Source organism: Phodopus roborovskii, unplaced genomic scaffold, assembly GCF_943737965.1.
Source record: "Phodopus roborovskii unplaced genomic scaffold, PHOROB, whole genome shotgun sequence".
Classification (NCBI taxonomy): Eukaryota; Metazoa; Chordata; class Mammalia; order Rodentia; family Cricetidae; genus Phodopus; species Phodopus roborovskii.
The window spans coordinates 5,804,644-5,876,216 of record NW_026126448.1 but is presented as its reverse complement, the minus strand read 5'-3'; the positions used below and the strand labels follow the sequence as shown (position 1 = coordinate 5,876,216).

At 44.9% G+C, this 71,573-nt stretch overlaps 3 protein-coding genes across 4 annotated transcripts in view; 1 reads left to right on the top strand and 2 right to left on the bottom strand.

Annotated features, from left to right (window-relative positions):
* The first annotated feature begins 12,036 nt into the window (after positions 1-12,036).
* Positions 12,037-36,245, top strand: LOC127225181 (cytochrome P450 4X1). Its single transcript, XM_051188486.1, has 12 exons — positions 12,037-12,223; positions 16,636-16,777; positions 17,791-17,835; positions 20,204-20,331; positions 24,151-24,278; positions 24,356-24,510; positions 25,621-25,721; positions 26,250-26,440; positions 32,111-32,244; positions 33,412-33,476; positions 34,752-34,834; positions 36,077-36,245. The coding sequence occupies exons 1-12, from the start codon at positions 12,047-12,049 to the stop codon at positions 36,243-36,245; spliced, it is 1,518 nt and encodes a 505-aa protein (XP_051044443.1). The 5' UTR covers positions 12,037-12,046.
* An 11,774-nt stretch (positions 36,246-48,019) lies between these two features.
* On the bottom strand, positions 48,020-53,393 carry Pdzk1ip1 (PDZK1 interacting protein 1). Its single transcript, XM_051188485.1, has 4 exons — positions 53,109-53,393; positions 50,895-51,003; positions 48,889-48,984; positions 48,020-48,400 (listed from the first exon to the last, which is right to left on the bottom strand). The coding sequence occupies exons 1-4, from the start codon at positions 53,173-53,175 to the stop codon at positions 48,328-48,330; spliced, it is 345 nt and encodes a 114-aa protein (XP_051044442.1). The 5' UTR covers positions 53,176-53,393; the 3' UTR covers positions 48,020-48,327.
* Positions 53,394-71,437: 18,044 nt separating this feature from the next.
* The window catches only part of Tal1 (TAL bHLH transcription factor 1, erythroid differentiation factor), a 12,513-nt gene continuing 12,377 nt past the window's right edge, over positions 71,438-71,573 (bottom strand). For both annotated transcript variants that reach the window (XM_051188481.1, XM_051188482.1), the window contains exon 5: positions 71,438-71,573. This exon is cut by the window's right edge and continues 3,346 nt beyond it. The gene's annotated coding sequence lies outside the window, so the exon portion shown is untranslated.

The window sequence follows — 71,573 nt, the reverse complement described above, 5'->3', positions numbered from 1 at the left end:
GACAGAATGGCTGAGGAACTGGGCAGTACAGAAACTTCCATCTACACTCCACAGCTTCCCAGGTTATGATCTTTTCTTTTTTCTTTCTTTCTTCCTCCCTTTCTTCCTCTTCCTTTCTTTCATCTGTCTTTCATTTTGTTTTGGGGGGGTTGTTTCATCTTGTTTTGTGGGGGAGGTTGCAAGAGCAGAGAGCAGATACAGAGGGACAGAGTGATGAGTGGGATTGGGGTATATGATGTGAAATTCACAAAGGAACAATAAAGTTAAACTCTTGTGAGGCAGTGGTGGTACTTGCCCTTAATCCCAGCACTCTGGGGGCAGAGGCAGGTGGATTCTGTGAGTTCAAGACCAGCCCGGTCTATAGAGTGAGTTCTGGGAAAGCCTCCAAAACTACACAGAGAAACCCTGTGTCAAAAAACAAACAAACAAAAAAAGCAAAACAAAAAAAAAATTCTTTCATTGGCTCCATGACTCAGACTCCTGGTACCTGTGCTCCCTCTTGGGGTCTGGGCCACACTGGGACCTTATCCTGCATTTCCACCTTCCAGCGCACCAATTGCCTGGCATCCCATCTACTCTTCAGTCAATGTAAACATTTCCCTGAGTCTGAGCCTTTTTGGTACTCTTGTAGATGAAGGTACCTCAGCTGTGGTTTTTATGGCTATAGATGACCCTCTTCATTGACCCCATCACCTCTCACACACACCCTTGAAGCTGCAGAATGTAGCATCCTTAGGCCTGACAGGGCTATTGTGATGCTTTCCTCTCCCCTTCCTTTCCTGACTCCTCTCCCCCAAAGTTTCCTGTAATCCCAGTTTCTCTATACCCTCCTGGCTTTTGTGATACTATATGACCCCATTCCCTGTCTCTTCCTTGTTCCTGAGACCTGTTTTTGTTGTTGTTGTTGCCTAACTGAAATCCCTGATACCAGAGGTCAAGTCCTCTTAGGGGGTTAGCCCTGATGCCCGTTGAGTGCAGACCACTAAACAGCTTGGTCTTTGTTTGGTCCTCCCTAAGTGCTGGGAATACCCTCAACTACAGGCTGCTGTGACACCTTGCCCCATCTATGGGAAATTATTGCATTGGGGTACCTATTAGAAAACATCCAATCTCTCTACCTGGTTCTGATAAACCAATAAAGCACTAACTACTATTATTAGTCACAAGCTTCAGATTTTAAATTTCCTTCGGTTATCTTCTAAGTATAGACTTAAAGGTGCTTCTTATTGTGCTAAAAGCATCTCTGTCCAACTTACATGTCCAGCTTTCTGGACAGAGGGAAAATGTTAGCGCTTTTTAACCCAAATGGGCATGGTCAGGGTTATATGTTGGAAGGGGTGCATATCTCACTACACATGGAAGTCTCCCTGAGGCCTCCATATGATGAGCCTAAACCTCAGCCTTCCCCCCACAAGAAATTCCCAACACTCAGAAATAAAGAGAAAACTTCCTTAATTGACATAGCTTCAGCCTCTAGCTACTGCTTAAACTATACCAGTCTTGATCGGAAATATTTCATGATATATATAGGGCTAGGCATTGTCATAATCCCATGACTATCTTTGGGTGGTCATCTTATTCCAGCTCCAGAGGAGATGTTTCCCAAGAGTTAAGCAGGTTTTACAGAAGCTGAACATTGCAAGTTTCTAGTTAAGCAGTTAGAAAACTGTGGTGGTCACTTCTTAGGAGAGAGGACCAGATATGATCCTTTTCAGAAACAGAGGAAGGGATAAGCAGGTTTACAAAAGCTGAATTCAGTGGATTAGGGACAATTTTTTATTCTGTTTTCTTATTGCTAGGTAACCTAATATTTCCTAAGTGAGCTTGTTAATCATATCTAGTTATTATTAAAGCTGTTTTCCCTTTCTCCTTTACCACCTCACTAGGAAACAAGCTCACTTGTTTGCTCAGTCCATTTGCTCAGTAACTAGCCCCTAGCGCCTAGAAGGAAACTGACACAAAGTAAGTGCTCAGGGTTACTACTGAACTACCATCATCCTGACTGAACAGGAACATGTTGTGCATCTCTCTCTCTCTCTCTCTCTCTCTCTCTCTCTCTCTCTCTCTCTGCCAAGCTCAGCCTTCTTTCCTTTCCAGTTGTCATCCCACCCCCCACAAGTGAACCTTAAAAAGCTCTCTGCAATCCTCACAACCTCAACTGAACCAGAAAGACATTGGGACGAGCCTGCCACAATCAGACTCTGATAAGTTACATTTTGCATGCCACACAGTCCTGACCTTAAAAGCACAGTGAAGTCTTGCAGAAAGCAAGGTACATAATGTTCTGCCCACCATGTGAATCTGGCTGCCTGATGAAAACTAAGTGTTTCTTTTGATTCACTTCTATGTCACTAGATTTTAAAACTGTGTCTGATACACATGAGGGCCCCAGTGAATACTGAATGGATGAATAAGTGGGTTGTGTGATTAAGAAAGGAAAGATTTGGGGCTGGAGAGATGGTTCAGCGGTTAGGAACACTGGCTGCTCTTCCAGAGGTCCTGAGTTCAATTCCCAACAACCACATGGCGGCTCACAACCATCTGTAGTGAGATCTGGTGCCCTCTGCTGGCCAGCAGGCATACATGCAGACATTACACTATACATAATAAAATAAACAAATCTTTAAAAGAATAAAAAGAAAGACAGGAGAGACTCAAGAATCTAGGAGACCATGGCTTCTACTCCACCCCTTTTTTAACCTCGCTGCTTTCTGTTCTGTCTTATTATTCAGGGTTTCTCTGTGACTCCACCTTTTTTCATTTTTGCACTTTTATTTCTTTAAGGTAGGGTTGCATCTCTCACCACAATTTTACTAAATATTTGTTCACTCCCTAATAACACAGGTTCCTTCTCTGACTTATTTTCATAATGAAAGGGGGATGACTGTGGGCCATGCTGTACATTTGACTAAGAACACGGAGATAACAGGTTTGAAAGCTAAGTTTTCCCACAGACTGAAGGATACCCAGAAGCTCTGGGAACAGAGCAGGGCACTGTGGGCTCAACAGGTTTGGGTTTAAGAAAATTACATGGGGAATGATTTAACATTGTATTTATTCCTCGTTCTTCATGCATTTGATCAGAACAAGATTAACCCCTGACTCTAATGGCAGGTAAATCTGTGGGAAGGATTCATTGGATGTGCAGTTCAGCTCTAAAAACTAATCAAAAACATTAATAAGGGCAGTTCTGAGTGAGAATCCCCTAGATCATGCAACAGTGAGGTACATTCTGGCCTCCTTTAAGCCATGTTCTAGGGGAACAGCAAGAATCTAGACCACAACACAGTTCATCACAAGCAGAATGAGGCTTGGAGATCTGTAGGATAGGCCTAGAATCATAATACTCCATACAATGGAGTATTACTTAGCTGTAAAAGAAAAAGGAGACATCATGAAATTTACAAGCAAATGGATGCAACTAGAAAAAATTATCCTGAGTAAGGTAACTCAGACCCTGAAAGACAAACACGGTATGGTATGTATTCTCTTATAATTTGATATCAGCTGTTAAGTAAATGATAATCAAGCTACAATCCACAGACCCAGATAGGTTAGGTAAAGAGGGAGGCTGGGTGATGGTGCATGGACCTCCCTGGGAAGGGGAAATAGAATACATTATATGGGAGGGCTGGGATCAAGTGGAGACGGGAGCAAGAAAGATCAGGTGATGGGGCAAAGAATGGAGGGAGAGAGTGAGTGGAGAGACAGCAGAACTGGGGAGCATTGTGGGGGGGCAGTCCTAGTACAGTGGAAACTTCCCAGAATCCTTGAGGGCAACCCTAATGAGGACCCCAGCAATAGAGGCTATGGAGTCTGAACTGGCCACCTTTTGTAACCAGACAAGGCTTTTAGTGATGGTACTGGGTTACCAACAACTGACTGAGTTGTTGGCTGAGGGGGTCTGTGGAGATCTCCTTTACCAACCCAGGCTGATGTTAGCATAAAGCTGCTCTCTGAAAGCTGGCAGGAAAACACCATTGCCAAGGACGACATCCACATAGCTCACTGAGGACAGAGCCTTCACCCCACTCATTCTAGCCTCTTTGGTGTGAGAAAGTGCTCTTCTGGCTACTGAGAGAGAAACCTGGACTCCAACCCAGCCACAAAACCCTCCACCTACATCCTGCCCTGTCTGCAAGATGTGCTGAGGCAAACGTGTAGAACCCGTGGGAGTGGCCAACCAACGTTAGAGTTAACTTGAGGCCCATGCCACAAGAGGGAGCCCATGTCCGACACTGCTTGGATGGCCAGGAACTGCAGACTGGATAGCTCAGAGACCCTAGGGTAGAACTAAACACAACTGGCAAAAAAGAAAAAGAAACAAACAAAAACAATCCACAGTGAAATGATTCCTAATGATGTTCTGCTGTAGATCAGTGCCCTGTCCAGGCATCATCAGAGAGGTTTCCTTTGATATTCGATGGGAGCAGGTGCAGAGACCCACAGCCAGACATCATGCAGGGAAAGAGTCTAAATTGGAGGTTTCTGTCAGGTCCCTCTCCTCAGAGATGGGGAACCCCATGGGACGAGCAGGGAGAAAAGAGGAATCAGAGGGTACTGAGGACACCAGAAGAACATGGCCCACCAAATCAACTAAGCAGGACTCAAAGAGACTAAAATAGCAAGCATGGGCCTGCATGGGTCCACACCAGGTCCTCTTCCCATATACTATTGCTGTCAGTTTAGTGTTTTGTGAGACTCCTACCGACATACATATTTACATATCTTGATCAGAGGTAGAACTGTATAGTGTAAAATTATTTTAAAAATCCTAAATTGTATCAGTATACAAAATATAACTTAAGCATATGTAGAAACACACATACATACAATACAACAAAAATAACTTTACATTTGAGTGCAAAAAACATTGTAAACAGAAAGAGGAACTTACACAGTATGACATATAACTTCAAATTTGAAACAATATACAAATTATCTAAGACAGGAATACAAAATTAATTTTACCTAAGTACCAATATGCAAGAATCTTTAACAAGTTGTCTATAGTTAATAATTGATAAAAATAATTCACAAGAAGATACACTAATCTACCTATATCCCATCCCATCCATTTCCCTTTATTCTTTTCCAAAGGAAATTCCTGAGTCTGAACTTAATATTCCATCCCCAACCCTACAAAACTTATAACCAACCCTAAACAGATGACAATTAACCATAACCTTGGAGGCAAAAAAAAAAAAAAAAAAAAAACATCTAAACAAACTGTAGGGAAAGGGGGCGTTGTTTCCTAGAATTACTTCCAGCTGTGGTGGGAGCAAAGGTGTCTGTATGGAATCCTGAAAAACAAAATAAAACAAAACAAAGACTCTAAAGCAATGTTTAAACCCTCAAGAGAACTAGCTGTAACATTTGTAGCTGGTCTCTGCGCAATCATGAAAACTGCTACTCTTTGCTATCTTTGTTCCAGATTTTTGCTGTTCTTCCTCAGAACCTCCAATATCTGTCTCTCCTATATTGTCCCAACTCCTCTTTCCCCTGAATCCCACTGTCTCTGAACTCATTCATGCAACCAATTCTTCCATGGGTCTGCCACTAGCAGATGTTAACACCAGCCTTCCATTATAACATCATGGCAGGTTCTGCCCAAGTGATAGTCTCTGTCTCTCTGTCTCTCTCTGTCTCTCTCTCTCTCTCTCTCTCTCTCTCTCTCTCTCTCTCTCTCTCTCTCTCTGTGTGTGTGTGTGTGTGTGTCTCATGACTACATGGAGTAACACGCAAGCTGTAATTGTGAGCTTCTTCAAAAAGATTATACAAACATTTCTCAGGCACCAGGGTGTAGACATGCTTATCATCATCCAAAGAAGAGAATAACATGTAAGATTCAGGGTCTACCTTTCACTTCCAAGTATTTAGTACACAGAATATTTGGGACACCCTGGGCATTGGGACTGTTTGTTTCAGGCTGCTTAGTCAATGATAGCTTCAGTGGCAGGATATATATCCAAGAAAGCCACTAGGTTCTGCTCTGTCTTGTGGCTGAGGACCTCTGCACAGAATTAAGTGTCTATGCTGTGAAATAGACTCCAGGTCCACATTCTCAGAGCCAAATCTACAATAAAATTGCTTCCCATAATAAAGTTCACTTCTGACCTGTCAATTCTCTATTTTTAGAAAACTTTGCTAAATAATAAATAGAATTAAAACCAGCATGGGCCTGTTTAGGGATACTTATGCAGGCCCATTACACTTCACTTTCTGAGCATGTATGGGGAGCTACCAGTTTTTCAAGTCTAATTTATTTCTCTGAACCCTGAAAGGGGCCTCTAGGATTTTATCAAAAATTTAAAGTTCATAACCAATTCCCCAAACAGATTAGAGATATATTAAACTTGGTAATGGATTTTCTGAGAAAGGCATCAGAATACAAATATTTCTTCAATTCTTAATTTAGTAGGTGGTATCACATACAGGTATGCAGAGTGGGGCATCTGGAGATAGAGAGAAAGAAATTAATATAATTTGCACAGGACCTCTGTGGGGTGTGTGAGAAAAACATGTCTCCCTCCTAACACAGCACTAGTGAGAACAGACTGTTTGCCAAGACACTGCTTTGTAAATATTTTAACATATTTCCTTAATGGTGTTGGACATCATCATGAGATGCACCTTCAGCTTCCAGGACAGTGTCCAACTGGACAGGTTAGTGGCCATTCTGCAAGTACAGGGACCTTATTTTTACCAACTGGTGGTGCATATAGAATGTGCACCTCCACAAAAAAAGCAAGATTTTGACCCCAGTCCAGGCAAGCTCTAATTACCAGGCCAGACCCAACACTGTCCTAATCAAACACTCCAACCACTTGGAAAGAAGAAACTTGACTGAGTGTGTCACATTCAAAGGGTCTGGGTTCACAGAACTATAACAGAATGGATGAGAGCTTCAGCATTGCTCATGCCTCTGTACCTGGAATTTTTGAGTCATTCTCTCCAGTTCTGAACTCCCAATCACCAGTCCATTGTGTATTCTCCCCCTTGGGGGATTTCCAGTCTTACCTAAGGTTGTTAGTGACCTGAGCAGTCTAATAAGTTCCTATATGATAAAACTCAACAAAACTTCTACAAAGCTGACCTCCAATGACTGCAGGCCAACTGTGTCTGCCAGACTATTCATAAATACACAGATGTCTTTCTTCTTCTGTCCCATCTCCCTTAACAAACTCATCCCAGATGAAATAGACAAAATTCTTCATGTAAACCAGTCTCTCTTACTTCCCTAAAAGATTTAGGATATGCTAATTCTGAATATTTTCCTAGAACAAGTATTGGGCAGTGATGCTAGGGTGTCAAGAAGCCTGGGATTGGTTAACCCTGACATAAAGCAATGTTGTTTGAAACCCATTTCAACATCTTAAGCAAAGTCTACAGAGGGGAAACCTGGACCTTTTTCAGATGGTGTTAGACATCAGTCCTGAACCACTTCATACCCACATGCTTCCTGAACTCAATAGAACATCCAGATTGAGTTGGAGCTTACAGTAACTCTTATCTGTATTTCCTAATCATTGTCATGGTATAGACAAGGTGAGGTGATCAAGGTGAGGAAGACTCAGTTGCAGGACAGAGGATCACTGGAGAAACTTGGAGGAAAGAGGTCCTTGAGTTTCCTGAACATCCTTGTATTTCCAGGGTGAGTGGGTGAGGCTGAGACCCAAGACTCTGCATAGGAGTAAAATGAGAGATACAGACTGCTTCCTCATGAAGAAATGTGAGGTAAGATGGAAAGTTTCATTTGGTAGTTGTGACACCAAAGATTTCTGGGTCTCCTGTGCTTTGGCCGTACATCCTGACTACCATATGATACAAGGAGGAGTTCCTGGGCATAGAGCCCCCATTACAAAAGGAAGGGAATCCTGATATTGGGTAGTCTCTGGTTCTCCAAGACTAAGCTTGCTCTTCAGGATGGTCTTCATTCCAGGGACCACTTGGACCAGACACCCTACACTATTGTGTGCATCAAGGAGAATCTACCTGAGATCTACCCTCCTGCCCCAGCTGTGGGCAGAGAGCTCTACACTCTTATCACCTTTCCTGATACGTACTCCCCTCATCTTTCCTGATGGGTGCTCCTGTCATCTTTCCTGACAAGTGTTCTGTTATCTTTCCTGATGGGCAATCCTTACCTAAGTATGAACCCCAATTCTCAAAGACTTGAGCTTTTCCTAGGAACAAAAGAAAATAAGAAGTCCTTTTGTATTCACAACTAGAGCCCTAAAATTCTAAGAGTAAAGGACAGAGAGAAGATCTAGATAAATGCTGTGGACACATGGTTCCTTTCTTGAGGCAATGGAATCTAATTTAAAACCAACCCCACATCTGATAGAGGGCTGATTTCCAAAATACACAAAGAACTCAAGCTAGTTAGCAAAGCACCAAATAATCCAATTAAAGTGTGGGGTACAGAACTAAATAGAGAATTCTCAATAGAGGAATCTAAAATGGCTGAAAGACACTTAAGAAAGTGCTCAACATCCTTAGCCATCAGGGAAATGGAAATCAAGACAACTCTGAGATAGCATGTTACTCCTGTCAGAATGGCTAAAATCAAAAATATCAAAAACAGTTTATGCTGGAGAGGATATGGAGAAAGGGCAACTCTGCTCCACTGCTGGTGGGAGTGCAAACTTGTACAGCTACTTTGGAAATCAGAATGGCAGTTCCTCGGGAAAATGGGAATCAGTCTACCACAAGACCCAGCAATTCTACTCTTAGGCATATGCACATTCATACAACAAGGACATCTGTTCAATTATGTTCATAGCAGCATTGTTTCTAATAGTCAGAACCTGGAAGCAACCTAAATGTCCCTCAACTGAAGAATGGATGGAGAAAATGTGGTACATTTACACAATGGAGTGCTACTTGGCTTGGGGGACTGGGGCAATGGAATAGTGAAATTCACAGGCAAATGGGTGGAATTAGAAGAAACCATCCCAAGTGAGGCAACCAAGTCACAAAAAGACAAACATGGTATGTACTCACTCATTTATGGATTTTAGACACAGAGCAAAGGATCACCAGCCTACAATCCACACCACCAGAAAAGCTAGGAAACAAGGAGGACCCTAAGAGAGACATACATACATGATCCCCTGGAAAAGGGGAAAGGGACAAGATCTCCCAAGCAAACTGGGGGCATGGGGAGAGGGTAGAGGGAGTTAGAAGAAAGAGGGGGGGGGAAGAGGAAGCAGGAAATTTGAGTCAGGGAAAGAATAGAGGAGAGCAAGAAAGAGATACAGTAATAGAGGGAGCCATTATAGGTTTAAAGAGAAATCTGGCTCTAGGGAATTGTACAGAGAGCTAAAAGAATGGACCCCAACTAAGAATCTAAGCAATAGTGGAGAGGCTACCTTAAATGCCCTTCCCTGATAATGAGATTGATGACTACCTTATATGCCATCCTAGAGCCTTCATCCGGTAGATGATGGAAACAGAAACAGATACCCACAGCTAAACACTGAGCTGAACTCCTGGCATCCAGTTGCAGACAGGGAGGAGTGATGAGCAAAGGGTTCAAGACCAGGCTGGAGAAACCCACAGAAACAGCTGACCTGAACAAGGGATAGCTCATGGACCCCAGATTGATAGCTGGGAAACCAGCATAGGACTAACCCAGACCCCCTGAACGTGGGTGTTAGTCAGGAGGTCTGAGCTGCCTATGGGGCCTCTTGTAGTGGATCAGTATTTATCCCTATTATACAAATGGACTTTGGGAGCCCATTCCACATAGAGGGATATTCTTCAGCCTAGACACATTGTGGAGGGCCCTGGCCTTGCTCCAAATGATATGACAGACTTTAAATATCACCCATGGAAGGCCTCATCCCCCCTGGGGAGTAGGGAGGGGATGGCATGGGGGTTGGGGGAAGACAGGGGAGGAGAGGAGGGTGAAAGAACTGATGAGATTAACATGTAAAACAAGCTTGTTTCAAATTTAAATTAAAAGATTACTATAAAAAAAAACCTAAAGAAAAAAACTACAACATTATCTCATTAGATGGGGGGGCTCCAACAAAAATTCAACATCCTTTCATGATAAAGGTCTTGGAGAGAGCAGAAATACAAGGAACATACCTAAAAATAATAAAAGCAATATACAGCAAGCCAACAGTCAATATCAAACTAAATGGAGAGAAACTCAAAGCAATCCCACTAAAACCAGAAACAAGACAAGGCTGTTCTCTCTCTCCATATGTATTCAATATAGTACTCAAAGTTCTAGCTAGAACAATAAGAAAACAAAAGGGCATCAAGAATGCAAATTAGAAAAGAGTTCAAACTTGTGCTATTTGCTGATGATATGATAGTATACATTAGTGACGCCAAAAATTCTACTAGGGAACTCCTAAAACTGATAGACACCTTCAGTAATGTAGCAGGATACAAGATTAACTCAAAAAAAAAAATCACTATCCCTCCTATAACAGATGATAAAAGGGATGAGAAAGAAATCAGAAAAACATCACCCTTTACAATAGCCACAAATAACATAAAATATCTTGGGGGTAACTCTAACAAAACAAGTGAAATACTTGTATGGCAACAACTTTAAATATTTGAAGAAAGAAATTGAAAAACACCAGAAAGTGGAAAGATCTCCCATGCTCTTGGTTAGGTAGAATTAACATTACTATGGCAATCTTACCTAAAGCAATCTACAGGTTCAATATAATCCCTATCAAAATCCCAGCAAAATTCTTCACAGACCTCTTAAAGATAATACTCAACTTCATATGGGAAAAAAAAAAAAAAAAAAAAAAAAAAAAAAAAAGATCTAGGATAGCCAAAATAATCCTGTACAACAAAGGAACTTCTGGAGGCATCACCATCCCTGTCTTCAAACTCTATTATAGAGCTACAGTAATGAAAACAGCTTGGTACAGAATCAAGTAGAAGACCTTTATATCAATCCACACACCTATGAACACCTGATTTTTGAAAAAGAAACTAAAATTATAAAATGGAAAAAAGAAAGCATCTTCAGTAAATGGTGCTGGCATAACTGGATGTCAACATGTAAAAATATGCAAATAGATCCATATCTATCGTCATGCACAAAAATCAAGTCCAAATGGCTCTGCACATAACTTGTTTTAATATGGCTTGCTGTTCTGCTACTGTAACTTTAAGCTTAATTCATTTTTAAGTTTTTCACATTTACTTATTGTGACCGATGTGCAAGCCACAGAACATGCGAAGGTCGGGGAAGAGTTGGCTCTCTGTTCTCTCCTTGCGACATGTGGGTTCTGGGATCCAACTCAGGTTAATTTACTCATCGAGCTACTTGCCAGCCCTGACCCCATGCTGCTATTTTGCAGTGGGATCCATGGCCTTCCTGGTTGCATCTGAATAGTAGAAATACTCTCTAGAGGTGCATCACTGTGTTTCTCTTCCCAATTCCAGGTTCGGTGCCCTCATACAGCTTGAAAAGGCCTGTAGTAGACATTGGTGTACGCTAGAAATCGGGGTGACAAACAAGTGCATCGCATTTACAAGCACAGATTGGCAGCCCACGCCGCACGTGTATAATTCCCATACCCTCCTCAGCCACCACCTATCCCCTGTGGCCGCTCATAGAATTCCAGAGTGAGAAAGCAGCGGGTCCTTTCGCATAACAGTTTATTTTTGTTCGTGACAAGGAAGAGAAGCACTTATCTCAGCCTGAACATTATTTCAAAATCTAATTCAGATCTTCCGCGAGTAGAAAGTGTCACACTTAAAATAAGACACCCCAGGAACGTTAAAAAAAAAAAAAAAAAAAAAAAAAAAAAAAGTCTGCCTGAATCCTGGCTTACACCAATTAGTGGATAACTGGTTGGAAACCCCAGGCTGCCGGTCTCTTCTTCCCAAGCAGGAGCTGCCCCTCCCCCACCTCTGCTGCACCGAGGGCTCACTGGGGAGGGGGCTGGGTGATCCCTGCTTGCCAGCTCCTGGCTGGAGAAAGCTACTGGCTTCCCATCACCACCACTATATCCTCCACCCACCCAGCCACCCACGCGACCACGCGAGAAAGCTCAGAGTGATGGAGGCCTCCTGGCTGGAGACGCGCTGGGCGCGGCCCCTGCACCTGGCTTTGGTTTTCTGCCTGGCGTTGGGGCTGATGCAAGTCATCAAGCTCTACCTACGGAGACAGCGTCTGCTACGTGACCTGCGCCCCTTCCCTGGGCCGCCAGCCCACTGGCTCCTCGGACACCAGAAGGTAGATGAAAGGAGGGGCACCGCAGGATGCTGCAGAGGAAGCCTGTAGCTTAGCGGCTGTTTCCTTCCCTCCCTTGTCTCTCTGGGTTATTCTTGGACTTCCCAGCCCCTGGTTGGGAGGGAGAGGGGGAGGGGTGTCATCTCTGCCCCTCTGCAACACTGGAGTCTCTCTCATCCCCTTGGGGAAGGGTCGTTAGAGAGGGGGGTTATTTGGGAAGCCTGAATATATGAAAACGCTCCCGCATATTTTCCACGTGTATTGTTTAAAATTCAGTATGTTGGTCAAAGTCATACTTATCTTTTTATAGAAAATGTGCAAAATCGAATGCAATAGTTGGCACCCTTGGTATCCTGACCAGAAAAACATTACCTGTCTTGTCTAAGATTCCTTTAAAGCCGGAAGCGGCCCTTCCCCACTGCTCCGAAGATACTGGGTGAGGAAGATTTGCTGAGTGCAGGGAGATCATCATTTGTTGTGGCTCTCCTATTTTCCAAATCCACTCCCAACACAGAGTCTAAAATTTTTTGAACTCATTGGGAGTAGCAGTTGTGTGCTAAGTATTAAGGCTACAAAAAGATGGTTCCTTTGCCTTCGAGAGCCCACTTAAGGTACAGACTTGAGTAGCAAAGAGAAATTGAAAATCCTGGGTAAGGAGGAATGACGGTGCCTCTGAGCAACCACTGCTAAGGGACTGCACAAACTCTCTGGGAATGGATGGGCTGGAAAGGCTTTTTTGCTCCTCTGCTTCCTGGACTATATCTCTCATGTCCCATGTGCCATGTGCTGACTCGGGGCCCTTCAGGTACACTCCCAGTTGTGCATTTACCACATTTTTATTTTTTTCTCTCTTCTGTTTTTAAATTTATTTTGATTGTTTGGGAGTTTAAATTTGGAAGTTAGAATGTACAGAGTCAATCACTATAGTTCCAGGCTGTCCTTAAACTTGCAATGGTCCTTCTACCTCAGCCTCCCAAGCGCTGGAATAGCATAATCTACCATGCTTAGCGACTACATGTTCTCCTTCCATTCATCCACAAGTATACACTTAGGCTGACTCCAAATCTAGGCCATTAAAAATAATGCTACAGTGAACATAGAAGTCAGATGCCTTAATGAAATAGTGATTATTTATTTGGGGCATATACCCATGTTATGGGAGATTCTTTTGTCCCACTAGGTTCCTGCTGCCACTTCAGCTCCAAAATAAACACACAGATGCTATATTAATTATAAAACTGTTGGCCGATGGCTTGGGCTTCTTATTGTCTAGCTCTGTCTTAATTATTAACCCATAACTACTAGTCTATGTATTTCTACATGGTCTTATCTTACCGGGAAACGCCTGACTTGAGTCCTCTCTTCCAGGACTCACATGACAATTCCTCTCTACCTACACTTCCCAGAATTCTCCTCCTCTGGTAGCCCTGCCTATCCTTCCTGCCTGGCCACTAGCCAAACAGTGCTTTATTCATCAATCAATAAGACAAACATTTACAGAAGGATGTCTCCCATCATACCCAGAAGATGAATCATTGTATTTTTTAGATTTGTTTCATTGTATGAGTATTTTGCCTGCATGTATGTATGTACACCATATATGTGCCCTGTGCCTGGAAAGGGCATCAGATCTCCTGGAACTAGAGTTATGGATGGTTGTGTGTTCTGAGGACCAAACTCAGCCCTCTGCTTTAACAGCAAGTGTTCTAACTACTGAGCTGTCTGAAAAATGATTTTAGTCTGGCTGTCGCAATTTTAGTTTCTGAGTTCTGTCTTAGTCTCCATTTGTTCTTCCACCAATTACCTTCCATTACATTAAACACTACACTTTAACTTTTTTTAACTTTTCTTTTCCTTTTTCTTTTTTCAGCCTGAGATAGGGTTTCGCTATGTAGACCTGGTCAATCTGGAACTTATTCTGTAGACAAGGCTGGTCTTGAACTTGGAGATTCAGCTGCCTCTGTCTCCCAAGGGCTGGGATTAAAGGTGTTTACCACCACCACCCATTGACAACAGCCATTTCTTAAACTCAGTATTCTTTGGGTTGGCAATTTGAGCTAGATGAGGTCATAGAGTTTTTCTAGGTGAATCAAGGTCTGGCTGAGTTTGGCTAAACTAACTAATACACCGCAGTTCACAGCAGGTTAGACAAATGTTGGCTGTTACTCTAAATGCCTTGGTGTCTTCTTCCTGCTGTGTTATCTTTCAGCTGTCTAGCTAGCTGGCAAGCCTGCCTCTGCTTACCTGGTCCCAAGAGAGCAAGAGGGCAAATCTGATGTTGCAAGTAGTTTTTAAGCCTCTCAGCCATGATTGCTGCACTTACATTGATTTATCAGAGCTAGTCATATAACCAAGTCAAAGTGGAAAAGGACATGAATTTAGGGGGCATTAGCAAATTAGGATCATGTCATAATAATTAAATGTACCCTTCTTTATTATAGAGTTCTAACTTTTTTCATAAAATGCTACGTCATATCTCCTCTGATGTATTAGTTGTAGTTTTCTGTACATTTTTCTTAAAGCCCTTCATATTTTTGTTTCCTTTCTATTTGTGTATTGTTGTCTTTTGTTGCCTAAAAAAATTCTCTCAAGCTTAGCAACTTGAAGAAGCAGGTTTTATCTCATTCAGTTTATATAAGTTTATATAAGGGTTGGGGATTCAGAAATGACTTCCAATAGCTGGATAATTCCAACTCCAAGTGTCTAACAAGGTTGTATGGAGATGATGAGGGCTGTAATCCTCTAAAGGATTCACTGGACAGGACCCACCTCCAAGTTCACCCCCATGGTTATCGACAGGCCTTGACAGCTATTATATAGTGTGCATACAAACTCTTAACTATTCTATCTTCCTAGTAGACTAATCTTGTTTTTAGGAAATGTCCCTTTTTATTAAGCAAGAATCCTTGCCTTGTAGTCTACCTTATCTCACATTAGTGACACTACATTAGCCTTCTCTGGTGATAATATGTTAGTTTTTTTTTTTTTTTTCCAGACATGTGGGGCCTTTTAAAAGTTGTCTTTTGTCAACTTCTCTGTGTGTGTGTGTGTATAAAATTTTGTACACTTTGACAATGTTTTTCTTTTGGTTGAAAGCTTTAGTTCACTTACACGCAATCTAACACATTATTGGTTTGCTCAAGAGATAAACTTGTTTAGTATTTGCAAAAACTGAAAACATGTCATACACTTAATGAAATGAGGCGTTAAGCTCCATTATAACCACTCCAGAGTCAGGCAGAACCTGTCTTAACTTCACATTATGGTTTGGATCTCCATATGCTCACATGTCATGTGAGGTTTAAAGCGCTTGTTGCTCTGGCTGAGGACCAAGATTCAATTCCCAGCACCCCTTTAGTGGCTCACGACCATCTGCAGTTCCAGTTCCAGGGATCCAATGCCCTCTTCTGGCTCCTGCAGACACTAGGCATGCATGTGGTACATATAAAGACAGACAGACAAAACAAGTATCCATACAAATACGTCTCTAAAAACTAAAGAATAAAAAGGAAGAACAGTTGAGGATGAGCCCCAACATCAACCTGAGGTACCCACATGCATATGCACACATATGAGCACCTGCCTGCACAGATATGCCCACATGCATTCAAACATGCATATACATGTGCATGTATGTAACACAGACAGAGAGAGATGGGAAAGAAAACAGAAAGAAGCAAATGTTCCTTTCTGGCAGCGGCATTTGTACTTTGTAGTTTGTATTATAAATGCTGGAAGCTGAGTGTGCATATGATAGCTTATACCTATATTCCTGCACTCAGGAGGCTGATGAAGGGTTGGTGTGATTTCCAGACCAGCCTGGGCTAATTATGATACTCCATCTCCAAAACAGGAAAATAAATTCTGGGAGCTGAGAGTTTTGTCTATATGCTTGTTTCAAATTCCAGGAACCTGTAAAAAGGAGTGTTCTGTTACTATGTATGGTGAGGGGCTGGATATTTTTGTAGAAGGAGTTGGCAGGGTTGTAGAGAGAATTGTTTATTGTTGAGTCATGAGAAAGAATCACTTTCCAGTAGTTAGAGAACAGAAAAGGGAAAAGGAACGGTGAGCTAGCCAGTGGTTGTGTTCAGTTTACCAACAGAAAGCCTCGAGTAGCTACCGGCATAGGAAAACAAAATCTACAGCCTCCCAGCCCCAGCTTTAGGCCTGTGATGTCCTCAAATGGGAGAGTGAGACTTAGTTCACCTCACCCTCTCTGCTGGGGAAAGTTTACAGGATGTGCTGTCACTTGGTAAGGCTTTGGTCTGATGGTGGAACATGTCTTTATTATCCCCAAACTTAGATATCGAACGGTCCCTCTGCTGAACAGCCTTGTGGGGGTCCTGAACTCACCCTGTGTCTGTGTCAAGGCAATGCCAGTCTGACTGACTCTGTGATTTCCTGTCCTTTTATAGTTTCTTCAGGATGATAAAATGGAGAAGCTTGATGAGATTGTCAAGAAGTACCCTTGTGCCTTCCCCTGTTGGATAGGGCCGTTCCAGGCATTTTTCTACATCTATGACCCAGACTATGCAAAGATATTTCTGAGCAGAACAGGTAAGAAATGAGACAAATCTCAGAGTCCTAATCCTCCAGGAGTGAGTTGCACATGATTCACAAGTCTAATTTAAAGCAAAGATTAGTCCCAGGCCTGGAAGAGATACTACTGAGCAACTATGGAGAAGGGACAGATCTGCCCAGGTTAAGGGGCTTCCTGGGTGACTCCAGTTCCTTGACTCCAGAACCCTATGAATCCCAGCTGCCACCACCAGCTGGGCCAGGGGCTTTCTTTTGCCTCCTTAGTTTGGGGACTTTTGAGTCAACAACACTGCTTCACACATGTATTTCATCATGAACATGTCTCCAGGGGAACAGAAGCCTACTTCCAGAGGTCTGAACAGAACCTAAAGTGGTATTCCCTTATCAGTCCAAACTCTTGGTTATGGTCTAAATTGTTCTTTCCTTTTGTAGAGCATAGGCCACTCCCCCATCCACCCAATCCATTGATAAGATTCCTGTTATGCATAGCACAAAACTACAATGGCCAGTTTGAGCTCTGCCAACTTTGGGAAGATCTAACATTCGAATCTTTCCTGTGTTTCACAATCCTCACCCTTACCTATACCTAAGCAAAACAGATCTTTCTCTGAACATATCCTCATTTCTCTGTCCCTCTGTTCTAATCTGTCTAGAGTTAACCTCTTCAGAAAAAAAAATACATTTACATTAGAGTCACAAGAACAACAAAAGGCCTTCATGTCTCACTGTCTGATGTTTTTCAACAAGCATACATGACCCAACCCCCATTTTGGAAACTTGTCCACTCCCAAGCCTGCACTGTTGAGGGAAATAGAAACCAGGGAAGGATATGAGCTTAGGTCCTGGGACTTGTTCTTCTCTGGGACTGGACCAAGACTCGGGTTTCCCAAGCCTCCAAGGCTGTAGAGAGGTGACTCGGGATTCCTTCTTGTCCACTGTCTGCACTGAGTGCAGGCAAATGAAGAAAGCCTTCCCTGACTTGAACTGGTCGTGAGTGTTTTCCCTAATGCTGACTTTTCTTGATTCTGCAGACCCGAAGGCCCAATTTGTACACCAGTTCATGACTCCATGCATTGGTATGTATGTACCACCCACTCTCACTCCAAGTCACTTCTCCATAGCAGAGCATTTCAAAGAGACTCAAATCTGAACTCAAAAGCATCAAGAAAGGGACATCAAATTTATACAATATGAATGCAGAGTGAGGGACCATCTAGAAGAAGGAAGGAAACAAGATAGAGGGAGGTAGGGGATACAAGGGATTGGAGTGGGGATCAGAGGGAGAAATGAGTGAGAACAAAATATAATGGCATGTAAATATGAAAATGCCATAAGGAAAACCAGTGTTTTGTATTCTCATCTAATAATATAAATTTTAATGTTTAAAAATAGAATCTGGAGACCTGAATTCAACTACATGTAAAAGAGGACATGATGATGTGCAGTTGTAAACCAACGGGGGGGGGGGGTGCCAGAACAGGCAGGCCCTGGGCTGGACAGCCAGCCTAACCCATTTGGTGAGTTCCAAGCTAGTTTAACAAAAAAAAAGCAAACAGTGGACAACTCATAAACACACAACATTCTAAAAAGCAAGATTTATGAGGAGAAATACCTAGGAGAGGGTCAAAGGGGAACTCAAAGGTCAACCAGCAGATTGCCACAGAGCACCCTTGTCCGTTTCTCTCCTCAAAGTCCCATTTTCAAAGGAAAATGGGTGGGAATTTTTCAACATCTTAGCTTCACTTCAGGAGTTTTTAGCCTTTTCACCTCTCTTGTTTTCTTGTATTTTTCTTTCTTTTCAGAGTTCTCTTATTTTTATATGCCTTTCGATGAACATTTTCTCTGGTATGAAGTCTGGATCTATCCTGTGAGAAGATAAATTAAGCTGCTTTCTCACATAGTTGGTGTTTATTTTAGACCAGAAAGAAATTAAATGAAAGGAGATAGCCTTTGGATTCAGAGCCCCTTAGATTTGCACGCTACTGTTCACTCCAATAGTCTACGTGAGCATGATCTTAGGGACATAATTTAATCTCTCTAGGAGTCATTTTCCTCATCTTTGAAATGGGAATGAGAGTCAGTGCTGTTGTTGCTGAAAGGGATGAATGTTGTATTCCCAGCACTTTATACAGTAGCCAGCATTCTAAGACAACCAAACCAGGCATCAAGAACCTGGCAACTTGTAAGCATTCAAAAGGGGATGATCCCAGCACTGAGAACAGGAAATAAACACAAAATCCCACTCCTAACCAAGAAGTTCGCAATTAGTATGTACTGGAAAGGGGAAATCCGTTTTCTGCAAATGGAGTGGCACTGTGTGTATCAACCACACTCCAGGGCGGGCCCCATGCCCAGGAGTAGTTGGCCAACACAAAACAGACTCCCTGATTTATTATGCATTTTGTTTTGATTTAGTTTTGTCTTATTTATTTTATTTTGTTTCTTTGTCTGTTTTGGTTTTCATTTTTTATTTTTTTGTTGCTCTTGTTTTTTGGTTGTGAGCCTAGCCTTTAATGGCTGAACCATCTCTCCAGCCCGTTGCTATTGTTTTTTTGAGAGAGAGAAAAAAAACATGAAGTCAGGTAGGCAGGGAGATAGGAAAGATCTAGAAAAAGTTTGGGGAAGTGAAAGAATGTGATCAAAATATATTAAAATGTTAATAAAGATATTTTAAAGGATGTTATTTAAATTTAAAGTCCTTCAAAAGCCAAATATGTTTTAAAATTATTCTATTTTTATTTATGTTTTTATGTGCATATGTTTGTGCACATGTGTGCAGTTGTTCATGGATGCCAGAACAAAGGGTTGGATTCCCAGATCTGGAGTTACACATGGTTTGAACCACCCAGTGTGGGTGCTGGGAACTGAACACCAGTCCTCTGTAGGAACAGCAAATATTGTCAACCACTGCGCCATCTCTCCAGCCCCTGAAAGCCAAACCTTAATGCCAGCATTCGGCAATAGAAGATTGTGAAGTATCAGCCTTGATAAGCAAGCATTTTCACAAACCAGAGCTCAAGCTGAGGGTATCTGGGAACAGATGGACATCCTCACCCTGTTTCTGATGAGTCTGTGTTCACAGTAATGTTCATAGTTTGGTCTACAGCAAAGAGAAGGTGGATAATTACCATGTTTCCCCATGAACTAAAGAGGGACTAGGCTGAGTGCTTTATATGTGTGTCCTCACTGAATCAGCACAACACAGGTACCACATTCCACTGCTGAGAAACTATGCCTCACGGAGCCCCAGAGCTTTTCAGACTGTGGAACACTTTCTCTCAGTATTAAATGTATCCACTATGGGTGTGAGTATCAGAGCTGACACGTCTTCATCTGCTACCTCATGACTGACTGCTTGTAAGTCGGTCACATGAGGCTGTCTGTGGCCCTCATCTCTCCTCATCTAGTAAAATGCATGAAGTTCTGTGCATTTCGTTTCTCAAGGAAGAGGACTCCTGAATCTAGACGGACCCAGGTGGTTCCAACACCGCTGCCTCCTAACTCCTGCATTCCATCACGACATCCTGAAAAACTGTGTGGACATGATGGCCCACTCTGTGAACACAATGCTGGTAACTGAAACATTAGATTGGACATTTATGTAGTGGGTTGAGAAAAACCAAACCTGATTTCCAGAAATTAATCATAATACAAGTACCCACTGAGCAGTGGTGTCTATGGTAAGCCTTTCCTGAATTCTTAGGTGATAAAAAGAGAAGAGCTAGCCGGCTATCTCACATTCTACGGCAGTAAGACTCAGGTGGCAGGTGCTGTGGGAGACAGGTAAAGAAGCCAAGAGCAGCTAACAAGAGCAGAGGTGACTCAAATTTACCACCATAAAAGCCGATTTGCATATGCCAATGTTAAGAACAAGAAACTCTTAGGCAGAGCGATGTGAGACAAGGTTTGAGGCTGAAGTGGACTTGTCTGATGGGCATGAAGGACTGAGCAGAGGTTCGGTGCCTCTGTCACCTCTTGTAGGTGGTGAGGGATCTTGAGGTGAGTGGCACCTTCCAAATAGACAGGGCCTGCTGCAGAGGGGCATCCCCGTTGGGGTGGCTTCTGACTTAGAGATGAGTTTTATCAAAAGCTCTATTGGTGAGGAGGTTTTCACTTTTTTTCCTTTTTAAAAATATTTTATTATAAATCATCTTATTTTACATATCAATCCCAGTTCCCTCTCCCTCCCATTCTCCCATGCCCCTTACTGACCCCCCATCCTATCTCCCCATCCACAACCCAGGGAGGATGAGGCCTTCCATGGGAGATCATCAAAATCTGTCCAGTTATTTGGGGTAGGGTCTAGGCCCTCCCCTTTGTATCTAGGCTGAGAGAGCATCCCTCCATAGGGAATGGGCTCCCTAACTCCATTCATGCACTGGGGATGAATACTGGTTCCACGGTGAGAGGCCGCCCAGTCCTCCATGCTGACACTCACTTTCAGGGGGTCTGGTTCAGTCTTATGCTGGTTCCCAGCTGTCACACTGGGGTCCATGACTTCCCACTTGCTCAGATCAGCTGTTTCTGTGGGTTTTCCCAGCGTGATCTTGACCCCTTTGCTCATCACTCCTCCCTCTCTGAAACTGGATTTCAGTTTTGTTCAGTGCTTAGCTGTGGATCTCTGCTTCTGTTTTCATCGGCTATTGGATGAAGACTCTATGATGGCATTTAAGGTAGTCATCATTCTTATTATAGGGAAAGAGCATTTAAGTTTGCCTCTCCACTATTGCTTAGATTCCTAGTTGGAGTCATCCTTGTGGATCTCTATATGATCCCCTAGTGCCAGGTTTCTCTTTAATTCTATTGATGTGTCTGTCTCTTTTCTTTTTCTTTCTTTTTTTTTTTTTAAGTATAAGTCCCATTTTATTTTTCCAAGGTGTTTTTTACTTCTGTCTTTACGAAGCCATCTCTTTACATGGGCTTTTGGAGGAGGTTGTGGCGCAGCACCAGCAGGTCTAAATCGTGGCGGGGTGTTCGATCCTTCAGGGCTTCTCGAGACCAATTCCTGACTACTTTGCTATGGATGGCACAGCTCACACAGTAGTGCAGCTTCACATAGAGCTTGGGAAGCACATGGGCGTCTAAGGCGCTTGCTTCGGATATGTCCCTGACGGCAGCGGCCTCCACGATGTTCTGAATGACGAGTTTCTTAATGGCCTTGTCCTTGGGCACGCACCGGGCGCAGTTCATGCAGCTAATGGGCTGCACGTGGCCACGGCCCTTCTTGGCACGCTCGTTGTTCCTCCTTTTTTTTTTTTTTTTTGGTCATCTTGGAGCCAAGACCCGAAAAGAGGTGTCTGTCTCTTGCTCTCATCTATTCACGTCCCCACTCAATCTTCCTGCTCTCTCATGTCCTCCTTCTCCCCCCTCCTCCCCTCCTATTTCTCCTCCCTCCCTCCTTTCCCTCCCCCCCCATGTTCCCAATTTGTTCAGGGGCTCTTGTCCCTTTCCCCTTCACTTGGGGGACCATGTATGTATCTCTTACGGTCCCCCTTGTTTCCTAGCTTCTGTGGAGGTGTAGATTGCAATCTGGTAAACCTTTGCTCTATGACCAATATCCGTATATGAGTGAGTACATTCCATGTTTGTCTTTCTGCGACTGGATTGAGGTATGTATTTGGAAAGCAGACAAATGATTAATATGATTTCTTCATAAACTTCCGATACCACAAAGTCAAATTTTCCTCCTTACCTGCGGGCCTTACTCACTCTGTCCACAAGGAACAGTCTGTGGGAGTGGAGTGAGGCATCAGTGGAGGTTCTCAGGGCAGAGACCCCAGGAAGAGGATCGGGTGGACAGCATCCTCCCCTGCACTGCTGTGTCTCCCACAGTCAGCCCCACCAGTGACCGCTTTAGCCCCTCCATTCCTAGGAGCCATTTCTAGCCTCTGCATTTCCCAGGCCTAGGTTTCTCTGCCTTCCTCTCACACTTCCTCCCACTGCACACTTCCAGAGCACCCCAAGCTCAGAGGCTAGCCCCTCCTCTCATTTCTTCCAAACCTACCACATGGCTCATCAGCTCTCTGCAAATGCCTGATTTGAAATAGCACACTGAATTCTATTAATGGGTACAACAAATACATGGTCATCAAAAAAAATCAATTATTTAAAGGGCTAGCCATTTATTTGTAAGCCATCTGACCAAATAATAGACACTTGAGTGAAAGGCTTTCAAGTTCTGCTTTGTATTCAGCTCCAGGTGATACTTGGAGATGTTCAACAAACATATATTGAACTAAATTTAAACATTCCCATCTATTTGCATTTTACACAAAAAGTGCATGTTGTGATAAATACATTTATAACTGGGGTGGGCACTTTTTGGCAACTTAGCATTCAGAAAACACATTTCAGGCTGTGTGAGCAGGCCTCTGTCTCTGGGGCTGTCCCTGCAGCAACTTCTCTTCCAGGCCTCTTTCTGTCCCCAATATTTGAATCTGAAATGGTTTTCCTTTATTGTTTTTATTTACAACTTCTTGTTGTTTTTCAAGACAGGGTTTTTCTGCATAGCCCTGGCTGCCTTGGAACTCACTCTGTAGATCAGGCTGCCCACAGACTCAGAAATCCTCCTGCCTCTGCCTCCCAAGTGTTGGGATTAAAGGCGTGTGCCACCACTGCCTAGCTTATTTGCAATTTTTAAATTAAACATTATTATGTCATTTCCCCTTCTTCTCCTTTCACCAACCCCTTTCATGTTTCCCCCTTGTTCTCTCCTAAGTCTATGACCTCTTTTTCTTTAATAATTATTGTTACATACATATATAACATAAATATAAATGTAGCCTTTTAGTGTTGTTTGTATATGTTTCCAGGATCAACCACTTGGTATTGAATAATCATTAAGGGGCATGATCCCTGGGGAAGACCAGTTCTCCCCCTCTCATCATTACTTGCCTGTAGCTCTTCATCTAGGATTGAGGCCCAGATTTCCCCCTTCACATAAGCATGTCTATTGGTGGTGTTGGTTATTGAATCTAAGATGCTTTTGAAGAATGTTTTGAGTTTATTTTAAGTGTGGGTGTGATGTTGAGAGTAGTGATGGGATATCTTTCAAGATAGAGGCTGGAGGTGGAGGAATCCTGGGGGAACCCTGTGTATTGCAGTCTTAATTAGGTGGTGTGGAACTCTATACCATTTGACTCAGAGCCATGACAACCACTGAAAGATCATTTGCCAGATGTGAAATGTGCATCATGCACTCTCTCACTCATTTAGTGCGTGCTTCCCTTCCTTGTGCTCAAAATAAACACATGGGTTATTTACTCCTGCTCTTTGGTTTCTGTGAGGTCAGGGTTTTGTTCCTTAGATGATAAGGGAAGGGCTAGGAGAAAGCAGGCAAATAAAGACCATTTGATGATGGTGATGATATTGATCTTGGCCCCCTCTGCCAGGATAAATGGGAGAAGATTTGGAGTGCTCAGGAAACAACCATGGAGGTTTTTGAACACATCAACTTGATGGCCCTGGACATAATCATGAAATGTGCTTTTGGGCAGGAAACCAACTGCCAGATAAACAGGTCAGTGATGAGTCAGTCAATGAGTTCACTGTGATCTAAGTCAATTATTAACCCGTTGTTCCAACTTTGTCTTCTAGCACCTATGAACCTTACATGAAGGCAACATTTGAACTTGGTGAGATCATATCTTCTCACTTGTACAATTTCTGGCATCATCATGACATAATTTTCAGATTCAGCCCTAAGGGCCACTGCTTCCAGGAGTTAGGCAAAGTGATACATCAATGCACAGGTAAAAACATGGGCCTGTCTTAGGTGTGGGTTACCCAAATCCATGCACCATTATGCCTGTCTTATGTGTAGAAGAATAAGTCTCACAGAAGGCAGGAAGAGAATTCTTGTTCTTAATGGAGCTTTAATATGAATACTGCCCAAATAATTACAACTTTATTCCTTTAAGATAAGTTTATACCCTCACCATAATATAATTCTATTGTATACAATTATTACAAATGCATTTTTAACAAGGGAGCATTTAAGGTTTCAAAATGTACATGGCATGTGGCTTTCTTTGCATTAAATTAAGTAATATTACAAGCTAAAATGCTTGCACAGAATAGACATAGAGGAAAAAAATAGATGTTGGTATGTGTTCAAAAGACATCCAAAATTTGGATATTGTAGTACTCACTTTTAATCTTAACACTCAAGAGGCTGAGATGGGTGATCTCTATGAGTTTGAGGCCAGCCTGACCTACGTGGTGAGTTCCAGGACAGCATGGAATTTTGCCATGTGAATATTGGGAATACAGCCTGGGTGCTCTGGAAGCCCCTTTTGCTATGTATGTTGGCTGCTTTCTCTGCTGGCTATTTCATTGGAAAGTTTCCCTAAAAATCAAGATTTTAGACTGAGAAGGAAAACAGTGATTGGCCACTTGCATCTAACTTTGCCATCATCTTGACTATATTGCTTGCCTACTGATAGAAATTAATTTTCATCTCTTCTGTTTGAAACTTTTATTAAAAGTTGTCTGTTAAGGGGGAATGCCTAGACGCTACCCCAAATGACTTGACAGATTTTGATGATCTCTCATGGAAGGCCTCATCCTCCCTGGGGAATAAACAGGGGATGGGATGGGGGCCAGTGGGGGACATGGGAGGACGGGAAGGAGAGGGAACTGGGATTGATATGTAAGATAATTTTTTAAAAAAAAAAAAAGCTGTCTGTTGGTGGAAAATAAACCATTCATACAAACTTAATGTATTTAGATGTAATATACCCACTGTGGTCTCTGAAAGCAAATAAGACATAACAGTGTGTGCTCTGCCTTGATTTATAATGTATTTGGCTTTGACTGACTAAGCTGCCCCTTAGGTAATGAAGATCTTTTATTCTTTGCAGAAAAGATCATCCAGGATAGAAAGAAACTCCTCAAGGATGGAGTAAAGCAGGATGACACTCAAAAGTCTCAAGATTTTCTGGATATTGTCCTTTCTGCCCAGGTAAATGTACCAAAAGCCGAAGCCTGCTCACACAGCGGCTGACTGTGTGAGGGGGTGGATGGGCAAGCAGAGTAGGGATGGGAAGACACAAGCAAACCTCTCCAGACTGCTGTGAGCAATGGCTCTTGGTGCAGTCTGGAGGAAAGACTGAGACTTGTCACTCGCCAGGAGTCAGTGAAGACTGAGTTGCATGCTTGCCATGATTTAAAAATTATACAGATACCAGAGTTTAGAGACTCACAGAAAACTGGAAACATGGATGAGCACTTTAAAAAGGAAGTGTTGAAAAACTAGATACAACTGGAAGAGCAAGGAAATTTTCCAAATGCTTATACAAAGCCTACTTTTCTTTTGTAACATTGGTTCTCCTTTGTGCTCTGGGCAAAGTGGGACTCATACTATGTAATACGAACTAAAATTGAAACCTTTATTTGAAACTCTTGCATTTCTGTAAAACTATCATTTTGATGGCATCTCCAAACATCTGTAAAGTGACATTTCATTCAGCTATCTCTGCTGCCATTGTAGGCTGAAGATGGAAGAGCCTTCTCAGATACCGACCTACGGTCTGAGGTGAACACCTTCATGTGGGCAGGACATGACGCCTCTGCAGCCAGCATCTCCTGGCTCCTCTACTGCCTGGCTCTGAACCCTGAGCATCAAGACAGATGCCGGACAGAGATCAGGAGCATCCTGGGAGACGGTTCTTCCATCACCTGGTAAGATCTGCAGCCCTCAGTATATCACCCTATCTCTCTTCTTGAGATGTTGCTTATTTCTTCTCCTGGTGCCTTAATGACCACAGTTTCCCAAGGTGCATGTATGCCAAAGCATAGGAGGCAGGCCACTTGTCTCTTCTTTCTGAGGAGAGCCCTGGAGTTAAGTTTGTCTTCTGCAAAGGAAGTTCACTATCCAGAAATCATCCAACACTATTTTTTTTTCCTATGCAATGTTGCATTTGTTTCTTTTGCCCAAGCTCTGGCCCATTTGAAGTGAGGAACAGACCTTAGACTTTCGTGTAGGGCTTCAAAGACAAGACTCTGGGGAACTTCTGTGCTGAGAAGGCTGAAAGGGTAGCTGTGACATTGTGTTCACTCTAGCACCCTAGCTGATCCCCTGGTCACTGGTGTCATACTTCAGGATAGGGTGGCCTTTGGCCTTTGAACATATTAAATAGTACAAGCTGTTGTTGAGTTAGAAGATCTAGACTGAGGAAAGTTTAAGAATTGAGGCACTAAAATTATGGCTAAGATTTTGTACAGACCCTATCCTCCATGATCTGTAGTCTAAGGCAAGAGAGCGACTGTCACACCGCCAATTAAAGTGCTCATGGTAAGGGCAATGACAAAGATATTTGCTGACCACCAGATTTAGAAGACAGATTCCCACCCTGGCCATAGGGAGTTAGTGAGACACCACCCCTTGCGGATCTGATACTTCTGGGACAAGAAGAGCAAACCAGGAGAAAGCATCAACTTTCTTAGTGAATCTTGCTGTTAATAAGCTTTAAATAATGAACAGGACTTGTTCAGTCCATCAGACATGTTGTTTACAAAGGAACAGTGTATCCCTGATAAGCCATGCCCAATGCCCCAGTCAAAGGGGCAGAATCATGAAACTGCTAAAGACCATTTCATAAGCAAAGGTCAGCTCAGAAAACAAAAAAACTGAAGTTCTAAAGGCAGTAGAGGTCTCATTTTATAAGGAACTAACAGTCATTTACTACCATAAGTTCAAAGCTTCATCTAAGGGCTGAAGAGAGGGCTCAGTCAGCAAAGAGCTTGGTGCATAGGGATGAGGACCTGAGTTTGATCCCCGGCACTCACATTAAAAAAAAAAAGCCCTAAGGGCAGAGGGCCAACACGATGACCCAGCCATGGAAGCCTGGTCTAAACTCAATCCCCAGAATCCACTTAAAAATAGAGAGAACTGATTCCATAAAGTTACCTCTGACCTCTACATGGCATAGTCACACACCCCCAAACACACACACACACACACACAACACATTTATCCATATAGCATTGAGTAAAATGTTAAGTAATGACTTTTTATCGATAAAAAGTATGCATGTTTGTTTGTATATACGAATACTATTTACAGTATGCTATTTTGACCCATGTAAGCATTTTGAAATAACTGATGCAGTAGGCATATCCACTAACTAATTATTTGTATGGTAAGCACATATAAAATATACCCATTGAGATGTTCAAATACATGACAAATTGTTAACAATTACAGCAGCATAACTCCCCCATATCTAACTAGAATTCTGAACCTCTTGTTGTCACATCCCTGATTGGCATTGTTCCAGTCTCTGCCTCTACAAATTCTCTTAAAGCCACCTGTGACTGGGTTCATGGGGTGTTTGTCTTTCTGTGTCTAGCTCATTTTTTTTTTTTTTTTTGCATATTGACCTCCAAGTTCATTCATATGTTAACAAGCAAAAGACTTTCCTTTCATTGGGACATAACATTGTGTTGTGGGTGTGTACTATGTGTTCTTTATCCACTCTTCAGGTAATGATTCTGGCTGATTCTGTATCTATAGAGAATAAAGCTGCCATTGATACAGTGGCTTCATTCCCTTTGAATATATACTGACAAATGAAATTTTTGGGTCATGTGGTAGTTCCTTTTGTAATTTTTTTAGGAACTTCCATGCTGCTTTCCATTTGGTTGTATTGATCCACATTGATCCTAACAGTGTGTAAGGATCCCATTTTCTCTAAATCCTCACCAGTATTTGTTCATCTTCCTTTTCGCTAACACATGTGAGGTGATATCTCATTGTTGGTTTTAATGGTTTTATTTCTCTAATGATTTGCAATGTTGAGAATTTTTCATAGGCCTGTAAAGTATTTGTAGGTCCTTTGCTTGAGTTATTTAAGTTCTTTATATATTTTGAATATCATTTCCTTATTATATAAGTGGTTTGTAAATGTTTTCCCCATTTTGTAGGTTCATCACTTTACTCTGTTATTTTCTTTGCCATACATAAGTGTAATGAGATATCCACCCCCCTGCACCTGCTTCACTGACCACACCCATTGGGGGTGTGGGCACAGGTGTAGGTGTTAGGGGGGTGGAAGCTAGGTATGGGGTCCCAGACCCCAGCTCGCTCTCTTATTTCCTGGTCAGATTTCAGAGAGCATCCGGGTGGCATCCTTGGAGCGGGAACCTGTTGTGGTCATCTGTTTCAGGTGTAAGCGATTTTTCCCTGAATAAACATCATCCAACCTATACTGTGTCCCAGTGATTCTTATTTCCTACTCGATATCTGGTGTCAGAAGTGGGATTAGTCGGTGCAACAGGTCCAGCGGGGTGGATATCTCACTACACATAAGGTATTTCTTCACTTAATGTAAACTCTTACTATTTTTTTTTTTTTTTTTTTGCCTTTGTTGCTTGTGCTTCCAAGAGAAAATTCAAATGTGACCCATGCCAACAATCATCTGGCCATCATTGATTTCTCTAGTAATTTACAATCAGATAGTATTTTAAGTCTTTATTCAGTTTTGAGTTGAGTTTTGCCTGTAGGATAAGATTCTTATTTTATTCATGTTGTGTATATCCAGCTTTCTCAACATCAATCAGTCACTGAACTGTGCCCACTGTGCATTCTTGGCACCTTTGCTGAAGATTCCTTGCCTGTAAGTGTGTGTGGATGTGGTTCCAAGATCCCCACCTGTTCCATTTGTTTTTTATTCTACAGCTTCACAGTAGATCTCCAGATCAAGTATGGTCTCACACAAAGGTGCTTTTGTCTGCGAATCATTGCTGTTGGGAGGATCAAAGTGGGGGACCTCTTATCTTATCATCTTGTTGTCTAGTCCATTTCTATTTATTCACTAAACTTGGAAGATTGTTATGTCTGTTTCCAGCATGAATTCAATGCTTCATCTTGTCTGTTGTAGTTACTTAAGAAACAAATAAGGCTTGGCACAGTGGTGCTTGCTTTTAATCCCAGCAGGGGCAGGTGGATCTTTGTGAGTGTGAGACCACTATGACCTGCATAATGAGTTCCAAGACAGCCAGAGCTACATAGTGAGACCCTGTCTCAAAGAACCAAACCAAAAGAAGGAGGAGAGGAGATAAAGCAGAAGCAGGAGGAAGAGGAGGGAAGGAGGAAGAAAAACAAAGAAACTTCTGTGTTGACTTTTCTCATTCTTGGTCTAAATTTGAAAACAGTATGAGTGTTAGCCAGGTTAAAAAGAGAAAAAAAAGTCCAGATAATTAACTATCCTCTCTTTTAATGAAGGAGAGAGAAAAAATACTACAAAGAACAGTTTTCAAAGATTTTGGGTTTGGTTTTTTTTTTTGTGTGTGTGTGTGTGTGTGTGTGTTTGTGTGTGTTTGTTTGTGTGTGTGTGTGTGTGTGTGTGTGTGTGTGTGTGTTTTAAACAGGGTTTCTCTGTGTAATAGCCCTGGAACTCACTCTGAAGACCAGGCTGGCATCAAACTCACAGAGACTCACCTACCTCTGCCTCCTGAGTACTGGGATTAAAACCACTACCACCCAGCTCAAAGATTTATTATTATTTTTTAATTATGTGGACATGAGTGTCTGTGGGGGGTATATGCTCATGAGTGCAGGTACCATAGAGTCCAGAAGAGGGTGCCAGATCCTCTGGAGCTGGAATGGTTGTGAGCCACCTGATATAGATGATGAGAACTGAACTCAGATCCTTTGCAAGAGCAGCAAACACTCTTATCTGATGAACAATCTCCAGTCCCAGAACACATTAAAAAAAAAAATCCATAGCGTATCCAGCATTTTCATTAATGAAATCTACATGTGGCATTCAGAAAATTTTAAGCAATTTCTCTCTTTGGCTCCTTGCCAAGCCATTACTATGTTGGTTTAAAAACCTTCCCCTTGTTGGAGATGGTGACACATGCCTTTAATGCCAGCACTGGGAAGACAGAGACAGGTGGATCTCTGTGAGTTCTAAATCAGCCTGGTCTACAAAGTGAGTTCCAGAACATCCAAGGCTACATATAGAAACTCTGTCTCAAAAAACCAAAATTAATAATAATAATAATAATAATAATAATAATAATAATAATAATATTTTGCTCAGGAAGTTTTATGTAAGTTCAAGGCCAGACTGGTCTATTCAAAGAACTCCAGGCCATTGAGGGCTATGTTGGCAGAATTTTCTGTCCCAAATAACCACACAGAGACTTATTATTAATTATAATGCTTAGCCAATAGCTCAGGCTTGTTACTAACCATCTCTTACAAATGAAATTAGCCCACATGTCTTACCTGCAGTCTACCTTCCCTCAGCACAGCATGCTCATCTTGCTTCTCCCATGTCTCCTGGGGATCCCACCCTCCTTCATCCCAGAGAACTTGCCCTGTCCCCTAACCTCTTCCTGCCCAGCTATTGACCATTTATTTCTTTATTAAGCCAATGAGAGCAACACATCTTCACAGAGTACAAAAAGATTATTCTATAACAAAGGGCTACATGGTGAGATCCTGTCTCAAAACAGCAACAAACCAAAATTCTTCTTTTTGTTCATAATGATATGGCTAGTTTTTCCTTAATTATGTAAGTTACAGAGGACACAATTGCCTATTTATTTCCTGGCCTTGATGGGGAAAGAATACAGAATTAAAATGTTACATTCTAAAATGGCCAACACCTGCATTAAAGTAATTCATCAGAAAAAATAAATAGAAATTGGATTAGGCAAAAATGATTAAGTATATTTGAATAGCTAGGTATACAGATAGGCCATTTCATTCTTTGCCTGCTCTCACTTCAGACTCTGAACACAGTGTTTCTCTGGCTGGTCTGGAGCTCACCCTCCTCCTGGTCAGTTTACTGACTACTCCCCACCCCAGACACGCCTGTGCATCCCTACCTCGCAGCTGCTCTCCCCTGCCAGTCTGTCTACTCTGGGCCGTTTGTGATTGGTTCTGTGCTTCCCAAACTCCAGGGAGCACATTTCAGACCCTGTATATAACCTGAAGTCAGTCTCCCCTTATTTAAGATGAGTAGCACCCCACTCTGTTTTCCACAGTACTTCAATATTTCAACAATTCTCTTTACATATTTTTTTCTCTCAAACTTCTTTAGCCTCTTATTCAGTTTTCAGCTGTGCCTTCTACACTCTTCCTTTACATGAAGAGCTAAGGGTCACAACACTGCTTTTCAGAAGTTCTGTTGTTAGGCACATGGTATCTGTGTGTCTGCCACCTTTGGGACTTCAGTTGACACGGACACAGAATAGACCACATTTTAACAATGTGCTGTATAAACCCAGACAAAAATCACTAACAGTGAGGCTTACTAAGAAAAAAATCAAATAGAGAAAAGTCAATACAAAGTGGATCTGGAGTCTAAGTCCCTTCCCTCCTTCCTTTGTCCACAGGGACCAGCTGGACAAGATGTGCTATACCACAATGTGCATCAAGGAGACACTCCGCTTGATTCCTCCCATCCCATCCATCTCCAGAGAACTCAGCAAGCCCCTTACCCTCCCGGATGGACACTCGCTCCCTGCAGGTCTTCATATTCTTTTCCTAAGCATGAGATCCTGAAGGTCACAGTGATGGTGACTAGGGGGGTTTGAGGCTTCTTGGGACATCTGAGTTGGAATTAGGCAGCTACTAAAAGCATGGAGGATAATTCCTCAATCATATGTGAGCCACAGTGACCTTCCTAAACCACATAGCCAGGTAAAGCTGCTAGGTTCCAGCCTCATTTTGAGAACCCCAGTCAAGGGTATCATCTATTGTGGGACATTGTCTCTAAGATAATCTTCGTGAGGCTGAGTTTGAGATCCAAGTGGTCTTTACAGGAGACGTGCACCATTGTGTTAATGTGGGAAATGAGAAGGGGAGTCCTTATTACCAGACCAACTCAGAAGGAGACAATACTTAGTCTGTATAAAACCTTCACCTATGTTGTTTCATTTCCCCCTTGGAATGGGGTCTTAACAGACATGGGTTCAGTACTTTACAGTTTACAAAACACTTCTAAATATTGTTGATGTCTTCAAAAACCCATTAAGAAAACCCAATAATGCACACAAGGTTAGCAGATGTGAAGCAAAGCTAGAACTCAAATAGAGACCCTGTGTGCGAAGTCAGATGTTCCTGGCAGGACATGAAGGTGGCAGTAGGGTCACATGAGATGTCATTTCCCTTGCCTGCTTTAGAGTCAACAGGTCAACAGAAGAGCTGGGGCCAAGCCTACAATCTGAGGCTGAATTTTTGTTGACAGAACCAGAAATATTTTGGATAAGAAAATGCTGCTCAAATTCCTTCTCTTTTGTCTTTTTTTTTTTTTTTTATCACCAACCATATGAATATTTGCCCAAATTCTCCACCTTTCACGGATAAACAGTGCCAAGAGAAATTAGCCACTGGATCTTCAAGGTAGATCAGAAGAGTCTCTATGGAGTGTTGTCCAGCTGGTAACAGTAATTCCAAATGAGGCAGAACACTCAAACAGAGTTTAGCTCTTTGGTCAGACACCAACAGGCCTTTAGTATAAAAATCATGAACTGGGTAAACAATTGCTTTGAAAACTATAGTTCAAATCCAAGCCCATCCTTTCCATGTTCTTCCCTGTTGGAGCTGGCACATGGTTCAGCAGGATCTAGCTCTTCCCTCCAGGAAGAAATCTCCTGCACACTTCAGCAGTTTGTTCCATTTTCTCCTACCTCAGGAATGACTGTGGTTCTTAGCATTTGGGGTCTCCACCACAACCCTGCCATCTGGAAAGACCCAAAGGTAAGATTGTCATCTGTGGATAAACTCCAGAGAATCTTGCTGAGTGACCCTTGTGTTGACAGCTAAGTATGCAAATGGCTGGACTGTGAAAGTAAATTATGCTGGGCAAACAAACATAAAAGTCAGAACCATGTAAAACTCACCCACTAACGATCTTGACCTCAGCTCATATCCTTTATCTTTATTGCGCTTTAAAGATCTTAGTCCCACAGTCTACTTCCAACTGTCACTGACTGTTTCAGTCACTCACCTGTCAAGCTCTTTTGAACACTAAATAGATATCTGCAGGGCTGTGGCTGGTCAGTAGAGCCAGCTGGGCAGCTCAGTCTCTCTTTTATTGTATGAAGCAATCAAGACCCTGGTGCTATTGATAGTACAAGTTCAAATGCTCCATAAAGGAACTATTTGTGAAGTTATGGGCAGAAGTTAATGGAAAAAAAAATGAAAGTGCTTATCATTCAGAATCGTTTATCTTTTCTACACCTGATAGGCCCCAGAAGGGAGAGTTACATTAACTGTGGGAAAAGAGCTGAGAGCTAGGGAGGAAACATCAAATAACCCCATGCAGAAGAGATTGCCAACCTAAGACAGCCAACAGGGAGAAGCCAACCAGCAGTCAACACCCCAACTCCTGGGCTACCACTCTTCAGATCCCTATCAATGCCTTGTATTGTCCCAAACTTATGAAAGAAATCACGTGGGTCAACTGTCTAGAGCTCGGAATAGCCTCAGAAAGGGAGAAGGGAGGATCTAGACAGGCAAGGAGATGTTAGAAACCCTAAGCTGATTCAATATGTTTGAAAGTCAGCATAAGCACTAGTGTTTTCCTCTATGAATACCACTAGGGCTTTCGATCTGTTCTGTAGAATAGGAAGCTGAACTATTACATCTCATTTGGGATTGGCTTCTAAGTGGGTGAACTCTTAGACTGGCTAACAGACAAATCAGGGGAAAGCCAGATAAGTCCTCCAGGTCTATAGAGGCATTTGTCCATGTGGCCACTGAGCAACTTGGCTAATTGGGATGGCAACATGGAGTTTGAAGACACAGAAGCCCCCCCAAAGGGAAATATTTCCTTAATTATTTATATTGAATACATGATAGACTATTTTGTTTAATAAAACCTATTGTTAAAATTTATGCTGTCTTCTTAACATGTGGCCCACAGAACATTTTAAATAACTTCTGTGGCATATGTTTCTGTATCAGCACTAGGTAGTAACTTAAACAACATGTTGTGGTCAAGATAGTAATGGCGTTGTCTTCTCATTTCAGGTCTTTGACCCCTTAAGATTCACTAAGGAGAATTCTGATCAGAGACATCCCTGTGCCTTCCTACCATTCTCCAGTGGCCCAAGGTGACCCAACTTGAAGCTGTTGAAATTATACACAAAAAAAAGCTTACTTACCCATTAGCCCCTCTCTGCTCCATTAATTACTTCCCAGAACCCATCTCTTTGCAAAAAACATTAGTAGTTAACATTGCATTCCCGAGTCATGCCTCAAAAAACAACTCTGCAATTTAAGTGTTGCTCACAGGCTCAATGTTTGTAGGAGAAAACAGTTTGTGGGTGACTCCAACTGCCACACCTTCTTGGGGAAGAGGGAATCACATTGAACCCTCCAAATCCACATTCTTGTAAGGAGCAATGTAAGAACAAAATCTAAAAGTTTCAATGATATTTGGTGTGAAAACTGGCTTTGCTCTTATCTAAGAGAATTTTTCTGGGGAAAAAGTAGCACAAACATTTATCTACTCACCCCAGAAAGATGACACCCCCTAACAGATGGTGATATATTAGAGTCAAATTTAGTGAACCACTAAAATTTTGTTGGGTTTACTAACAAGAGTGAAGGTTTGCTTATGGGAACAAGGGTGGCTCTAATGCCACTGTGTCTGGGTTATTTTTCTATTGCTGTGAAGAGGCACCATGACCAAGACAACTTATAGAAGAGAGTTTACTGGGGGCTTACAGAATCCAAGGGTGAATCCGTGATTGTAATGATGGGGAGCAAGGCAGCGGGCAGGCAGGTAGCTGAGAACTTACGTCTGATTCACAAGCATCAAGCACAGAGAAAACTAACTGGGAATGACTGAGCGTTTGAAGACTCAAAGACCACCTTCCAGAACCACAATTTCTTCAACAAAACACACCTCCTAATCCTTTCCACACCATTCTGTCAACTGTGGAGAAAACATCATCTTCAAATGCATGAGCCTATTTGGAGGGCATTCTTATTCAAAATGAGATGCATCACTGAAAAGTCCAATCCTCACAAGTGACCACTCAGGTTGCAGCAGAAGCTACAACCCTGGAGCTCACTGCACAACTTACAGGCATCTGGACTAGTCTGGGAGAACTCTGGGAGGGTCTGAGAGGCAGCCAGTCTTCTCCCCAGCAGTTGTTTCCTGCTTCTGTAAGTCTGGAGAGAAACCCTCATGAGTCTTCCAAGTCTCAGCTTGCCCAGATGTGAAGTCTATTCACCTCTGGAGTTTCTTGAGTCCTTTCCCTCCCTGCTTCAAACAGAGGAACCCACTAAGCAGCCCTGGCCTCCAGACTTGTTATTCTAGAAACTAACCACTTGCTCTCCCTCTGCAGGAACTGCATCGGGGAGCAATTTGCCATGCTGGAATTAAAAGTGGCCATTGCCTTGATTCTACTCCGTTTCCAAGTAGCTCCAGACCTCACCAGGCCTCCCGTCTTCTCCAGCCACACTGTCCTCAGACCTAAGCATGGAATCTATTTGCACCTGAAGAAACTCCATTGATGTTAGTATACAAGGGGACAATGGCTAAATTTCTCTTTGTTTTTAAGTTAAATTTATAGCCAATGGTCCAGGCAATTGGAAAGGACCATGAGTCTGGTTGGAGAGTTGGAGGACTGTGGGTTAGGGCACCTCTACAGATGTATATTACCTAAAGACATTTTCAGGTAACACAGGTGACTCTGGATATGTATGACTTGGAAATATTTTCAAGTTATTTTCTAATGATTATAACCAGGCCTATCACTGGGTGGCATATATATTTTTTTGTTTTTTAGTGGTTTTCAGAATTACGTAAGTAACAGGAGAATTGATGTGTGCTGGATATAAAAATTTTCCAGCCCTAGGAGTTATAGATAAAATCCCACCTCACCTGGGCTGCACCCCCTACCCTGACAGAGCCTACCACTTTCCCTAAAAGTAGAGTAATTTAGTGTGCGTTCTTCCTGACTCTTTCCTGCATATTCCATATATAATGTCCATGTGTGTTCTTAGACCTGGAATCATATCTACATTGTAATGGGAAATGTCATTCTGTAAATATGTTTCTCTTATTGGTTAATGAATAAAGCCCTGTTAGCCAATAGGAGTGGTGGAGGATTCTAGGAAATGGAAAAAAGTCGTGACGTGATCTCAGGAAGAGAGGACACATTTTGGCATTTCTTGGTAAGATAAGACCATGTAGAAATACATATATTAGTGATTATTGGTTAATATTTAAGACAGAGTTAGCCAATAAGAAACTCTAGCCATTGGCCAACAGCTTTATAACTAATAGAGTCTCTGGGTGTTATTTTGGGACTGACGCAGCTCGGGAACCAGGCTAGTGGGAAAATGCTCTTAACAGCATTGTTCTTGCATTTTCTCAATTACTAAAAGATCCACCCTAATTACTATCGTAAGGTTGTACTTTTCTGCAATGTGAGTGTCCTATGACCTAGTGAGTTTCTACTATTGGATAATTAAATAGATTTTTCAATGTATTCAACCATTGTTCTCTGCCCCCTCCCGTGTGTATACTCAGGTAGGTGCACATGTGTGTCCAGGCATGTATTCACATGTCTCCACATGCATACAGTGGCCAGAGGTCAGTAAAGGTGTCATTTTTCAGGTTTCATCCCTTTTTTTTTCAGACAGGATCACTTACTGACCTAAAACTCACCAGTAGGTAAGACTAGATAGCTAATGAGTCCCCATGATCTGCCCGTCTTTACCTCCCCAGCTCTGGGATTACAAGCATGTGCCATTATGCCTGGCTGTTTTTACGTAGATTCTGGGGATTGAACTCAGGTCCTCAAAGTTGCATAGCAAGACTTTACCTATTGAGCTACTTATCTAGTCCCTATCTTTATTGAGGTAACACCATCTATTTTGTCTGTGATTTTTTTTCTTACTTACCCATATATCCTTTATATATTGTATATAATAATTCTTGCTTATAACTTTTATTTGTAATTTTTCAGATTCCTTTGCTTTTATTAACTGTAGGTATGGTATATTTTATATATGAAATGCTTTGATTTCATGAAGTAAGATACACTAGCAGGGCAGTAGTGATGCATGCCTTTAATCCCAGCACTAAGGAGGCAGAGACAGGCGGATTTCTGTGAGTTCAAGGCCAGCCTGGTTCACAAAGTGAGTTCCAGGACACTTAGAGCTGTTACACAAAGAAACCCTGTCTATAAAACCCAAAATAAATAATAAATGAAATATATATACACTTTTCTTTATGATTTCTTGATTTTGAATCTTAAATAAGAAAGTCTAAACTTAGAAATATTCTATGTGTGTTTCTGGTGCTAAATACTCTTATGAAGTCTGAATGGGATCTAGGGTGAATTGCATTTTAAAGAAGTTTTCCTGGGCATGATAATGCATACTTATAACTCCAGCAGGAGAACCATGAGTTCAAGACCAGCCTCAGCTTCAAGAGAGAGAAAAAGGATGGGAGGGGTGCTTTTGCATCTGTTGCATGGATAGCGAATATATTAATTAATGGTTAGAGAGGGCAAAAGTAGAAACCAGAAGAAAGGTATACAATTAGAAAGTTTAGCCATGGAAAAACATAGGAGCTGCATTCTTACCTGACAGAAAAGACATCATAACCATAAAGGTGGCTTTCCCAAGGCAAGGCTCATCCATTGTACTCCAGACGTACTCACTTCTGAAATTTGTGAAACTAGCCTCCATAATTTGTTATAGTAAGAGACTGCATTCATGGCATTCATGCTCTCCCCTGAATTAAAAAAAAATAGTAGATAATGCTTTCCAGGGCTGGTGGCAGTGAACCTTAAGGTAAATGAATGTGTGAGTGACTTTGGTGACATTTAGAAGAGTCAAAAGAACTTGTTGGTTGGCTGGAAGTATGAATGAAGAGGCAGCATCCAATATTTGAGAAACTTACCAAAGTCATCTTATCCAACCATAGGAAAACTTCAAATCATCTCTGGAAGCAGCCTTCTCTCACCAGTTGTCCATCGGTCCTTTGCATTTCTGAACATTTTAACTATGGAGAAATTCTATGCAACAACTCTCCTATCGACCAAAGGCACAAATAACATGGAAGCACAGTGCAAGAAGGGATGACTTGTGGAGGCTAAGAGTCCTCTAATCAGACAGACAACCCACCATCTCAGGTTTAATAAAACCCCTACCTTATCAGTAATATACTACAAGGTAAAGAGAATTTAGCCTTCCAGTGCAATGAATGATACCAAATGCTTCCTGTAGAAACACCTGACAGGTTCACATAACTGTATCACAGCTCCTGTGTACCCTTTGTCTCTTCTGTGCCCATATGCACAGTTGCAGAAGACCACCAACTACCTGGGGAATGATTCTCTGCTTCATTGTATAATTGGTACGTGACCAAGTAAGACTAAACAGGAGCTTTGATGATTACAGTGAGTATGGCCATGAGTGCTTGAGTTACTCTAAAAGTTACAATAATAGTTAAATTTGTGAAGCGCCAACAAGTTTCTTTTATAAGTTAACCTGTAGCCTGGTGAAAATTTAAATGGTTCTTGATTACTGAATTCTACATGTTGTGACTCATTCATGATCAGCACTGTCCCAAATACTATTTTGAAGGATCTGTCACAGTCTATGCTTACATTACAGTCTGCTTGTAACAGAGATGACACAGAATCACTCCCACATCCTCTGTCCACTCCCGCAGAAATAGAATCCTTAACTGGGCACATGATTGCCAGCTACTGAATATATTCTTTCTCTCTGTCCCCTTCTATTTGTCTCTCTGTCTATGTCTGTCCTCTCTCTGCATGTATGTGCACATGCAAATGTATGTGCGTGTTTAGACTAAAGACGAGCACAGTATTTTTTTTTCAACCACTCTCTACCTTAGTTTTTGAGACAGAATCTCTCACTGAACCAATTCATCCAGACTCACCAGAAGGCCCCAGGGTTTGTCCAGTCTGTCCCTCTTCAGCACTGGGGATTACAGGTGCACAAACTACCATGCCTAGTTTTTTACAGTGTTCTGTGGACACTTACATTACTACCTGAAAGTTGTGTGTTGAAGATGAACAGAATAAGATAGACAGAGGTCTGGATGCCATCCCACTAGCTCTAGGCTATCTGCCTCCTCAATGTAGAAGAGAATTAAATTGACTCATTGAGACCTTATTATTATAGTAGACCATTATTTATGTGGACAGTGTCTTCCTTTATTTCTATCCAGATAATCAAGCTCTCTACTCTTTGCTTCAAGGCCATTTAAGTGTCCAACTATTTGTCATAACATTGGTGTTAAAGTGAACACTAGAAAAGATGGAGTAATATCCATAATTAAATAGCCACTCCCAAACCAGGAATGGCACAAGAGAACAGGCATTTTAAAGGATCCATATAAACCCAAACAAAATACCATAACTTGTTCACTTTGCTCTCCATCCCCTACCCAACCTGGAGATAAACATGAGCAAAAACTGATGCTCAGATTTTTAATTATTTATTTTTATGGGCATGGATGTTTTACCTGCCTTTATGACTATCAACCATGTGTATGCAGTGCCCACAGAGGAGGGTATCAGATCCTCTAGGACTAGAATTACAGATTGTCGTGAGCCACCATGTGGGTGCTGGGAATTGAACCCAGGTCCTTCAGAAGGCCAGTCAGTGCTCTTAACTGCTGAGCCATCTCTCCAGCTCCCAGATGCTAAGTTTCTTAAGCATTGGTCTTGGTTTTCCCATCAGGTTTGACATGCCCAGCCAAGCTGCAGATTATGTCAAAAATCATCATTTATTCTTTATCTTCTTTAAATCATGCCCCTTTTAGCAAATCTAAAGAAGTCATGGATCTTCCTTTTTGGTATATTATATACACTCGAAACACAGAAACACAGTTTGCCTGTGAATGAATGCCATTGGCCAATTCAAAAGCCCATACCTAGACCTCACTGAAAGTCCTTCTCAGTTGTAATATCCTTCACAAGCCTGGAAAATGGCCACAATTAGTAATGGACCCTATTGATTTAGGAAGCAAATCATTTTACCCTTGGGCATATCTGTCTCAAAGGAATCTCAGAACACAAACACATAACTTTTACTTACTGGTACAATTCAGAAATTGTTATCAATTATATACAGTTTATATACAATATATTGTTTTTAGAAAACAATGCAAATATTCCCCCTTATAAGTAGAGCAGTAAAGTTTCTCTGTCCATCTTTTCTAAAATATTTTCCATTAAGAGGGTTGGGACTGTAGCCCAGTGGTAGAGTCGTTGCTAACAAGCACAAGGCTCTGGGTTCAGACCCTTGCACTGAAAACAAAATTACTAAAACATAAGAACTTTGACTTTTTTTCCTTCCTTCTTTTCCTGGCTCTCACCCACTGTTCTATTAATTACTATGCTGGCCACCAGGTATTGCTAAAGGCCTCCCTTGGAACAGTGCTCTAGGATTTGTATACTTTGCCAAAACAGGAGATGCTATGCCACTGAGAGGGTCCCTTTTCTTGCCTAATACTTGCAATATTTCTTCATGGAATGCATATTTCTATCTACCCAACCAAACCTAACTGCACACCATCCATAACTGTAGCCACAGGTGGTTCCCATATTTGGGACAAGGTAAACAAACTCTTAATAACTCTTAATACCATTAAATGTGCCACCTAACGGCTGGTGTAGGGTGGGAGTGGGCATGGGCAGTGGTTGGCAGGCAGGCGCTATTCTATACATGGCGGCTCAGGGTCTACAGCATGGCAATTCTCACACTAGAGCTTGACACCAGACTGTCACAGCAAATGTAAGGAGTGTCCTCATTCTAATGTCAATTTAGAAATAAGATAACTGAGCCCCAGAAAGTCTAAGTGACTGCTAAAGGCCATGCCGACAATGTAAATGTCCAGCTGTGTGGCTAACACAGACATATTCGTTCAGCAAACCTGGAGAACTTCCGCTCTACAGGCTCTTCTGTGGATGCCCTGTCCTCCTGAAGCTCACAGACCAGAGCTTGGCCCATCTGATGAGTGCGGCAGTCAGAGAGCTATCCTGTAGGAGGTGAATGAAGCCTACAGAAGGAAAACCAGGAATCATGAGCATGGACAACATAGGCAATGGGGCGTGAAAGACCATGATGAGGAAGGACAGGGGAAGTGGAGAAATTGGTCGTCAATGAGGTGAAGCCTCTCTCAAGGAAGAAGGCTGAATCACAGTGTGGCCATCTAGTGGCTACTATAGGCATTGCAGACAAGACAGCTAAGCAAAAGCCTGAGGAACAGTTGTTGACACATTACAGAAGATAGGGTAACTTGTTTAATGATTGCCACAACTTCATAGGATGGGCACTATTTAACTCTAATTTGTGTATTTGGGCACTGAGGTACCTTGATCAATAAGTTAACCAACATCACACTAATATCAAATTGGCAGATGAGATTTGTCCAGAGAAGTTTGGCTCCAAACCCAACATTGGGCTACAAGTGCCTTGAACTGGATCCTCGCCGAATCGGCAATTTGGAATGTCTCTCTGATTGCAGCAGGCAGAGGGCTGAGGGTGCTGGAAACGGACGAGTAGAAGCGGGAGGAGGCTGCTGCAAGCATTCAGTCAAATCATCTACTGAATCAGGGAAGCTGTGAGGCGGAAGGGGGGTGTCAGAGAGTAAGAGGTGAGGGATCTGAAGCAGGACTGGAGTGGCCCCTGTCTCAGGTCTGCATGAATGGATGCCACCTACAGAACTTCGGTCTCAGCTGGGCAAGATCAAAAAAGGGGATATGACTGAAGGTGCTCATTTGAAGTTGATGCCTCCTGTAAATTAATGGAATAGATAAGGTCCCCATGCCAATAATTCAACAAACTGTCTAACAGGACATTTGGGACATTCGAATGTTACAGACAGATGTGTTCTCTGTCTCCTGGGTCTCAGAATGGTCGTCTTGACCAAACAACAGCACCCCCTCCTATGTAGGGGCAACCTGCAAGCCTGGGTTGGTACTGAGTTATCAAGACGAGTAATTAGAAACAGTCCCACAGAAGAAAATGGATGTAGCGTGCTTCCCTGAACACAGAAGACTCTGAGACCATTGTGTTTTACAGCAAGAAGGTGGGACTAGATCACCCTTGGTGAGAGCAGCCTCATGGAATGCCATAGGTAGAGGAATGGGGGCGAGTGAGAGAGATCGAGCTGGAAACTGCAAGTACCATTCAGGCTGTAAAACTTAGCATGCAGAAAGTGCCACCTGCCAAAACTAAAATGGCCCAATCCTTCAAAAGCCATAGTTTTTGGAAAGTCTCTAAATGTATTAAACTTGCTTTTTGGCTTCTGTAGTCCCACTTCTAGCCAAATACTACTGTTAACTGAAGTGTGTTAACCCAAGACATGATTTTTGTGTTTAAAAGTTCACCCTGAGAAAGGCTTGAGGCTACCCTGGGATCCCAAACACCCAATGTAGTCATCAGCAGGCAAATAAAGACTTTCTGTTGGTTTAAACCCATGTCTGAGCAGTAGATAGCCCACAAGCATGTTTCTTTTACTATTCATGCCATCCTGTTAAACAGGTGGCATTTACTGCCTCATTTCAGTTCCAGGTGCACTTCATGTACGGCTGCAAGTCTGTGCTCCTTGTTTTTCTGTGTGTGTGTGTGTGTGTGTGTGTGTGTGTGTGTGTGTGTGTGTGTGTATGTGTGTGTGTGTGTGTCCCCTCAGGGGTTAGAAGAGGGCATTGGGTGTCTGGAACTGTAGTTACAGGTACTTATGAGCTGCCTGATGTGAGTTCTGGGAACTGAACTCTGGTTCCTTGGAAGATCAACAAGCTCTCTTAACCTCTGAGCCATCTCCCCAACCCAGCCTGGGCTAACAACTCAGGGAGCACCCAACCTAAAGCAAGGCCTCTAGCTCAGACCAAAACCACACTCTCAATCTCCCCTCAAGTACTGGCACTGTCCATGTCCCTTTGCAGGCTACTAAACTCCCCATGGTTGTAAATGCTGCTTCATCACACACACACACACACACACACACACACACACTGCTGGTTCCTGATATCTGCCATCCTCAGCACCATCCACTGACTTCCATCATGCCTGTGAAAACTGAATAAGATGTCTCTCTGCCTAAGTGGCACAAGCACACACCAAGCTGCTAGGTGCAGGGCTGGTCCATGCAGGAACCAGGGACCTCTCTGCACCTTGTCCTGGTTCCAACATTCCAACATCTTCCAACTTGCTCTGGATGGATGCTGTGGTGCTGTGATTCATATTCTCTCTCTCTCTCTCTCTCTCTCTCTCTCTCTCTCTCTCTCTCTCTCTCTCTCTCTGTGTGTGTGTGTGTGTGTGTGTGTGTGTGTGTGATCCCCAGCTAACAGAGGATGTCCCCCACAGGAAATGGCAGCATGCAGTAAACACAAGTGTAACAGAGACTCCTAAGACTGCCAGGCAAGATTTGAGTCTGAGCACTTAAGGAGATCCCTATCAGATACCCAAAAGCTCTGCTGAAGTCAGTCAGGGGCTCGAACCTGTAATCCCAGCACTTGGGAGACTGAGGAGGACCACACCAAGTTCACACTTGAGATCATAAAGCTTTTAAATTAAAAAACAAAACAAAATCAAAAACTCTGATCAGCCCTTCCCACAGAGTTTGCAGCCACCAGATGGCAGCAGAGCTGCCCACTTTCAGAATTGACTGCCAGATGACCAGGGATGCTGAAGCAACCCTGTGGAAAGAGATGTGCATATGCGCATAAGTACTCACATCCATATGGGTGAACCGATACAGACAGACAGACACACAGGTGAACAGACTGCCAGAGTTTAGTTCCTTTGTATGTTTTCTCCTTCCCCCAGCTGCCCTTACCCCAATCCATCCTTGTCAGGGTACTAGCAAATGCAGGAAGAGTGGCTCCCTTCCTGCTCTGGTGGGGCTCCTAGAGCTGGAGCTGGAACTGGACACCGGAAAATGGCCCGATGGCATAGTGGATCAGGTAGAATATGTGCAGAGACCACAAAAGCACAGAGCTAGAGCTGCCTGGAGGTTGGTGTGGGAGGCACACGGGGGATGTCTTACTACATGGCAAGTCTTGGGTGCAATGTCAACACATAAGCCACCCTTGTTTCCTCCCAGTAGGCCTGCAAGGGAGCTATTACAGCTCCAGTTTCACTGGGTAGGGTCATGTAGAGATCCCATACACAGCAGCTTGGAGCTGGGATTTGGCTCCTGTGTGCTGTGACAACAGCTGAAAGCTGAAAAGGTAGGCAAGCTACAGAGCTGAGACTTCCAGCCCAGTTTGTCAGGAAGCAGGTGCCTCCTGAGAAGGTCCCAAGGTGAGCTCTGATGCCTCCAGCCCTGTAACTTACTTCTGAGTGTGGTCTAGGAGGACTAGCAAGCATGTGACTTGGCGGGGCACTCCTCCTTCCCGTGGCCTGGGGGAGGAAGTTCTGCCCAAGAGTTGCCTGATCTAATAAGCTATTTCTTGCACATTACCCATTACACGTTACTGAGTGTGAGGAGGTAACCTGAAACGCATCCCCTCCACCCAGCACCCACCAGGGACCACTCTGTAGGTAGAGCCTTTATCAGAACCAACTACAGGCGACAAGTTCCCGTTCATGACTAACTGAAGTCAGCTTTGCTTCACTCTCCACCTGTACAATTTGAGTGGACGATCCCCTTCCTGCCTGACTTTGGTGTGACCTATGTCATCCTATGAGATCCACACGTTTGGGTTGGAATAGGGGAAAGAAGGGTGCCAGTCCTATTCCAGGAATCAGAATGAGCAGCTTGCCCCAAACAGCAGGAGAGTTCGCTAGGCAGAGCCTGTGGTAGCGACCAGCCAGCCCCGGAGATAAGGCGACACAAGGAAATGAGAGGTTGCATAAGACTTGCAAGCCAAGGTAGGGAGTACTGGGGAGAACCGGCTGGAAGTAAGCTGGCAGCTGACCTCGAGCTCGAGTGGAGGCAGAGCAGAGAGATCGGATACAGAAGACAGAACAAAAACGTCCTAAGAGGCTAAGAAAGAGACAAAGAGAAACTGGATGGCGGCAGAGAGATCTTGGAAAGCGAAGAATGAGGAATGGGCAGGGTAGTGAGTCGGTGTGGCCCCGCCTCTGGTCACTCGGGAGCTCCTGGTTTCCTCCCTGGCAAGGGTGGGGCACTCGTCTCCAGCCCCGCCCCAGGCTCGCAGATACCGCCCCTAGGGACCGGTGGTGTGGCCCAGAAGATGGTGGGAGGCCCAGCTGGTGCCTTATCAGCCTCCTCCAGGAGTCGGCCCGAGGCTCCGCTCCGAGCGGCTGACAGTCTGAGATTAGGCCCCAGGAGGGTCATTAAGCAGCGGCCTGGCCCTGGCCCAGCCTCCTTCCCTCCTGATCCGACCATGCCGGCAGGTGGGAGCTGGTGATAAGAACGGGGGTCTTGACGGTTCTGGGGTGGGCGCTCCCTTATTCCCAGCCCCTGGTCAGGACCGGAACATGGAGTGGGGGAGGAGGACTGTAGGTCAGTGTCAGCCTGGGCCCTGTAGGGGCAATCACTGAAGCTCTATGGGCACAGCAGCGCATCTCTCTGCATTTGGAGGTTTGAGGGTGAGCGGCAGGGCTTGCTTCTGTGGAAGCAGGCCTTATCTAGCAACACCTCACAGGTGGTTCTGTCCCGGCCCTGGCAGACTGGGGGCATAAAGAGGGCTGAATTTAACCCACCTACACTTTTCCTGAACAGCTTGGGGGCAGAGGTGGGAAGCTTTATGGCCACCTGCACGGGGATCCTATCTGTCGACAAAAGGAGCTAGCTTTATCAAGGAAGGGATTTTTGTGCCTTAACGGAGACCCAGCCTCCACCATCTTCTGCCTCTCCTTCAGTGAGGGGAAAAAAAAAAAACAAAAACAAAACAAAACAAAAAAAAACAACAACAACAAAAAAAAAAACTGGGCTGCCTGACCCCCTGGCTTTGCTTTCTGCTTTTGTCAAGTGATAGTTCCTGGAGGAAAAGGGAAAAGAACAGGCACACTTTAAATTGTCAGAAATGGGTGAGATGGCACGAGTTTTAGAAAACCACAGAAGACAAATGCCTACAAGAGTCATCCCAGGGGCACCAATAATGTCCCTAAAGCTGAAGACCAGAGAGGGCAGGAGAGTTGCCCTAGGTCACACAGCAAGGCAGGGAGACCTAGAGCAGAAACACTACTCCCAGCCCTTCTCTGCTCAGAGCTCTACCTCCATTACAGGCTGGCTCCTAACCCCCAGAGATGATCTGTGGGTACTCCTTGAGACATTCAGGCAAGCCGTAGACCACAAAGTAACTGCTGTGACCATGCTGTGAAAAGGTGAAACCAGTGGCAAAGAAATCTGGAAACAAGAAGCCCTCGCCACACAGTCCACTAGATCTGGAAATGAGTCTGTTTGGGGCTATTACCACAGACAGAGAGGCAGGTGCTGTCCAGTGAGACACACAGATACAGAGGAGGAACAAGGTCAGGCAGGTCCTTGCCTCAGAGCCACCTGGTCCCTTTTCCAGATTGGGTTCCCCTGACTACCCAGCTGACAGCAGGGAACCTGCCCTACCAGAGACTGCCCAAATTCTCCACACATGATCAGGAGCTTGGAGTGACAGCAGTAGGTTGACAGGCCACTGAGGATACAGATGTGGGCTTCCTCTGCCTCAGTCTCACAGTTTTCTTTCCCATATGCTAGCCCAACACTCTGAAGCCCTGGGAAGAGTGGGTGGTGTGCTGTATAGGAAAACTCCAGAAGATGCTTGAAGGGTGAGCTGTGGGGAAGGGTGTTCTTGTAGAAGGGCTCTGCCTAGAAGGGCAAAAAGGGAAAGATCCTCAGCACACAGGTCTCTCTTCCTGCCATCCATACATGAAGGACATTTTGAAATGCACCAGGGTTGAGCATGTCCAGGATACCCAGCTCTCAGCAAGGTCTTCCTCCTGAAAAAATCTCCTGCCTGCCTGAGGCAAAGGAGGGATTTAGTCTGAAGAGACAAAGGCCACCCACAGGCAGGGATGAGTTCAACTCTCCCACACATAGCCACACCCATAAGGAGTTCCCCACACTCCCTAGGCTCTAAGAAGTCTCTCTCTCTCTCTCTCTCTCTCTCTCTCACACACACACACACACACACACACACACACACACACACACACAGCCTCAGCCTCTCCAATTGGACCTCTCAGTCCCTAACTGCCCTGTGGTTCCAGGGCTTCCTGGGTAATCAGTAAATCAAATGGCAATGGACCCTAGAAGGCAGTTGTCATGACTGAAAAGAAACAAGCCAGGCCTTGCTTGGAGCCTGGAAGCTGGGTCTGAACCTTTGCCCCAGAAATAAAAAAAAAGTCTTTATTTCACAGAAATAAGGGCCACTTCCATGGTTGCAGGAGGAAGATGAAAGGGGAGAGGCTGAGCTGTGCATCTTTTTTCAATGCTCCTCAGAAATGGATAAAAGACCCCAGGACCACAGAACATCCTGTGCTCAGCTTGATCTGAGTCCTAGCCTGAGATGGCTGTGATTCAAGAGAGCCAAGAGGGTCAGCTTGCTTCAGTAGATGCCTGAAGAGCAGCGACTGGGTGATGTGGTAGGCATCAATTCTGTTCCCTCTAGCCTGGGGACTGGGGCCATGGAGGAGATTGTCACATGGGTGTGCTGCGGACCCTGCCCTCTTCCTCCAGAACATTCTCGAAGGCATTCTTGTGCTCACTGGACCTGGAAAAGGAGGTAGGGCTTACAGGGTCATTGGCTCCCCCCCCCCTTCTTTCCCTCTTCACTATTCTGTATCAGGCCTTCTCTCCAGAATTAGCATCTGGCTCCCAGGGAGGGGAGAGGAGAGCCCTTCCCCTAAACATATCTGGACCTGTGTGCCTGGACTGGAGGCTCCTCAGAAACATCCCCACCCAAGTCTCCTGTTCCTTCTCTACTCGGTTTCCCCACACAGCCTCCTAAGAACTCCCTCCCCTCAAAGTCCCCCAACCCACTCACCCTTCTCTCTGATTCCCTTCCCCCCCTCCCCACTGAACCCCTTCTCCCCATGACACCCATTATCCTACAAAGACCCTGCCCCTGTCTGAGCCGTCTCCTCAAATTGAACCCTTGTCTTCCCATAGGTGACTGTAGTCCCCACAGAAGCCTCTTCAGCTCACCAGCCCTTCCTCTTGGCTTCACACACCTTTCCAGCTCTCCCAATAATATCTCACCTGAAGCCAGCTGCCACTGAGGAGTATTTGCCATCCATCCCCACCAGGACCCCATCTGTCTTGTTTCCAACGATCATGACCATGCTCCCAGGCTCCCTGGAAATGAAGCTTATCAGTAGCTCATCAGTGATTGTCCACTCCACCCCATCCAGATCCAAGACAGAAAGCACCGCCAGCATTCTCTGGGCCCTGCAGACACCAGCTTCCAGTCTCCTCCTCCTTCTCCTCCAGCCCTACACAAGCAACTGTAAGACACTTATCCTAAGTCCCAGGTCTCTTAGAACTCAGGCACACACCCTCAGCCCCATCATAGACTCAACAGTACAGCCCAAATTAGGAGATGTGGTTAGTGGTCACAGAAAGCAGAGATAGAGCATTTCTGCCAGAAAATTCCTTCTACCCCTCAAACTGCTTTTGTGAGGGTCCCTCAAACATGCTTAGCTGTCCTGAGACATCCCACAGGCACATGGCACCTGACATGTCCCATGAAAGTCAACTCAGATTGTTCTCGGTGTCCTTTGCCTTAGGAAGCCTTCTAGAGTCATTCCTGTACTTCCCACCCCCACCCCCCACCCCCCCACACTCCTCTCTGTCTCTCTCTGTCTCTCTCTCCCCCACCCGCCCCAACATACACACACACACACACACACACACACACACACACACTCCTCTCTTGTTTCTGTATCTGTCTCTCTCTCCCTCTCTCTCTTGAGCGCCCCCTAGTGCCTACCTCCATCAACTACCAGGTTTCCTCCTCAACAGCTCTTAGATTCATCCATCCCTTTCTGAAATGCACACACTATGCACCCGCACAGAACAGCCAAAAGGACTCTGTTAAGGTCATCTTATCCACTTATTTCAGCTGCACAGACATAAAAGCCCTAGTCTAGGTCATTGGTGCTGCCAGATCCTACTGACCTCATCAGCCTCACAATGGAACTCTCTGTCCTTCTCCAACCCTGAACTCTGTACATACTCTGCAGGCTGTGCAGGGCTGCTGGGTCCCTGGCTGGGTCCCTGGCTGCCAGGCCACCTTGGTGAGACCCGAGAAAAATCCCCTAAAGCAGATATAGCTTTTACTCAGGGGGATCTTGATCTCCATGCATTTATGCCTGGTGCCAATGTCAGGCCCCAAACTTAGAAGTGTGCTTCTCCCATGCCACCCCATCCTCTGACTGACACCTTGTGTGTCAGGTTTTGGAGCGAATGTGCAATCAGTGAAGCCTTGCTAACAAGCCTCCTCCCAACCCCCAAGCCAGATCAGTGGCTGCACTCTGTACTTCACTGTATTTGACTTGAATTGCTTAGCCAGTGTGTGTGCCTGTGAGGTCCTTTGCATCACTTGTAGCTGACCTCCCGAAAGGATGGGCCTTCTGTTTCAGGAGGAGGACCAGGCTCCCATCCAAATTTCAATGGGTGGGAAAAAAACAAAACAAAAACAAAAAGAAACAACAACAACAAAAAACTGAGACACTGAGAAGAGAAGACATCTCTCCCAAGTTCATGCCAGGTAGGGTATGAGGGAATGAGAAAGCCGTGAGGCTAACAGAGTGTAGCCATGGAAGCCACAGATGCTCAGAGCTCGTACTGTCACTAACTTGTAGTGAGGTAGTCCTTCTGTAGCACTGACCACGCCCATTGGGGGGTGGAACGATGGGCGGAGGTGACCTGAGGAAGGAGGTCGGAGGGGGCCAGGAAGGCGCTCTCTCTTTTCTGGCGTGACTCGGACAGGAGAGGATCGGGTTGAATTTCCTGGTGTTCATCTGTCTAGGTTGTAAGTTATTTCTCCCTGAATAAACATCTATTCGGCCTATTTGTTTATCCTGATCCTTATTTACCGCAATACTAACTCTTCCTGGGAATTTGAGGACCAGTTTCCCATCCTTGCAGTGACAAGACTTTAACCAGAGCTCCTGAGGTCATCCCCTACTAGAGGAAAAACAACAGTTCTAGTGCCACCCTGACCACTGGGAGCTGCCAGCCCCAGGCCTTCCCACAGCACTCACGGCTTATCCTGGCACCAGAAGTGGTTGACAGCAAAGACAATTGCCACAAGGACCAGGAACACGGCCACAGCAATAAGGCCCTGCATCCAGGGTTGAAGATTCCCCAGACCTGGAAAAGGAAGAGGAGTTGCAGGCACAAGAGAGTCTGGACACTGTGTCAAAGGCCAAAAGCCTTGGTAGGGCCAAGGGAGACATCTGAGTGGCCAGAGTGGACATAAGTATAGCCTGTCTACTCTCCTAAGTGCAAGGGAAGGATGAGGGCTTAGAGCTTACTAACCTCTGAAGAAAACCTGGACAGCCAAATAGGGAACATGCCTAAGGGTTTGCTCCCAGAGCCTCCTTCCTGCACACTGCCCCTAGAGTCACATGCAGGGCCCCCTAGGAAGTGCAAGAAAACAGAGACTAGAAGGCAGCCCCAATGGCTGGCCTAGGCCCTGTCAGCTGGGAGTGGCCCCTCCTCCCCCACTGGCCCAGAGCTGCCAGGCTAAAGCTGGCAGCTGGAAGATCCAGTTCTTGAGTGTAAAGCTTCTCCAGGAAGACTAGGAGGGGTGAGGTCTGCCCCTGGGCTCAGCTGGGGTGCAGGGATCGGTAAGATGGCAAGGAAGGGTGGGTTCCAGATTGGAGGCCCCTCATCCTCTCCAGCAGGGTGGCCAGGACACAAAGGCCAGAGACTAGGTTAAGATCTAGCCATGTACCCCTTCTACTTTTTCACCCTTGTGTCAGACCCAACCCTTAAACTTCTCAGAAGCCTCTGCCCCAGGCCACTAGCAGCCCCAAGGAAAACCATTCTCCCCGTTAAAATGAGGACCTCACTCTCCAAAGACAAGTCACCCAGCAGCTGACAGCCTTGGGAGCAAAGAGAGGACAAAGGGATGCTTGGGAGGGGTCCTGCCTTCAGACAACATGACTGTGTAACTAGAGCCATCCTACATTATGAGAAGCTGGGCATGAAAAGACCTCTGCTTGCCTCATTCCCACGCCAAAGTCCTTGATGCTCTTCTGCTACAGTGAAGACTTGTCTACACTTAGTACAGTCTCTGAGGCTGGCAGATGTTGGGAAAAAGGAGAATCCTGGAACTCTGGCTTGCAGCCCTCAGTTAGCAACCCCAGGTAGCAGAAGATGCACAGTATGGTTGCTCTGCAAGGGCCATTGTTTTGGGTCCATCCCTCCCGACACTGGCCAAGAAACACTGGCCAATGATGCTCAGGCATTGGGAACAACTCTGGGAGGCTCCTTCCCCTTTTCCATCTGCTGTGGCTCTTACAGCTAACTCCTCACATGACATCAGGGACCACAGTCCTCTGCTCCTCCTCTTGTGGTTCTAGAGAGCAAGTGGCAGAGTCAAAGACAGGTGGGAAAAAAAATTGGTTCAAGACCTGTTCCTTCTTGACCTCTGTAAGTTACTCATCTCTCTGGTACTTCAGTTTCTCAGAGAGCCTCCAAGAATGGGACTCAGAGGTGAAGCAAATATACACGAGATCTTTGTCAGCCCCCTGCCCCTGGACACCAGGGACTTCCAAATCTCTAACATGGCAGCAGCTCTGAGAGGTGGGCAGGGTGAGGTTTACTGAGAATTAATGGAAACACTAAATCAAAAAGTGGGGCAGTAATTTCCTTGAGATCACGCAGCACGGCAGAAAGAGCTTGGACAAGAGTACACCTGTGGTGGGACTACTCTGGAAAAGTGAGAAAAAAGAGGATTTAGGTCACCCAGGAGGCAGAGGCAGACTATCTCTATGAGTTCAAGACCAGCCTAGTCTACATTATGAGTTTCAGGATAGTTCAGGATAGAGAGACCCTGTCTCAAAACAAACAAACAAAGAATTAGGTCAAAGCCAAGGACTTAAGACAGCTCCTATACACCACCACCCATCCTGCCCAGAGCAAGCATTTGAAGGTGCCTTGGGACCACTCCCAGCCTCAAGTTCTCAGCCCCTGCCCTCTGTACCCAGTCATCTCTGGGGCAATTCCTGCTGTGGAGTTAGGATCTCAACTCCTGTCCCTACCCTAAACCCCCCAGAGCCAATGTGTCCTCTACTGTGCCACTTCTGACTGGAGGAAAACAAATCACACAGCCCAAGTCAAAAGAGTGTGGCTGGCCCAATGCCTGCTCCCCCTCCAAAACACAATGTGACACGCAGGTCACCACCCCATCCTACCCAGGTCACCAGCCCTCTCCTCCCTGCAACCCAGGTGCTCCTATCCCGTACTACCTTGTTGACAGCTGGCAGGTGCCACTGCAGAGAGCAGACCCAGTAAGAGCAGGCTGAGGGCCAACATGGCTGCAGGCAGCTGTAGGGCCTTGGTCCACTGCTGGTGTTTGGACTCCTGGAGCTGCTGGAGGTCTGGGGTGTTTTTCTGAGATCAGCTGGGGAGCAGTCTGGCCCTGAAAGAGAGACACGATTGGGTTAGGCAGAAAGGGAGAGAGGGCGGGGAGGAAGGGCTGGCAGGCTCTTGAAGAGAAACTGCCCTTCCTCCCATGGAAATGAGCTGCCAAGCCTGGCTGATGCCCAGCCCAACAAACTGGCATTTAAGGTACCCCATGGGAAGCCAGTAAAGGAAATAGGCCAGTGAATCAAGGAAGTAAAGGGGAAATCCCAGCCTCCTCCAATACCCACACTACCTCAGAAATCTCCCTCTGAACTCACCTTTCCTGGCAGTGGGGCTGGGCTCCCTTTGAAAGGTGTGACATATTTTCAGTCCTGCCTTGAAATGGGCCCAGTGGGTGGGGCTTCTTGGAGGGCTGACAGGGAGATTAAGACACTGCTGGCTGGCTCAAGAAGCCAGAGGAACAGGGCTGTGACTGAAACTCAGGGAAGGCTCACTCACCTGTCCACTTTCCCTAGAGCTGTTCTACATTCTGCCCTCCCCTCATCGGTATCTGCCCCACCAAGCCAGACCCTGGGTCCCCACCCTGAGACACAACCTAACTTCACAGTCTCCAGCCCTGACCAATCCAATGGTCCTCAGAAGCCTCAACACCTACCTGACTTCAAATCTGCCTCCATTCATCAGGGGAGCTTGAGAAGAACAAAGGAAGGATGATTCCAAATGCCAGAGCCCAATCTATAGCCAAGAATAACCATGACACAATAGAGCCAGGCCCCACAGAAGACACCTCCCATTCCACAGAAGGCATCGCATTCACCTGACCTCCCAGTACCTACAGAGGTCAGGGCTGAAGGTCAATGTGGGGCCCCTTGCCCCAGGTACCCCAGAATATGGGAGTGGAGATCCTAGAGAAGACTAGACCCTTTTCCTAAGGAAGGGCAGGGAAAAGCGTTTTTGACAGTCCCTGTTGCTTTCATGGGTTCTTAAAAGGACATTGCAAACAGCCCTTCCCAGTGGACACTCAGGTAATAGATCTCATGCTGTCTTGACTCCAGGCAGGTACTCAGGTACTTTGAGGAAGCCCCAGGGCACAGTCACAGGTCCATCTGTCCTTGAATACAGAACATGAAGCCTGTGATCCAGGTCCCACCCCACTAAATTCAAATTCCGGACGAGCCAATTTCAGCCTGGCTAGATCAGGTTTAGAAAGGCTGAGTTTGGAAATAAGATGGCTAAGTCTGGGTGCCTGTGGCATTAAATACTGACAATGTCACTGTGGATGGTATGGGTCCTGTATTTGTGAGGGCTTTCCACAGCACTACTTGTCCTGAGTCACATTTGCCAACAGGTCCTAGTTCCTGTCCAAATTAAAAAAAAAAAAAAAAAAAATTAAATTAAAAAAAATCAAAGGAAGGAAACGCTGGCAGACCACGAGAAGTATAAAAATGACAAACCTGCTGTTCAGAGGCAGGGTGAGAACCTGAGCCTGCTCTCTCTGGGCATGCATGTGTGTAGCCTACGTTCATGCATGTACAGTGGGCCTGTGACCATGTAACAGTGGATTATTCTCCAAGGGGTTGTAGGGAAACTCTTCACGGGGATGAGTGAAATCACGTGGAATTTGTTCTGAGAATCTACGGGAGCACGGAGGAGCAGCCATGAAAGGCGTTAATGAACAGCCAAGGAACCACTGGCTGGAATGAAAGGAATGGGGCAGAATTTAACAAATATCCAGCCTGCCTTCCTCAGTGGTTCTAAGCAGGGGGTAAGGGACCAAGGTCAGCTCTCCCATTTGAGAAAATGAAAAGATCATCAGACTTGGGGTTGCTGCTGTGTGCAGCCACTGACTGGGCTGCATCAGGGTGTGGTTTCTGGGTACATGACTAGCTGGAGAGGTAAGGAGTGGGTTCCTTTCAGGTTGTTTCTGACTTGGGCAACTGGGTGGGTAGCAGTGCCTCAAGATGGGACACATGGCCTCCCCAGGATGGACAGAGAGAGAGAGAGATGGAGGGAGAGAGAGAGAGAGAGAGAGAGAGAGAGAGAGAGAGAGAGAGAGAGAAAGTTAAACTGAGGGATCAAACACAGGCTCAACACACAGGTATTAGAGAGAAGAGAAGGCAGGGTGAAGCAGGAAAGTGTAATAATCCCCGAGTAGAGTTCTACTCCAGCAGCCAAAGGTAGAGATCCAAAGAGAGGCAGTGAATGATACCCATTCACTAGCTCATGCCCGCAGGGAATACCCCAACCTCGACCCAGCATGGGAGATCCAGTCTGTTTTCCCAAAGCAACCCCAACTTCCCTAAAACCCCAGCAGGAAGCAAAGACTCCCAGAACACAGTAAGGCAGGATGAGTAGGAAGAACACCAGGTGACCAAGGGGAGGAAACAGCTCCCAGGTCAAAGTCCCAGGCTTTAAAGCAAAAACAAGTTGTTCTGGAAAGCAGGGGGGTGGGGGTGGGGGGTAGGGGCGGACACTTGGCTTTAAGGCTAGGCCCCTGATCCCTGGAAGTTCTCGATCAGGGAAAGGCTTATCTCCCCAATCTTATGAACAACATCCCTGTCCCCAAGGTAACAGGGTCCCTGGCTGTCTGGCTGAATCCCAAAGTTTGTTCCCAGTAACCCTTACAGCTGAACGTTGGGGCCACACCTCGGGCAGCTGTTCCATCCTGCACTCAGGTGCTCACTCTTGTTTCTTGCCCGGCTCTCGCCCTTAATCATCTGCCCCCTAAACAAAGCTCCCACCAGAGTGCCTGATTTCCCACATCTCTCCCTCTTCCCTCCCTCCCTCTCTCTCCTTCCCATTACTCCCTCCCTCCAACATCTTGCTTGCCATTCTACCTACTGCCAGAAGGTGGCACTGTGTGGCTCCAATCCCAGGCTGGGGTGTAGGCAACAGTTCATAGAAGATTTAAGAGCTTCCCTCCCTGAAGCCACCGTTTCAAAGATGGGTTGCTGGAAGGGGAAATGAACACTGGCATATAATCAGTCAGTGGTGATGGAGACATGGCATATGTTGTACCCAGAGCTCTGATGTAACAGAAGATGACTGAATCATGGAGGGAGGCTTCCTGCTATTGATGCTGGGGGATGGGGCATTGTCAGACAGCACAGAAAGATAATGATGGGAAAGCCATGCGTTATGCACCATGCACCATGCACCACGCACACAGAGAGCTCAGACTGACAAAAGAGTGTTTAATTTCTTCTGGTTTTGTTGTTGTTTTCCTCCCATGGTACTGTGAATCGAATGTAGGACCTAGTTCATGCTAAGCAAGCACGCTACCACCGAGCTACATCCCCAGCCCTCAAGGTGGATGTTCAACATACAAAGGTAAAAGTCCTCTTCACTCACTCTTCTAATATCTTTCCTGTTAATCTTTGCTGTGAGCCTGGAAATTCCTGGGGACTGTCTCATTTGGGCTATTCCTGATCCATAAAATAATGTTCAAATTTCTGCCCAGGTACCTGAGAGGCAGGACAGTCAGCCTCCTCTTCAGCCTTCCCTGACCCAGGGTCTCCTGTCCCCTGACCTGATCCACACAGTGTATAGCCTTCTGCCTGGAGTACTCTCTTCAAGTCCCTCCTAGAAAAATGGCCTTCCAAGAGTTGCTTTAAAGGTCACTTTCTCCAGGAAGATTTCTTTGACATCCCTTCATCTCACCTCCCAGAGTCTTCTCTACTCCTCTACTCATAGCTATTTGCACAAACTCCAATACTATACAATTTATGTGTTTTGCATTTAGTATCCATCACCTCCAAAGACAGATCTGTCTGTCTGTCTCTCTCTCTTTCTCTCTGTCTCTCACACACATACATTCACACACACACACACACACACACACACACACACACACACACCACTTTGTTTTTGCTTTGTTTTACCTCCAGCACAAAGCATTGAGCACAGTGCCTGCACACATACACACAGATATTTTATGAAATTAACTTTCAGAATGTTCAATGCCTGACCTAACAGAGGGTAGAAGGCCAGAGAGTGAGTAGATGGATGAAGTGACTAGCTCCAGGTGGACCCTTTGTCTTTTTCTACTGCTAGCTCTGGCATAGGCACTGACTGGGTCCCCAGAATCTCTTTAGATAAGTGAGAGCCCTTGGAGTTGTCCAACCCTAAGGGTAGAATGTTCCAGAGAGAGAACCAAACTAACCCTTTAGGAGTGCCAGGGAAAGCAAAAGACCACATCACCCATCATCACCCATGAGGGTATCTGCAGAGAGCTCCCTCCAGGCTGGTTTGGCACGTGGAGGCCCCTCTTCACTCACAGAGCATTTTACTAGCTCACTCCCTTCCTATATCGTTCACGAACTTGGGCAGGGGACACTACATCTTTTTTTCACTAACCTGTAAGTGAAGTTTACAAGTTTCTTTCATTTGGAATAAAGACTAAGAGCAATGGCCCTCTGATGCTTTCCTATCAATCCACAACTGCTGCAGGCCTTTGGCATATATTTATGTTTATCAGTACGTATCCATAGCAGTCAGTGAAGCTCCCACAAATATGGTCAAGTTCATTATAAAGATACACTTAAATTACTTTGTCACAAACATTCTAACATTTTAATAGCTGCATTTCAACACAATTTGCTTGCTGTCTACTAACATACATTTTATTATATGCATCTGAAAACATTTCAGTGAGAAAAAGTCCACAGGGGGCCAGCAAGATGGCTTCTAGGTGCTGTACTCTCTGTGCAAGCCTGATGACCTGAGTTCCACACCTGAAACCCATATAAAAGTAGGAGAGAACCAACTCCACAAAGTTGGCCTTTGATCTCCTTGTGTGCACTGTGGTTTGTTCACCTACAAAATACACATCATAACAATGATAAATCACAATAACAATGATAGATAATAATAATTTGTAAAAGAAAGAAAGAAGCTGTAGGCTTCATTGAACCACACAAGGAGTCCATGGTAGATAAGAGTTAAGGAGTCCTGACTCTTTGGTGAGCCTGGGGCAGGTCTGTTCAAGGCCATGCCATGTGATCTCAAGGTCAGACTTGAAGACAGGCTAGTGACTCTCTCTGGGCAAAGGCTGTCTGGTACTCAGAAGGGGACTATGATCAGGGCAAACAACTACTTGGCCTCACGAGAGCTAGGAACTGAACGAGGCAAAAGGTACCAATCCTGGAACCCATACAGCCAAGGAATGCACTGGCTGTTGCTCCTGAGTCCTAGGAGACCCCAGTGGGCCAGGGAGATTTATGATGAAGACCCCCCCAGAAGAGAAGATCAATCAAATCCTCCTGCTGCATCCTCACCCAGCCAAGAAAGTAAGGATGGGGCTAGGCAGGGATCCTCTTGCCAGCAGAAGGCTCAGGGCCAAATCTTTCTCAGTGGCTTCTGATCAGTTCTGCTGCCCATCAGGGCTCCAGGCCAGCAGTGAACCAAGCTGGGATACAAGCTTCTAGAATTAGCCTGGTTCACAGGCTCACCCTAAATGATGACATCTTGCTCCCTGAAAGGTTCTGAGTGAATGCTACACAATTAATTAGGAGAGATAGGACTAATCCAGGCAGTTCTCTTTATAGCTCAGGGCTCAGCCCCTCTCCCCAGCCCTGACCTCTTGCTCACTTTGCCCAGTTTCACTCCAGTATGCTTTAATTTATTCATTTACTATATGTTTGCTGTTTACTAGAGGACTGGAAATACCACAGTGAGCAAGACAGAGCTTATTATGTACACTTATGAAATTACATCACACCAGCTGGGCAAGGCAGTACATGCTATATAGTCCAGCACACAGGAGACAAAGGCAGTTTAGGGTACATAGTGAATTCTGTGTCTGTCCAAAATGTCCTATGTCCAAAAAAGAGGGGGCAGCTGCAAAGATTTCTCAGTGGTTAGAAGTGCATGCATTCGGTGCCTCACAATCACTTGTCACTCTAGCTCCAGGAGACCTGACACCCTCTTTTAGACTCTGCAAGCACCTGCACTCACAGACACCGTATCCACACACACATATACATGTACAATATTGAAATTAAAATTAATCTTTTTTTTTTTTTTTTTTTTTTTTTTTTTTGGTTTTTCAAGACAGGGTTTCTCTGTATAACAGCGGTTGGATCCTGAGGTCTCAGCTAATCAGTAGATTGAATGATCCCTCCATGAAATCAACAGTAACATTTTAAGAGGAGGCAGAAAGAAATGTGATCTGCTTGGATGAATCAGATCCCTGGGAGCACGCCCATGAAAAATACACATCTTGTCTCTGGCCCCTCTCTCTTTATCGCTATTTATCCTATGTCCTCCTTCCCTTTCTCTCTCTCTCTCTCTCTCTCTCTATCTCTCTATCTCTATCTCTCTCATGACATATATACACATATGTATGTATGCATATTATATTGAGGAAATCGTCAAAGATTCTGAGTATCCGCTTTCATGACAGTTTGAATCTTTTAAAGATACTAGGAAGCTGGGGATGAGTATCCTGAAAACAAAAACAATGGAGGGAGTGAGGGAAGGAAGCCAGGGAGGCAGGAAGGAAGGGGGCCCATAAAGCTTACAGATGACATTACAATGGTGTTGAAGGGCTATAGAGGGCCAGGAGAGATGGCTCGGAGGCTAAGAGCACTGGTTGCTTTTTAAGAGGATCTGGGTTCAATCCTCAGCACATGCCATCTTGTAACTCCTGTACCAAGGGATCCAACACCCTCTTCTCGCCTCCACAGGCACTGCCGTGTGTTCCGCATACAGATGTACAGGCTAAACACTCATACATACAAAATAAAAATAGATAGCTGGGTGGTGACGATGCACACCTTTAATCCCAGCACTCCAGAGGCAGAGGCAGATGGATCCGAGTTGGAGGCCAGCCTGGTCTAATAGAGTGAGTTCCAGAACAGCCAGGGCTGTTACACAGAGAAACTCTGTCTTGAAAAACCAAAAATAAATAAATATAAAAATAAATATTTTAATGGGTTTTGGAACTTGAGTTCTGAAATGTGATGAATGTGAGCTGAAGCCCCAGCTTTGCTTTTCCCTGGTGGTGTGGCTTCAGCAAGCCCCTGGCATCTTGAGTGAGTTTATCCATCTGTCCAGTGGGGATGTTCCTAGCTGCTTCTCCTTGAGCTTGTAGAAGAGCCTGAGGGGAGACTGATGAAAAGCACCTGACTGGTGCCAGTAGGAGCAGGTTCACTGGCTGCTGATGGCCATGCTTGTCCCACGGTGTCATATTTCATCCAGAAGTGATGCCTCCAACCTGGACCACTCTCCCAGCTGGCATCTCAGAAAAGAAGATGTCACCTGGTGGTACCTGTCTTTAATTCCAGTGAGTCTCTGTGAGTTCAAGGACAGCCTGGGCTACATAGTGAGCTACATGGTGAGACCTATCTCAACAGAAAAAGTAAGATGGGCAGAATGAGCTCCTGAGCTCAAACCATTGAACTTTATCCCCTCCACAGGTTTCCCTGGATGGATGGCATTCCCACCCTCCCTGCCTTTGACTTCTCTCTGACATACTCCACATCAGCCAGTAAATCCTCTTGGCTCTTTCTAAACATGTCCACCCTGACTCCTGCCCCCTCCCTTTGCAGGCTTGCTCCAAGTCCCCTGTTGTAAGCTTGTGGCTTCCCATGGCCTGGTCTCCTCACTCCTGTTTGTGTTCCATTCAGTCTGTTCTCAACATGGTAGACAGAAATTCAAGTAAAACCTTATTTGTGACCTAGTCAAAACACAAAAGCCCTAGCCATCAGGATGGCCTGGCTTCTCTACATGATGCCTCTCTAACCTGCCTCCCACTCACTCTTCCCTTATTCTGGCCACATCTGCCTTCTGCTGTTTCCTGGCCACTGCAAGCCCACTTGGACAGGGCTTTACACTACCTGTGCCCTCCCTGTGATAATCTCTCCCAGATTTCTCCCTAGCTTCCTTCTCATCTCCTTTGGGTCTCAACTCTAAGATCATCTGATCCCTGAGGCTTTCCAATTCAGACCTTTGAAACTCTTCAAATTCAACCCTATAAAACCCACCCATTTCCTTTTCTAGTTTTATTTTGCACCTTGCCATTTATTCCCCCTGGAATCCATCATTTATTTAATTTATCTCTTATTCTCCATTTTTTTTTAACAGAAAAATGCCTTGTTTGCTATCTTTTTCTGGCCTGGCACATGGAAGGTACTGAACAATATGAACCACATTTTTAAAGTGGCAGCTCAAACATGATATTGGAGCAGTGAACGCCATCTGAGCCCTCTGATTATAACAGAATGTACTGATCTCTCCCCCATCCTCTAGCCAAGTCAAGGCGAGGGACATAGGTACTGAGCACAAACATCAGACCCTTCCCTGATGGAGATGGAGCTAGAGAAAAGCCAACCAAGGGAATACCTTTGTGCAGGGAATTTTAATCTTTTGTATGACATGGGCCTCTTAGGCAGTGTGGTGTGGTCTCCGAAGTCTTTTAAAATAAATGCCTTAAATACATAAAATAAAAAACAGAATTATCATAAAGAGCAATGAAACATAAATACAACCCTTAAAGTATGTTAATATAATAGCTGGGCATAGTAGCACACACCTATGATCCCAGCACTTAGAAAGCCAAGGCAGGAGGTCACAAGTTTGAGCCTAGCCTAAGCTACATAGTAAGGTATTCTCTCTTTCTCTCTCTCCCTCTCTCTCTCTCTCTCTCTCTCTCTCATAGTAATAGTGACAATTATGATTAACAGTAATAATTGTCATCATTTCCAGATGGGAATAACTATAAATCACAACTCACTGTGATCTACCACAACTGGAGAATGACTCCATTGGTGACAAAAGTCCCAAATGCTGATAGTCCTGCTCTGATGTGTCAACCAAAAATGGAAATCTGACTTGGTCAAAGTCACTGAAAGTAAGATGTAATGTTTTCCCCTTCATGTCTGTGTTCTGTCTGAATTCTCTCCAAACATCTTGGGTGTCTAAGGACCCAAGTTTGAAAGCGCTGCTCTGGAGGTAATGCCACCGCTCACCCCTTTGCATCGGTCACAGCCCTAAAGCACTGGTCTATTGTCCCCCTCCCTGGAGGCTGGTGAGAGCTTCTGTGCAGGGTGGGGCCACTGGGGATCTGAGCTGCAGTAGCTCTGTGATGGAAAAGAAGGGAGGCAGGACAGACATACACAGGGATTCACATCAGCCACCCAGGACAGGACTTAAGAGATGCTGGGAGTTCAGAAAGAAGCATGGGGACACTCTAACCAAAGGGCACGTCATGGTTGCGGGTGGCAGGGTATTATCTTGACAGCAAAGGTGTAGCCTGGAAAGGAAAACAGATAAGAGGGCATGGAGCAGTGTCTACTCTGTTGATCTTGAGATGTTTCTCTAGGCCACTGCCCGGAAAGTGCAGGGACTGCCCTGAACTTGTTTGTTTCTCTTCTTCCCCCATCTCTGTCCACACTCCAGAGCTCTGAGTGCCATCAATGTGAGCGATGGCAGGCTAATCGTGTGTACTTCGGTCTGTGGAGGGCCCCTTGTCTGTCTCTATGGACCCTCCAGCAAAGAGAAGAGCAGGACAAAGGCTCCCCTCCCCCTGGCCTGGGACTGCCCTCATTAGCATCATGGAGCCTGCCAGCAGGCTGCAAGCTTCCTGCAGCTCAGTGCACTGCAGCCAGGCAACTGGACAGGCCAGCGCCTTTGGCACAACCCCAACCCGGCAGATGTGGACCCTGAAGGGACTACAGCCAACCCGAACACCACACCCACCCAAATAAGCAAGCCAAGCAGCCACTCCCTTGTCTTGTCTGCTGTCTGCCTGCACAGGACCTCTATTTGCCTTGTCACACTGGCCGCCAATGCCAAGAGATGGAGAGAAGCATACAGTCTCCGAAAGGAGACAGCTGACTCCAGGAGCTAAACACCCAGAGACTGTAACTGTTACATCTGTCTAGACTCACCGGGCACAATCGTAGCAGTGCAAACCAGGCAGGCTCAGCGTTTAGGTGCCTAGCTGAGACCGCAGCCTTAGGGCAGTGGCAGACAATAGAACAGGCTGCTAGAGCCAGCCACGCTAGTACCGGCAGTTCTCAGCGTGGTAAGGCAGGTAACACAGCAGTGTATGAGGTCCCAGACAGTCCTCAGAGAGATTGGCTGGGGGCTTGGGGATGGGAGTGCCTGAAGCTATCTGGATCCCACCTATTCAGGGGTAGCAGAGTGGGGGTTGAGAATGATGGGCAAGCCTGATAGCCCATTGAAAGCCTGGCGCCCAGGGGATTGCTGGAGAGAGGGGCGGGAGCGCTGAGAAACAAGCCTCCTTTAGCCTGTGTGGGAACAGCCAGAGGGCAGAAGGCCCAGCCCCCTGAGATCCCGTGGAGCCTGGGACCTAGGAGCACCGAAGGTCCCAGGCTACAGCTGGGTGAGCCATGAGCTGGGAAGAACTGAGGGCCCTGAGCTGCTGCCGGGGCTCAGCTGGCCAGGTTGTCACAGGCATTGGGTGGGAAAAGGTTTTCTAGCCTGGTCCCATAGCTCTCAATAGATCTCAGAAGGGCAAGGGTCTTGGCAGACTATGTCACTGGGTGGCAAAGGGGTGGGCAGGGGTAGGTGATATTATTGTCAGACTACCATCTGTACAATGGAAATTGAATGAGGACACATGGAGCCTCCCAAATCAGGGAACTCGTGAAATAAGCAGTACACATATCTCCCAATTACACGGGGCCACCCTCTGACTTCCCCTCAGAGAATTCTCTGCAGTAATCATAGCACCACCTGGGGTTGATTTACTGTGGGGCGAGAGACTGGTTCTGAGCAGCTTCTCTCTGACCCTTGGGCCTCTCTAACCTTAAAATGTCATACACCCTTAGGAACTTCTGTCCGCTTTCTGAGCTCCCCAACCTTGGGATGTGGGGTCTCATCTGGACTCTCCCAAAACCTGTTCTACCCAAGCAGCTCACTTTGCCCATCAACACCTTGGTGTCATGGGGGTAGGGGGGACAGATATGTCTACAGAATGATTCTGAATAGACAGTGCAGGAAGTATGTTAGAATAAAGAAAGAACAGCTTGGTCCTACTTAGCTATGAACCACAACAATGACCAGCATGGCATGATAGCCCTAAGGGTATAATAATGACACCCATACCTTGTCAGAAACTGGAAATAAGGCCTACTTAACAAGAGGGAAATCATGCCTGGCACTGGAAACCTAGACAACTATTCAGGGCTAGTCACAGCTCTTGGAGGAGAACCTATACCCGCCACTTTACTGAACCAAATAACCCCTAACTACACGGTAAATATTGATCTTTTCACCCATAGGTAAGTGTAGTTCTCGCCCTCATCACGGAAATTTCTCTTTGCAACAGACAGAGACCACTACTACAGACAGGGAGCATTGCAGAAGAGGGGCAGAAAGAGTGAAAAAGCCAGGAAGTTTACTCTGAAATTGGGTCTTCAACAACATGGCTGCCTAGCAAGACCTAAACAAGCACACCACTAACATGGACAGAGAGCTCAAAAAACCTCAACCCTAGACAAAGAACTAAAGCAAAACTAAAGAACTCTTCGAGCAGGGGAAATAGTCTTCTCCAGAAATTAGCACACCAACTGATTTCCAATGCCAAGTGGTCAGCCCTGAAAACATACATACAAATAACACTATATGGACTGAGCAGGTTGCAGTCATATATTTAGGAGTGTGTGTGTGTGTGTGTGTGTGTGTGTAATAACACTATATATGTAATAACAATTAAGGAAAAAGGAGCCATGAATTTGAAAAAGAGAAAAGAAGGGGACACAAGGAAGGAGTTGGAGGAAGGAGAAGAAAAGGAAGAATGATGCATCTCTACTATAATCTCAAAAAGAGTTTTAAAATTATAATGAAAAAGCTGCTTGGAGGTTGGTTCCCAGAGGTTCTAGGTTCTAAGTTCTAAGTTCCAGGGGTTCTGCCATCATATCCTTCTTACAGTCACATCCAGGTCTTAATGACAACAGAAAGCTCACCTCAGTCTTATGTCCAGCAGGCCATCATACTAGGCTATGGATGCTGTAGCACCCTGACTCCTTACTTGTGTCCCCGCCTACAGCTGTGGTTACCAACAAAGTGCCCAAAACATGCTCTGACCACCCTCCTATCTGCTCACAACCCTCACTGTGGCTCCCATTACTCTCAGAAAACTTCAAATTTTTGGTGACCAGACCTCAAGACTTCTCTGGCTCAATATTTCCAACCATATATGCCCCATTTTCAAAGGCTACAGTCTCCAAAGCACACCCCATTCTTCCCAGTATTATGCCTCTTTTCACTCACAACTGTACCTCAAATTCCATTCTTCTCTGTACCCCTGATAAATTCTTACCCTTCCAGAGCTAGCATTCTCTGAGAAACCTCCCATGACCTTTAAGTGAGCCACACTCTTCTCCTGGTTGGCCTCTAGGACAGTCCTTAGTGCATGGATTCTACTACCTGACTATCTGTCCCCAGCATGGCCTGGCTCAACATAGGAGATAGTAAGTAACTAGTAACTCAAAGGATGAAGGTCTAAAGCTTCTAGTCAATAGCCAATATCTGTACATGGCCCTTTGCAGTTAATTCAAATTAAACACAATGACAAACACAAAGTTACCTGGTATGTTAGTCATCCTTCATGTATTGAAGGTTTATATGTGTTTAATAGCTGTCATGTTGGACAGAGCAGATCTAAAAGTTTCCACAACTTTGGAAGTTCTAAGTACCCTCCTGGGCTGAATAGGCGGTGACTCACTGAACCTAGTGTTGAGTTCCCGCTCATCCTAGCTCTTATTCCATGTCCCTTGTTGTGATGGTTATTCTTGGCTGTCAACTTGACTATATTTGTAATGAACTACAATCCAGAAAGGGAGGGCAAACCTATGATCTGGATCGTTTTAGGCAAAAAGACAACATGCCTTTGATCTGAATCTTGAGGCTGGAAGGAACAGACTTAGGATCCAAATCTTGAGGAGGGAAAACTCACCTTTAATCTGGGCCACACCTGCTGCTGGAATCCTATAAAGGACAATGGAATGAAGAACGCGTCCTCCTTTGCTTGCTTGTCCTTTTCTCGACAACACAGCCATTCCTTCACTGACATTGCAACCTACTTCTTCAGGATTCCAGCATAAACTGAAGACCAGCTGAGACACCCAGCCTGGCGGGACTGAGGAACTACTAGATTCTTGTACATTCCATTCACAGTATTGTTGGATTAGTTCAAGTGCAGCCTGTAAATCATTCCAGAGAGGGAGAGAGAGAGATTCGTTGCATAAGTGCTGTGACGCTAGAGAACCCTGACTAAAACATTTGTCTTTCTAAATTTTCCTTTCCATTTTTGCAGCCTGGCCCAAACACTGTACAAGGCCATGCCAAACCAGCATTTGACAAGAACTTTTTGATTGATTCTCTCACCCACTTCATCGAATCATGCTGGTGTGGACTTGGGAAACCATTGGACAAATGCAGCCCTGCTGAGTGCACCCAGCTGCCTACCCTTAGAGTCCAGCATCTACATGGCAGAAAATAGCCCAGCCTCTAAAGGGTAGCCAGCAAGCCTCTCCAGAAGGCAGGCCTTGTAGAAGGTGTGGTCAAGGCATGTCTCTCCATAGGCAAACAGTCCTGCATGGGCCTGAAGACCCAAGTTCATCCCTACTAGTCTCAGATAGAAGCCTGGGGTAGGGCTTAGGGGGAAAAGAGCTACAGAGGCTGGTTGTCAGAACAGAGGAGGACTAGGGAGGGGAGAGTCAGAACCCCCTCTCTTTCCCTGCTATCAGCACAGCAGTCCTCCCCCACTTCCTCTCTTCGAACTGATCACATCCTGTTATTGTGTGGAGAGAGAAGCCAGGGAGCTGGGGAGGGGCAGAGCTCAGACCAAGCCAGTGAGGAAAGAGTAAGGAGAGGCTGGAGGACACATCACTGTGATGTAGGTAACTAACTCCAGGAGTTTTCCTCACCCTAGGTAGCCTGGGCAAAAGTATGGTACCCAGGAGGAAGCCAGCATGCCTGAACCAGCACGGTCTGCCTCAGAAAGAAATAGATAATGCTAAGGACAGAAAGTGGAACCTCCTCCCAGATATCTCCTAACCTTCCCTCAGGACCCGTTAGTTCAGCACACATTTGCTCAGGGTCCCTATTGTCAGAGCTAGTCTGTACAAACCGCTAAGCCCCTCCCATAGCACTTGCCTTGAGGGTTCTCCCCTGCACCCACTTCCACTCAGCCCACCTCCTGCAGTGGGTGGTCCTTGCTGGCTACCCAGCCTTACCTGGCAAGGAATAGGCCCATAGAAAGTCCTGGTGTGGTGGGGTGATTAATACCTGTTCCCTCATCTCTTCTGTTAGGACAGCCCCACCCTGGTCCCATTTCCAGGAAAAACAATGCTTTCTACAAATCTCCCTATATAATCTTTTTTTTTAATAAAACAGACACTTTGCATATATTATTTTGAAGTCCTGTGACAGTCCTTGAAGATGAGTGCTAACATCCCATTTAACAGATAAAGAAACCAACCTCAGAATGATAAAGTGACTCACCCACAGTCACAAGCCAGCATACCCCGTAGCAGCATCAGGCCTCAAATAGCCCAAGTGATCCTGACCCCAGGCCAAGCTCTTCTAGTGGCCTGCCTGCTTCTGCTGCTCACTTCCTCTAGTCATGAACTGTGCCACATCAACTTGTCCTTACTCACTGTCCTCATAGTCGTCCACTGAGCCTATCCTCTAACCAGCAAGCTCCTCACTGCCTCCACACAGATTGTACATCTGATTCATAAATTCTGAACCTAAATCTGTAGCCATCTTGCCCGTAGGGAGAGCACAGCCAGCTCCTCTAAGAACTCCAGCTGCCCACTGGCCATCTCTTCATTTTCCTGACCTTCCTAACGAATCTGGAGCACGAGTTCTGGGGGTAGCCCTTAATTTACATCTAGTTCACCTTTCTCAGTGCCCTTCAAACGGCGGGCTTCATGTCCTTCCCTGTTCGATGCAGGTATACATGCATTCCTTTGCTCAGATTCATAGTGACTGAACTCTATGACTGAGCCCGCCTGGTGCCTGACTTACATGGGCAGTGGGGTGATGACACAGTAATGGCTTCTGGGGAACATATACTTGTTTTATAGAGAAAGAAGCAAGTAGGGGCTGACATGAGGAGGCTGGACAGCTGGGAATGGACTAGATACACAGCCCCCGCCCCTGATCTTTACTATGCAACACTGGCCTTTCAGGTCTTCGTTGAAAACTAGCCTGTTCCAGACAGTGCATGCCCTCATCCCTGCCCCTCCAGTTAGAAAGAACTAAACACCATTACCCTCTCAGAGCAGGGCTACTACCTACTCATTCTTCCCTGGCCATGCCAGGACTGAGCCAGCCATCTGCCCCTAACCAACCCAGGAAGCAGTGGACCAGACATTTATGCAGGAAAGACTCTCCTGCCCTCACTTTCTTGCCACTGTCAGAAACGAGGCCCGGAGAGGAAAGAAGAGCCTGCAGGGGGAGGAACTGTTGTTCCTTGTCAATAGAAAAGGAACCTGAATCTTTGTGACTTAAGGTGCTGGGACAGAAGGCTTAGTCCAACCTGATTCCAGCTCTGGCGACCTTGTGTTTCAGTCCAGAAGCAAATAAATAGGTGAATGTTAGGGTGGGAAGGGCCAGCACACAGGGAGTCCCATGGGGACGAAAAGGAGGCACCCAACCCCATGGAGTCAGGAAAGCTTCCCAGACTTCAGGGACAATTCAACCAAATAAAAGGAGAGTGGGAAAAGAGGATGGTAATATCCGTGAAAAATAAACTGAAAGTGAAAGAACTTGCATGTCATAAAACAATAAGAGAGGGCTGGAGAGACCGCTCAGCGGTTAAGAGCTCTGACTATTCTTCCTGAGGTCCTGAGTTCAATTCCCTGCAACCACATGGTGGCTAACAACCATCTGTAATGAGGTCTTGCGCCCTCTTCTGGCTTGCAGGCATACATGCAGGCAGAACATTGTATATATAATAAATAAATAAATCTTTTTAAAAAATAGTCTAGAACAGGAAGGAAGAATAGGAACAAAAGAGTGAGGGGTGGGAGGGTGGGTAGGGATGTGGTCCAGTTGGTAGAGTGTTTGCTTGGTTTGCACAACGCCCTGGGGTTAGTTCCCATCACTGAATAAACCTGGTATGGTAGTGCACACCTGTAATCCCAATGCTCCAGATAGGGGCAGGAAGTTCAGAAGTTCAAGGTCATCCTCAGCTACTTAGTGAGTTTGAGGACAACCTGGGCTACATGAGACCCTGTCTCAGAAAAACAAACAAAAAACACAACATCAACAGCCAAAAAGGAGTGGTAAGAAATAAAAGGGAACAGATAAAAAATATTTCAGGCAAAGCCTCAGAATACTTTTCTTCGTGGAGTCAGGGATTCTGGACTTCAGGAACAACACTGTCTCAGGGAAAGGAGGCCTGGGCCTGCCTAATTGTCACTATGGAATACAAGGCTTGGAAAGACATTTTTCTCTCTGGTTCTCTGTCCCCACAGATGACCACCATGGGCCCTCTCTGTTCCATTACATAGAAAGGCTTGTTTCTCCTGAGAACAATCCTTCTAGGATGGGGAGGGGTATCCTAGGACCCTCAGACTGCTGCCTCTACTCCTCTCTGCTGATGCTCTCTCCCAGCCATCAGCCATCCATGCTAAAACCAATTAGCTCAACCTTTCTTTGCATGACTCCCCAGCTGTACTGAATATGGCTGGCTACTCCTCTACCCCAAATACTATTCTTCCTTCCCTACCCTCTTTCTTTCTCTCCTTTCATGGCAGTCTCTTCATCCTGCCACTCCAGGATGTGAGCCTAAGATCTAATTTTTCTCCCCACCTCAAGGCCAAATCATACTCCTTGCCCTGGTCCAGGGAGAGGCATATCTGAGGAGTTCCCCACAGGCTGGGTCAGAACTTGACACTCGGGCTGAATTTTACCTCTTCCCTCTAGGAGATGGATAGAAGCCAATAAGGCAAGTGCTGCTGAGACTAGAGACAGGCAGGATGGGAATTAACTGTGATGATGTTGAATTCCCTGGTGGAGGCCATCTAAGCTAGTGTCCACATCTCTAGATTTGGGGGTGAGTACTGAAGTCCAGAGAGGAAGAAAGGAAAAGCCTTTTTAGAGCCTCTTAGCCCATGTGACAGGTAGACAGACCCAATCTTGTCCCTAGGACAATGCTGCCCTTGAAGCCAGGAATTCCCTGACCCTGAATGGAAAAGATGGCACCCTGGGGCCTTCTCTGAACTGCTCCTGTTAATCTGTCCCCTTTTGTTTCTTACCACTCCTTTTGGTCTTGGTTTTTGAGACTGTCTTGTGTAGACCAGGCTAGCCTGAGAGTCATTGTGGACTAATACTAATCGATTTCTGTTTAACTCTAGTTATGTGTGTGTTTATGCATTTACCTTCTCCCTTCTAGAATATAAGCTTCAGTGGAGAACATCCATGTTTGTTTTGTTCAGAGCTGAACCCTTGCCAACAGAACAGTGTCTGCCCAGAGCAGGTGCTTAGCAAATGCCTATTAAATGAGAAAACAAAAGCTACACTCAGTTGGAGGTGCCCACCTGCAAATGTGCAATGACCTCCCCAAGACCCACAGTCCCTGTCTCAAATTCCATTCATGAAACATCAGCACCTACATGGCAGCTCACAACTCTGTTAACTCCAACTCCATGGGATAAATGTCCTCTTCTGGCCACTGTGAGCACTGCACACATTTGGTGTGGACATGCATATAGGCAAAACACCATACGCATAAAATTTTAAAAATTTAACTCTCTCAAAAAAGAAAACAAGAAAGAAAGAAAAAAGGCCAGGTGTGAAAGCTGCAGCCTCCACTGAGTCATCAGGAAACCTGAAGACACCAATGGTAGGTAACATCTTCATTTGTCTGTCCTAAGCCCTCTCTGTGAGCAATGGCCCCTACCAGGGAAACTGGTGTAATTGGAAGGAGGAAGCTAACTCAACATGCTGTCCAGGACTGCAAACACTAAGATAGAATACTGAAGCCCTGTGAAGTCTTGCAGGAGGAAAAAAAAAAAAAAAAAAAGATAATCTGTCCCGAGAGGCTAGCTTTCTTCCTCCCTACAGGCTTGCTCTTCCCGCTTCCTAAAAGGAGTGGAGCCAAGTCTTGCCAGGCTTTTCCTTTTTTCTTTCTTTCTTTCTTTCTTCATTTCTTTCTTCCTTTCAGGCTTTTCCTTTTAAAGTCTCCATTCTCATGCTCTAAGGTGCAAAGTGCAAGCAAAGTCCAGGCCCCTTTGTAAAACTTTTATTTAGAAATACTCCCCCATATAACCTTATATATATGTATATATACACACACACACCATCATCACCACACTGGTATTTTTTGTTTTACCCCCCCTCCCCCAATAAAGAGTCACACGCCC

Bases quoted from the DNA above. Each gene is read 5' to 3' on its own strand.
- LOC127225181 (XM_051188486.1), top strand. From the start codon at position 12,047: ATGGAGGCCTCCTGGCTGGAGACGCGCTGGGCGCGGCCCCTGCACCTG. The intron at 24,511-25,620 runs GTAAAAACATGG...TATTCTTTGCAG, and splicing joins AGTGATACATCAATGCACAG to AAAAGATCATCCAGGATAGA. The intron at 25,722-26,249 runs GTAAATGTACCA...CTGCCATTGTAG, and splicing joins ATATTGTCCTTTCTGCCCAG to GCTGAAGATGGAAGAGCCTT.
- Pdzk1ip1 (XM_051188485.1), bottom strand. From the start codon at position 53,175: ATGTTGGCCCTCAGCCTGCTCTTACTGGGTCTGCTCTCTGCAGTGGCA. The intron at 51,004-53,108 runs GTAGTACGGGAT...TTCCTTTTCCAG, and splicing joins ACCTGCCAGCTGTCAACAAG to GTCTGGGGAATCTTCAACCC. The intron at 48,985-50,894 runs GTGAGTGCTGTG...CTTCATTTCCAG, and splicing joins TTCTGGTGCCAGGATAAGCC to GGAGCCTGGGAGCATGGTCA.